The sequence below is a fragment of the Haemaphysalis longicornis genome, unplaced genomic scaffold (assembly GCF_048455015.1).
Source record: "Haemaphysalis longicornis isolate Haplotype H1 unplaced genomic scaffold, Haemaphysalis longicornis Haplotype H1 scaffold_5, whole genome shotgun sequence".
Lineage (NCBI taxonomy): Eukaryota > Metazoa > Arthropoda > Arachnida > Ixodida > Ixodidae > Haemaphysalis > Haemaphysalis longicornis.
Window position 1 is genome coordinate 202,890,433 of NW_027526385.1, and position 72,089 is coordinate 202,962,521.

General features: G+C 44.8%; 1 non-coding gene across 1 annotated transcript; it reads left to right on the plus strand.

The window, feature by feature from the left end:
* Positions 1–16,608: 16,608 nt before the first annotated feature.
* Positions 16,609–16,682, plus strand: Trnak-uuu (transfer RNA lysine (anticodon UUU)). Its single transcript has one exon. It is a non-coding gene; the product is annotated as a tRNA-Lys (tRNA).
* Positions 16,683–72,089: the final 55,407 nt, after the last annotated feature.

Consider the following 72,089-nt stretch of genomic DNA (forward strand, 5'->3'; position numbering starts at 1 on the left):
TAATAAGTTTCTTCTGCCTGTAAACTTCTTGAACATATCGTAGCAACTTGCTTCACTTATTTCTTGAACGAGTACAAAATATTGGCACCGTCCCAACATGGATTGCAAGACTTTCTGTCTACAGTTACTCAACTATCCACAATACCTCCCTCTCTTGCTACCACTCTAGATAAACGCGAACAGGTCGACGTCATTTTTCTTGATTTTAGTAAGGCATTCGATTGCGTTCCACATGAAAAACGAATTATTAGGCTACGTGTAATTCGGGTTGCTCCTTTTTTTGTTGCATGGGTTTCTTCTCGTCTCATTAACAGTAAGCGATACGTGAAATTTAATGTCCACATTTCCGATGTCATCCATGTTACATCTGGTTTTCTCCGGGATCGCGTACTTCGGTCCCTACATTTTATAATATATTGTAATGATATTGTTGATGTTGTTGCTGAACCTGTACAAATACGTATGTTCGCCGATGATTTTATTTTGTTTAAAACCACCCAGTCTTTAAATGACTAGACAGCCTTAAATTCTTCTGTCAACAGTATTCTTTCGCGGTGCATGCAATAGGGTATCAAAAATAATTACGAAAAATTAGGTTTATCATTGAATTCCTCATAAAACTCATCCGCTCAAGTTTTGCTACAGGATTTTCAACAATCCCGTAGCTGAGGCAATGAATCTCAGTGTTACAATTACTAAAAACTTAAGCTAGAATACTCATAGCAGGAACATTAGCGCTTCAGCGTCCCGCAAGTTAAGTCAATTGAGACATGAACTTAAAATGTTCCAACTTATGTTAAATACATTCCCTGCACAACCCTCATAAGACGTCAATTAGAAAATGCTTGCACAGTTTGGGATCCGTGCACCGAAATTAACATTACCATATTTCGAAAATCCACAGGAGAGCTGTACGTTTGCCCTATTGAGATATAACCGCCTTGATTCCGTATCTCAAATAATGCACACGAATAACATCCAAGCTCTTCAATTAAGGAGCAAATTTTTTTGCTTAAAATTTCTGCACCGATTGTTATGAAAAGCTGGGATTAGAGAGTATGTTGTATATAAATCCACTGTCAACCAAAAATCGTCACACCTATGAGAACTCTCTGACCACATTTTTTGCTAGAACTAACATTTTAAAGTTTCCATTTTTCCACCGATTTATTAAGCAATTGAATTCATTACGGCTTCTGCACTTTCTCCTTTCCATTCTTTAGAAGCACAATACAGCCTAAATGCCTCAGTTTTAAGCTGATTCCCCGCCCTTATTAATAATTTTTTTACCTTTATACATTTTATTTCTTACACAGTTGTGACACACGTATTCTTGTGTTTTGTATGTTTGTTGTCCACTCCTGATTGGTCTGGTAAAGCCGGCAATATTCAATAAATGAAATAAAGAAAATGAAATGAAATGGCACTTGATTCATTGAAATGTACATCGGGATGTATTTCAGCTTCCAGAAGCCCTAGCACTTAATGGTAGCACAGAGGGAGTATATACGACGAAAAGAAGATTCGAATGCTGGTGGATGAAAAGCAAACTGCGAATTGTGGCTAGGACAACTACCACGTGTAAAAAAAAATAAGTATTTTGTGCCTGCCCTAACACACGCGCTAATAAACGAAGAATATAAAACACCGGTATATCAGTTTTTGTTGGTAAAATGACAAGTCAGAATCCCGCTATAATAGGGATACCACTAGTAAATACTAGTATTCATCAATCGACCTCATCATCATGAAAGCGCTTGTAGTGCGAAGATGAGAAGGCCATTTGGCGGACGCGTTTTCAGAGCTTTCTAGCATATTTTGGCACTAGAATAAAGAAACCCTTTTTTGGTCGTTTCTCCAACCCCCCCCCCCCCCCCCCCCCTTTATATATCCACAAGAGGAGGCAAATAAGGGTATAGCATAATATTTAGGAGAGGCGGGCAGAAAATCTGCTGTACTGCAGATGTGGCAGAAGAGTATCATTTGTGAATCTTAAAAAGGGCACATCTCCGTTTCTGTGTGCTGCCTACCTGATCCTTATAACGAGCACCGGAACGCTTTTGGAAGAGGAGCATCGACTACTGCAGTGAATAATCAGGTTCATTGCTCTAAAGAAGCAATTTTCCGGTAACGTTCATTGCTAGAAGCAGTAAATTCATTTTTAATATATGTCGTGACTAGAAAATCACCAAACTGCTAACACATTGTGAATATTCACTCCGGCGAACAATGTGGGGATCAGCACCTTGTGTTTAAAGTGATAAATTCCCAAAACATTGCCACTGCTGGAGTTAGAGAAGGGAAGAACATAAAATGTTATAGAAAGTGGCGAGAAATGTTTTTATTCTTGATTGATGCTAGTCGTGCAGCATTCGTGAAGATAACAAAAAGGTCACCTTAGCGGCTCTGCTCTGATTTGTTGCTCATTAAAGTTAGCACTGGTACACTCAAAATATTATTTCCTATGATCGCTATGTGCCATCCGCACCGTGTTTATCCGACTTGAACTGCACTTAAACTCAGTTGGGCACGGCGAGGAGGCCACACAATAACGTAGCACGCGCAAGCAAGGCGAGGGCCGGCCTCCGTAAGCAACCCAGCGTTCTGGATAAATGCAGAAGAGCGCAGTCGGGTTCCGGTCCAACAGTAAGCACGGTATACACAGAGCATTCTGTCAGCTGGGGTGGAGATTGTCATGGTTTGCCGTTTAATATTTAGCTCTTTCGTCTCCTGGGAACGTTTACCTGTATCCTTTCTAGCCTGTCCCCGACTTCTACTGCACACTCCGTGATAATGTGTCTAAGGTTGTCGCTGGCTTCCTGTGTCTTAAGCTCGGCTTCCTCGGTAAGAGCTGAATATCGGTTCTGCAGCGCGACCCGGAATTCGTCTACTTTACGTTACTGTTAGCTTATAATTCGGTTTCTTTCGTACTACCTTGTGACGGTTGCTCGGTAAATATAGGCTAACTTGAGATGTTACCATGCGGTGGCCACTGCACTTTGCCTTTCCGAGCACTTCCACATCCTTCACGACACCAGCGTTATCGCATATTACAGGGTCTATTTCATTTTTATGGTCCCCATTCGGATTCCTCCATGTCCACTTCCGGCTATCCCGTTTACAGAAGAAGGTACTCATTATGCGTAGGTTATTCGCTTCTGCAAACTCAACTAGTCGGTCCCCCCTTCTATTTCTACGGCACAGACCATAGTACCCAACTGCCTTGTCTCCAGCCTGATTCCTGCCTACTTTAGCATTCAAGTCCCCCATAACTACGGTATACTGTTTTTTTACTTTAACCATTGCCAATTACACACCTTCATAGAAGCGTTCCCCTACCTTATCATCATGGCCGGATGTAGGGGCATAGCCCTGCACCATCTTGAGCTTGTAACTCCTATTGAGCCTAACTACAAGACCTGCTGCCGTTTCGCTAATGCTATAGTATTCTTCTATGTGGCTAGCTATGTTTTAATTGACTAGAAATACGATTCCCACTTCTCTTCTGTCCACTAGATCATGGTATACATAGGACGTGTCAATTTTTCAGCACCGTAAAGGCTTCACGTGTCCTCCTAACCTCGCTAAGCCCTCTGAAATCCCATTTATTGCTCTATAATTACTCGAACGCAACCCCTATACTCGCTTCACTAGATAAGGTTCTCGTGATAACCGTTGCCAGGTTCAGATTCCAATGGCGGCCAGTCCGGGTCCAGGGATTCTTAGCGCCCTATGCTACGTCACAGGTCTGACAGCCACCGTAGTCAGTTGCTTCACAGCCACTGGAGACTGAGGGCCGTGAGTAAATTGGCGTATTCATGGGAGGTTGTGGCCGTTAAAGCACCAGGGTGGTCAATCCTGCTCTGGTGAGGGAGTGTGTTTCCGGCAATGGTCGCCGGGGTCAGGCCGCACCGCAAACCCCATTCTGCAATTCCATCAATACGCGGATTTTTTTTAATCCGGTGGAAATTCTCCGGCATCGGAATTCAAAACACGATCTCTCTGCACGCGAGGCGGATGCTCTACCTCTACGAAAGTGCTGCACACCAGCTGACAGAATAGATCTAGCGGAGCTATCGAAGTTAATCAATAAGTGCAAGAGAGCTGACATAGAGAAGTATATTATGGAGAGGATCGAATACGCTGTAAAAAACGGGGGTAGCATGAAAGCAGTTAAGAGGCGTCTTGGCGTGGGGAAAAATCAGATGTATGCTCTTAAAGATAGGCAAGACAATGTCATCACAAATATGGAAATAATAGTCACCATGGCCGAGGAGTTCAATAGGGATCTGTACAGTAGCCGAAACATCCACGATACTGCCCAACGAGGAAGTAGCTCAGAGGAGATAGACATCCCACCAGTAACGACTGAAGAAGTAAGGAAGTCTTTGGAAGAAATGAAAGGGGGCAAAGTACTAGGTAGGGATCATATAACAGCAGACTTCTTGAAGGATGGCGGAGAAATATTACTTGAAAAACTGGCAAACCTGTATACGCAAAGCCTAATGACCGCAAGTGCACTGGAATCTTTGAAGAACGCCAACATCATCCTAATCCATAATAAAGTTGACATGAAGGACTTGAATTATTAGAGGCCGATCTGCGCACTGTCATTCGTATACAAGGTACTTACCAAAGTAATCGCTAAAAGAATTACTGCAACTTTAGATTACAGTCAACCTAAAGAACAAGCAGTGTTCTTTAAAGTTATTCAACAATGAACCCTAGCAGTCAATTAGGCTTAACGAAACCAGGGGGTAGATGAGCTTTATGTAAGAATATTATATGATATATGTAATGGGTTCACAGCTACCATCATCCTCCATAAATAGAGCAGTAAAAGCCTATAAGGAAGGGCGTCAGCAAAGGAGATACAATATATCCAATGTTATTCACAGCATGTTTACAAGAAGTATTCAGAGCGTTGGATTGGGAAGAGGTGGGAGTAAGAGTTAATAAAAATATCTCAGTTAACTGAGAACCGTGGGCCTGAAAATAATTATGCATAAAACAAAAGTAATGATCATTAACCTCGGGACAGCACATCATTTTGGGATAGGGGGCGAGGTAGTGGAAGTCGCAAGTGAATATATCTACTTATGCCAAATTATGACCACGGATCCCAAGCATAAGGCAGAGATAATTAAAATGATCAGAATGGGGTGGAGTGCATATGGCACACCGTCTCAGATAATGAATAGCAGCCTACCATTGTCCTTGAAGAAGAAAGTGAGCGGCAGCTGCATCTTACCGGTACAAACCTACGGGGCAGAAACTTGGAGGCTCACTAAGGAGGTTCAACTTAAATTGAGAAGGACTGAGCGGGCAATGGAGCGTAAAATGATAGGTGTTAGAATAAGGAAAAAGAAGAGGGCGGAGTGGGTCAGGAAGCAAACGCGAGTTAAGGACATATTAGTAGAAATTAGGGAGAACAAATGGACGTGGGCAGGGCGTGTAATGCGAAGGGAAGATAACCGTTGGTTATTAATGGTAACTGAGTGGATCCCCAGAGAATGCGAGCGTTGCAGGGGCGGCAGAAAGTTAGATGGGCAGATGAGATCAAGAAGTTTGCGGGCATTAATTGTTCACAGTATGCACAAGCCCGGGTTAATTGGAGAATATTGGGAGAGGTCTTGCCCTGCAGTGGGCCTAGATAGGCTGGTGATGATGATGACACGGAGCATACCGAACGGTAACACTCTCTAATATTTACCATATGAAGTGAGCGGCAATCGACCGACCCGCCAAGCAGGTTAGTATTTTGAAGCGAACGAACAGACGTTCGATAAAAACTATTTACTTTAGGGAAGAAAATCTTGCTAACAAACACGGAGAAAGAGAGAGACGCGGTGAAGAACCTCAGATGTGGAAGAGGCTGAAGTGTCCCATCAGTTTGGGTGTGGGGCACAAGAGTATCACTTGGGATGACGCGGAGAGGCACGCTTTCATATCGGTGGGCTGCACACTTGCCTCTCAGAATGAGAACCGGAACTCCCAAGAATAACAGCATGGGCAATTATGCTGAATAATCAGATTCGCTGCATAAAAATGGTACACGTGCTCTAAACCTAATTGAGTGGAACTATTAGGGTGTTTTTTTTTATGGAATCGGTCACCCGAAAATCTACCAAACGGGAGAGCCATTGTGGCTTTGCATACCGCTAAGAAACTTGGGCTCCGAAATAGGAATTTATATTTTTGAAATAACCATATGACAACCGCTGGAGGATCTAAACAAAGGCACAGGAAGGTAAAAATGATCTTGGTGCTTCTAATGAACACTTCTGATCTGAGAAAAGGCAGACTAGCTAACCATAGTCACCAACCATGTTCGTTAGCTGAACACAGCTGTGTTGTAAACTAAATTGTCTAGAAGGCGAAAAGTTATTCGTTTAAATACATGGTGTGCGGAAAATAAGCCGAACCGCTAAACAATTGTGAATACTGAAGCTTGCAAATGCACTTGTTTTCAAAAATGAAACTTGAATTGTTAAAATTCCTCTAGAATTAAAAGTGGTAAAGGCCTGAAGAAAAACTTTGGTTAGACAGGAACGCCAGATGTTGTGTTAGTTTGGAGGCGTTGAATTAGGTTATCATCTGCGAATACCAGAAAAGGAACATGTTCATGGCAGTGCACTCATAGCTGCTTAAGAACGAGCAACGGCCCCTTCACAAACAATAGCACTGCCTACTGAACTGAATAATCTTGTCGGTACGAAATGTTCAATTTTGTCAACCTAATTTGAGCGGGAGAATTTGCCATTATTTTTTGTATGTGGTAAAGTGAAAACGACCACATCGAAAAGTCATTGTGGATATTGAACGCGGCAAATAGAGTGGTGCTATGCAATAGCCTCAAAACGCATAACCTTAAAAATACCACTACGGCAGCGGGAGAAGAGGGAAACTGCATGAGCTATTGAAAAAGGATACAACGAAATGTGTTAGTCTCTGGAGGGGTGGCAGCAGAGTATCATTTCTGATGGCCACCTTCCGGCTACTGCACTGTATAGCAGCTTACAAAAAAGGCACTGGTACTCCCCCCCCAAAAAACTGGATCACCAACTGAACTGAATAAGAAGGCTCATTTTATGAAAGGGGCAGTATTTATTGAATTTGAAGGGACTGTCTATTCCCAGCAAGCAGAGCTCACGATTGGTTCACGCATCGCCCAATGTTAGAAGACACTTACGTGGCAAAATAGGCATGTGTATCTCGTCAAAGAGTGGGCACCACTTGGTGTTACGAGATGTGTCCGCTACGTTGATATTTTTAGTATGCATTCCTTCACCAACCAACCTTCACAGTGCCTTCCCTTAAATTGTGCAACAGTTCTGTGAGTTGCATGTGGGGCTAGAATTCACACGAAAACCCAGGAATAAGTACCTCTACTTTGTGCAACTATTAAAAGAAGAATTGCACACATGATGAGCTTATCGCACGAAAGGTGAAAAAGGAAAAGGGCATAATGTACCTGCACACACCACCCTGATAAAGTGCAGAATTCAAACTTCCTGCATTAGGAAAACAATAAAAAATTTGTACCACCAGAGTGTGGTACAGCCTAGATGGACTGTGTGCAAGGCTATAAAAAAGTGGTTACCCGACACATCTCATTCTATCGGTGGAAGTCAAAGTACAGAAAAAAGAAAAAACACTAACTGCTTTGCGAAGAGTTAGAAAACACCTGTGAAGGGGAGAGTAGTCATCAACGATATTCAAAGGGTTTCGCACCGGTAAAAAATACGGCCCGAAATAAAATATCCCGGTAGCGTTTTCAGCTCCGATAAAATAATGTGGTGGCAAAAACTTTAAATCTGAAGAAAATAATTTTTTGACACCTGGCCAAGGCTTAACTTCGTCAACTCCGAGAATGGCATTGTTTACATGATTCCTCTCGGATGTAGTATATAATACAACGGCGAATGAGACAGCTGTATCAGTGACAGAATAACGGAATATCACAACGCTTTTTTGCTAGTGGCGTAAATGGTAATTTCGCAGCAAATGTAATTGTTGTAATAAGGTATATTTGCCAGATTTTGCAACAATCTTATAACGCTCCATATAAAAGTTAGCCCGTGAAATCCGAAGCTGGCGCAATGTTGTCAGGAGCGCACAGAGATTACGTTAGTTCCCCGTCAATACGCTTTCCGAAACGTGTAAACGGTTTGCTTAAAAGAATAGCTACAATGCCAAGCCTTGCGTGTCTAAAGAAGATGTATATTTCTAGTGTTTTAGCCATCTGATATATACCAGCCCCCTTTTCATGATAATAAACTGCTTTTAATTTCGGCCCACGTGATCATCTCTTGTGTATTATTTCCCCTGTTCGTCTGACATTTTCGTGTCTGGCAGCGCAACTCTACACTTTAAGATGTAAAAGCCTATGCACGCGCAAATAGCCGCACCGTCCACAACTAAACTGCATAATCGGGTTAAAGACATCAAAGTAGCACTGTCGCTGTAATTTTAAGGGCCGGAAAACACAACTAATTCGAGGGTTTACGGCTTCCTGTGTTCGGTATCTGCAATCTGCACCGCGTTCACGGAACACGAGTGCGGATGCGCGACAGCACGCGGGGAGGACAAACTCCACCGCAACGTGTGCGGGCATGGCGATGGCAGACATGCGTAACTAATCCATCCTCAAAGAATAGATGTGAAAGTACACAGTTGAACCACGGTCACACCATAAGTATGGAATAAGCGGAGCATGTGCAGCGTAAAACTCACTATTTTTGCAGATGTGGTGACGGGAAAATCACCCAATCTGCTAAGCCATTGCAAATTTCGAACACCGTAAACGAGCTTTTGTAGTGAAATGTTTCAATAATGGGGCTTGGTTGCTTGGTATTTGTTTCATAGCACACGAAGGAATGATGCTGGGCGAGAAAACACACATGAAACACGAGGCTGACAGGACAAGGGCAAACTTGCAACTTTATTTGGCATGTGATGGGCCCAGAAGTGTATATTTCCCACCGTTATCATTCATATTCCCGTGAACTGACGCACCTTTTACTTCAGAATAAGAAAAAAACATTTCAAACACCGCAAGCAAAACCGGTCGTTAAGGTTCGGTTAACGAATTAAAAGACCCCTGATCACAGGTTCAACGTAGAAACTAAAAAAGGCATAAAAAGGATCACGTGGACAATAAATATCCAAGACTAAAACGAAGGCCGGTGACGCATAAAATTGTGAAACTAGAATGATAGCGCCGTGGGAAAGTGTAAGTTGTGAAAGAAACAAAGGGAGTATTTCAATTTATTTCTTTTTGAATGAAGCCTAAGCATTCTTCAGAGGAAAGAATTTCTTTCTGTCCAAAGGCTTTAAACGTATCACCCTATAATAATGTAAGTCTTTCTCTTACGGTATTTTGCAAGCGCCGTGACACAATCCTTAGCATGGTTTAAAATTGTGTTGGCTTCGAAATTTCTGTATGTTTTATTTTCAACATGTGCCAAGACTTCTGCATGTTCCATATTGGGTGCGCAGCCGCAGGTTTGGCCATGCAGAGCCAGATGACCCCCAGAAGTATTTTTAGCAATAAGATTGTGCTCACGCTCCCTCTCATAAAACTTTTTCCGGTTTGACCAATGTGTACTTTAAGGAGTGAAGCTTTTTAGCAAATCGTAATTTTTGGTATCTGCAGTTAAAACACATTGCCGAGCATGCGCACGTGAACGGGGGCCTCGGGGCGGCCGCCCGGTCGTTTACAAACCAAGAAAATGCCTAGAGATCGTGTGTGCGTGCCTTGCAAAGATCGATCAGCGTGCACAGTCAACGTTGGACAAGCCAAGCATACCCACTTCGGCATATTAACCATGAGTGGCAGAAAACACTCTAGCGTTGGCCGTATTTGTCACAACACTTGTTTGAAACTAAAAAGATATCATAGCTTTGCCCCTAAAAATTGGTGACCAATGATTATCACTGCCAAAGAAAATGAAGGACGCTCACACGTCGCAACAATGATGGAGAAAAATTTGCTGAGGCAGCAAAGTAAATCGGCAGGAATCGTGGACCTAAACCGTCGTGATGGTTGTGAGGTTGCTTGAAGTTCGCTGCCTTCAAGTCCTACGTGTTAGTGTGAACTTCGTTCATTGTTTTGCAAATCGAATATTTTCGAAGGCTATGCTGCAAACGCACTTTATGTAGCATTTTTAGTGTTTTAGGACCAGCTGTGCAGCTGTCTGCTGCATAGCAAGTCCTAAGAAAGAGCACCGATATATGCAAAGATACTAGCGCCGCTAACGAAAATATACATTAGTTTTTATTACATGAAAGGCGCTTTGTGGCTGTCGTCGATTGAGTGGAAAAATTAAGGTTAATATTTTTTAATTGTTGACGAGAGGAAAATTGATCAAACCTAAAAGGCGTTATGGATAGCGGAGCCCCCAACAGACCTGTTGTCAGAAATGTTTAATTGAATTGAGAATGTCCCCTGGGAATATCATTGCTTGAGCGAGACAAGAGAGAGTTTTAGAGTGGGAAACGCAGACAAGAAATTGTGTTAGTTTAGAGGGCTGGAAAAAGGGTATCAACTGCATTGACCAGAGAATGCATACCTTCATATATTGGTTCCCATTACCAGGACCACGTACCACGTTCGTGGTTAGGTGGTCCTGGGAATGGGGACAAGTACAGCTGAAGAAAAACACCATTGCCAACTGAACTGAATATTCAGTTTTATTGCCTAAAAGAGCCAGTGTTACAGTAACCTAAACTAATTTGAAGCATTAAAGTCATTAGGTGTTTAACATTTCATACGCAATTTGATGGCGAGGATCACGTGATGGCGTGTTCCCGATGACCCGAATGTGTCTCCGGGCTACACGAGGACAACCCCCCCCCCCCAATATTGAATGCGGCGGGGGGGGGGGGGGGGGCGGGAGAACTTACCCGTAGAAAGAATTCACCCGCACAGAAAGAATGAGGAAGTTTCCATTGGGCTCGGTCGTCACAAAATGCACGGAATCTATTGAGAATTCGAAATGTAAAACTGCCTAATATTATATATACTTGGGTGCTGGAGAATACGTGAAGACCGGAAGCCATTGTAGATAGTGAAGATCGCGAACAGAGGTGTGTTTTGAAATATTTACTTCTTTTGACAATATTACCAATACAATATCACTGGTTAAACGAGTGAGGGGTAAGACTGACATTTTTTAGAGGCAGACAAAAAATGGCATCAGTTTGGATGGCTGGGAGAGGAGTACAATCTATGGCGACCACAAAACTCACGCTTTCGATGCGGTAAACTGTGTAACTGCTCCACAAAATGAGCATCGGTACCCCAGACAATATCATCACCAAATCACCTGAACAATTAGGTTCATTGCCTAAAAGTGGAAGTGGTGCTGCAAAGTAAATTAACGTGAAGCATCCAAGTCATTAAAAAGTTTTAGTTTTTTTTATGATCCGTGTCTTCCGTGCGTGCCGTGCTGACCAGTACCTTACCGCGTCTGAGTGCTCTGGCACTGCGTGGATGGCACGCACCACTAATGAATTCGGGAGCATGGCGGAGGCGGGTCCGAAGAACACATCCAGAATTCCATAAACACTTGAAAATTTCCCAGTATATTCCAGTGTATTAGGTGTCTTCAATACCTGGTGTTTTCACAGAAAGCCTTTTCTGTCAGCTGGCTTCTGTTCACATACAAATATTTCATATCTTTCGGAAAACAAGTGTGCATAAAAAAGCATACAAATCCTAGAGTACATTTTGCTGTCTTTAAATTTCATTTTTCAGTATTCTTCTTCATCCCTGACAAAATCCCATTCTCGTTCACTGCGTCAGTGCGAACTACTTAAAATCTTTAATCTCAGCGTGTTCTTTCTCCTTCCGCTGTAAAGCGAGCAAAGGACAATTCTTTTAAAGGAAAGCTTTGGTGTTCTCAGTGACGGCATCTATAGCGCAAAAGCGGGTGAATGGAAGTAAACAAACGCTTCGAACCTGGGTTACTCGCCATATGAAGCCAGACTCTACTCGTTTCCTTCTTTTCGATATGGTGGAATCGGTTTAGACTTGGAGAATGGTGCATGGACAAGCAACAACATACCAAAAAGTTCTGCACCTGACGGTGTAAAGACAATCATGATCCGTAACAAGAAAACTTCGCGTTAAACCATCTTCGTTGTTATACCGGGGGGCGGGAGTGCGGTGTCTTATTTTTGAGTTTATATATTCTAACTTCCTAAATGTGCATATTTCCATAATTGGGGATATTATGTATATATATATATATCTATATTTAGAAAAGAAATGAGGGGCTCGTTGAGGAAATACAGAAATACAGACTGCTGCCCTATCTTTCTGTATATATATATATAGATATATATTTATACATATATATAGAAAATAAGGGTTGGCAGTCAAGGAAACCACGGAAAGCAAATGGGAGGTTGTGGTGGGTCATAGAAAGAGATTTTTTGACCAGTTTCTTTTTGACTCAAAAAATTATTCATCTCTTTCTATGAACCACCACAACCTCCCCTTTGCTTTCCTAGGTTTTCTTGACTGCCAACCCTTATTTTCTGTCTTATTTCACGGAGCCCCTCATTTCCCATTTTCTGATTCGCTACATATATACATATATATATATATATATATATATATATATATATATATATATATATATATATATCATGTGGGCTGCAAACTGTTCATCTTTTTTTCGCACCCTAAATGAAGTTTTTGCGCCCATTTTTGCCTGAGTGACAGTGAAGATGGCATAAGATATACGCAAGTTCCTAGCTCATCCAGTTAAAGCTACGTCATGCATACAATTCTCAACTAAATCAATAAGAAGATATCTTTTGCCGAACCTCAAATGTCACCAGAACCAATGTAAAACATTAATTGAAAAATTCTAATGTTTCTTATTAGTATATATGTCGAATTGGAAATATCGTAGATTTATATGTACTGGGACATAAACACACAATTACGTAAGAAAATACTACACCAATGTATTTCTCTGCTTCTTTATATTTTCGCAAATCAAAGATGGTATATATATATATATATATATATATATATATATATATATATATATATATATATATATATATATATATCCAGAAAAAGACAAAACTCACAAATCTGCAGAAATAGTATAAGAAAAGAGTCGCATACATAGCAAGAACAATAACAAACAAGGTTTACTAACTTAGCGGCAACGGTACTTGCCTTCATCACAGTACATTTACATGATTTTGCTGTCACAAACATTTGGAACACAGTTCTTATATAGCTTTGCATAAAACTGTGAGAAGGGGCAGAGGCTGTTTCGGAAACGGCGAGTATGCATGCAGTCGGGCTATGCCTATGTTACAACAACAACAAAAAACAGGAGAGAGTGACAGACAGAAATGGGTCGTATTAACAAAGCAGCGCTCAGGATTGTACCATGACGGGGCAACATACACGGCGTGGGCTGCAAGTTCAGACAATCCTGAAAACTGGATAATCGCCGTTTCAAAAGGAAGGGAAGAGTATACACTAAGGTATTTAGTGGGTGGGGAGACTGGTTGTGGCGGACGCGAAAATGGGTGTTCCCTTGCGGATGCAAATATGTAGTGTCTATAGATCACAAAAGTTAGACATTCCTAAGTGGTGGTGGGAACGCGGCCTCTTTCCCAAGGACAAATGGAATTGCTGAACCGCATTAGCGTAATAAAGCTGATGTATTTGGAGAGTTTCTGGGAATTCTGATGGGAAACTCAAGGGTAGGATAATGAACATTATTATAAAAATTATGAAACCGCGAATTTTATTCGAGGTATAAGCAGGTTATTTTCCGTAACCTTTATTATTACCAAGCGTCTATAACCCAAACTTATAAATGAGACAAGATTACCAAAAATCGCGGTCGTGGTGGCTTTTGAAAGCGGATTCTAAAATTGTTGCTCTTAGATGTCCAAATGCATGCCCGGGACCGTTCACATGTCTAGACCCGGGAAAATGAGGCAGCTTTTTGCATGAAAGCGGTGGCTATTGAACCGCATTCAGAAGGGCGTTTCAGTTTGGCTGATAAATTGTTGCCTACAAACAGTGCACTCTAGAAGGTATAGAACATGGAGTCACAGCTAAGATACCTTTTGTATTTACGTAGTGATCTGAAGCCGTGCTGGGGGCGCGCTGTGCATTAATGATACCATTGACTTTCTCTCAGACATCTCAAAAATTGAAATTTCTTATAACTGCCTCCAAGCCACCCTCGATGTTGCGTCACTGTATAATAACATCCCCCAAGAGGGGGGATCGCCGCTGTATCCCTTGCGTATAAGCAGTCATCTTGCGACAGACCCATCGATTCTTCTGCTCTCCAAACTTTCCTTAAGCTTATACATGCACTTAACAATTTCGAGTTCGACAGAGTTTATTACGTGCAAGTCAGCGGAACGTAAATGGGAACTCAAATCAGACATAACTACACCAATATCTTTATGCCTCACCTCGAATCACACTTTCTTCATACGCAAAATTTAAAGCCACTGTATTAGAAAGGTATATTGATGACAATTTCATGATCTTGCAACAAGGTGAGGCGGAGCTCCTCACCTTCATTGAGGCATTTCACCTAGCTCATCCTAGTATTTTCCTTGCTCATTCCTATTCGGAACACAGTGTAAACTTTCTGGACATCACCGTTACAACCTCCCAAGGTAGACTTCAAACTATACGGTATTGAAAACCGACAGACACGCGGCAGTATTTGCACTTTCAAAGTAGCCATGTCAGACACCGGAAGACAGCAATACCTTACAGCCAAGACCACCGATTTAGGAGAATTTGCTCAAGCCAAACCGAGTTTGACTTCAACTGTCGAGAACACAAGACCGCCCTCCTAAATAATTTTACCGGGAACAAGTTATTGACGACCCTATTGCGCGAGCCAACCAATTAGATGGTAACGACATCTGTAAGAAAAAAGCCTCGAACGGTAACCCGCAAACAAACCTAGTTTTAACCCACTCATCCTCCGCTCCGAGTGTGTCAACCGTACTAAAAAACATCACAATATCCTAATTCCAAGTGACCGCTTAAAACCCATATTCCACGAACCACCACGCGTTGTCTACCGGCGTGATAAAAATTTAGGCGACTTTATTACTAACTCTGGTATCAACCGTCCGGAAAGTACCGGCTGCATGCCCTGTAATAAACCTCTATGAAAAGTATGCGCACACATGAGCACTATACACCGCGCCAGCAGCGCGGCTTCAGACTGCCACGCAAATATAAAAAGTAACTTTCACTGTGACTCCGCTAATGTCGTATACCTTCTACAGTGCACTGTTTGTTGGCAACAATATATCGGCCGAACTGAAACGAACTTCCAAAAACGGTTCAATATTCACTGCTCTCATGCAAAAAGCTGCCCTTATTTACCCCTGCCAAGACATGTGAACCGTCCCGGGCATACGTTTGAACATCTTAAACAACAATTTTAGAATCCGCTTTCAAAATCCGCCACGACCGCGATTTTCGGGAATCTTATCCCATTTTTAAAATTTAGTCAGAGACGCTTGGTAATAATAAAAGTTACGGAAAACTAACGTGCTTATCTCTGGAATAAAATTGGCGGCCTCATCATTTTTTTAACAATGCTTAATAATGCTACCCTTGAGTTTCCAATAAAAATTCGCCGAAACTCTCCAAATACATCAGCTTCCTTACACTAATGTGGCTCAACAATGCTTGTTGTCCTTGGGAAGGAGGCCGCGTTCCCACCAAAACTTTGGAATTGTTAACCGATTGTTATCAATACACCCTACCTATTTCCTGTTCAGTTGCAAGCTCCTGTGCAATGCTCTTTGGCGACCAGTATCTATACTCTCCATTCAAGGGGCACACCCATCTTCGATTCCGCCCCGACCAGTCTCCCCACCCGCTGAATACCTTACTGTATACTCTTCCGTTCCTTTTGTAACCGCGATTGCCCAGTTTTCCGCACTGTCTGAACTTCCAGCCCACCCCGCGTACCTTGCCCCGTCATGGTGCAACCTTGATGTCTGCTTTGTTAATACAACCCCTTTCTCTCTCTCGCTCTCTCTCATTTATTTTTATTATTGTTGTTGCTGTTGTAACATAGCATAGCACGACTGCATGTATACTTTGTTTCCGAAGCATCTTCCGCTCCTTCTTACAGTTTTCGGCAAAGGTATATTAGAACAGTGTTCCAAATGTTTGTGACAGCAAAATCATGTAACTGCTCAGATGAAAGCAAGTCCAGTTGGCGCTACGTAAATAAACGTTGTTTGTTATTGTTCTTGCTGTGTATCCGAGTATTTGCATATACTTTATATATATATATATATATATATATATATATATATATATGTATGTATATATATATGTATATATATAGATATATATAGTTTGGAAATGAGGGGCTCGTTAGAAAATACAGAAAGAAATGCCGGCAGTCTACAACGCCAAAGAAGGCATAGGGGAATGGTTCCACGATTTTTTACCGTTAGTGACGTTACATTATTTTATTTTATTATTAATTATGTGAGAAAGAAAGAAAGAAAAACACGCGCCCAGAGTGGGGTTTGGTCCCCACTCTGGGAACACAGCGGAACACAGTCGCCCAGATAGCCGAATTGGTAAGGCATTCGAGATTTAATCGAAAGGCGTGGGTTCGGTCCCCACTCTGGGAGCGTGTTTTTCTTTCTTTCTTTCTCACGTAATTAATAATAATAAAAATAATGTAACGTCACTAACGGTAAAAAAAATATTCTAACCATTCCCCTATGCCTTCTTTGGCGTTGTAGACTGCCGCCATTTCTTCCTGTATATATATATATATATATATATATATATATATATATATATATATATATATATATATATACACATATGTATATATATATATAAAGTCGTGAAGTAGAGTCCTTATTTGCTGCAAAAATACGCACAAAGTAGAAGTACGCTCTTCGGAGACTTTATTTCCAACGTATCGACCTGAGACAGGTCTTCCTCAGGAATGAAAGCTTTGGGTAAAATCGCACGGACACAGAGTGGGGGCGGCGCCCCGAAACACAAGCCACATGGGAAACAAACAAAATAAATAAATAAATATATATATATATATATATATAAATTTATATATAGCAGAGAAGGAATTCTTGGCTACTGTTTAAATATTCAAAAACTTGGGTGCGACCACTTGAAAAACACTAACAAATACTTTATTTCGACAGTTTTGACCAGTGGCCTGCTCTGCTTCAGGAAAAATTACAAGTGGCTGAAAATGCTCTCCGATACACACTTCACGAGCGAGGGGACTTTTGCCCTCTACCTCTCTTTCTTGCCAGATAAGAAACCAAAAAAATGAAAGCAAACATGTACAATAATCTCAGCGGCACATATACACGTCTCTCCCCAGGCAAGTGGCGATACAAACGAAGGAGAGGGGAAAAGGAAAACAGGAGAAAAAAGGAGTATAAAGAAGGAGGCAATTAGAAATAGAGGAAGAGGGGAGAAAAGGAGAGGCAGAAGAAAGGGGGGTTCTCAGAAGCAGACACTGACGAATACGAAGGTCGAACAGCGGAAACTTGAAAGGTAGAGTGAGGGACCGCTCAGCGGCTCAGAATGACGTGACGTGCCGCATTCCGCGTACTGTAGAAAGAGAGAGAAGAAGAAGGAAAAAAAAGGGGGGAAGAAAAAACCCCTAGGAGTGAAATATGTTTGAAGAACGTTGTTGCGAATGTAGATAGGCGCGACATGGCCCCCAGTAGCTCACGAATGCCAATACAGAGTCTAAACACACATAGCGAGAGGAGCGGAGGAAACATGAGTACGGAGGCTGCGGCGTCGGGCAAGGGCCGCGCACTCAACACGGTCCGAAGTCGCTTTGTAATCGATGTCCCGAGTCGGCGCGGCGCGCCACGGAGATTTATTGGTGCAGAAGCGCTAGCGGAGCGCCGAAACGTCGCTCCGCTAGCTGGATATTTTTTCTGTTGCCGTTCCATTGCTGTTCCAATCCCGGCCATTGCCGTTCCAATACTGGCCGCCCTATCGTGTCGAGCAATAGAACGGCAACAAAAAAATATCCAGTTTTATCGACCACCTATTTAAGGATATACATCCAACGTTCTCCTCATACATAAAAGATACGGGTCACTTCCTCCGCGAGGTTTGGAACCTAGTTGTTACCTTAAAGTTACCTTAAAGTTGTTACCTTAAAGTTACCTTAAAGTTAAAGTTAACTGTGACGCCGGTAATGTCGTATATCTTCAAGAGTGCACTGTTTGTAGGCAGCAATATATCGGCCAAACTGAAACACCCTTCCGAATACGGTTCAATAATCACCGCTCTCATGCAAAAACTGCCCTTATTTGCCCCGGTCAAGACATGTGAACAGTCCTGGGCATGCATTTGATTATCTTAAAGCAACAGTTTTAGAATCCGCCTTCAAAACGCACCACGACCGCAAGGTTCGGGAATCTTATCTCATTTATAAGTTTGGGTCAGCCACACTTGGAAATAATGAAAGTTACGAAAACTAAAGTGCTTATCACTCAATTAAAATTGGCGGTTTCATAATTTTTATAACCATGTTCAATATTCCTACCCTCGAGTTTCCCATCAGAATTCGCAGAAACTCTCCTAACACAGCAGCTTTATTAGCCTAATACGGCTCAACAATGTCATTTGTCCTGGGGCAGGATGCCTCGTTCCCACCACCACTTAAGAATTTTTAACTCTTTGTGATATATTCATGTTTAACCTTTTGTGACCCTACCTATTTCCAGTTCAGTTGCTAGCTTCTGTGAAATACTCTTTGTGCCCCCTATCTGTTCTCTTCATCCGCGGGGGGGACACCTATCTTCGCTTCCGCCCCAACCAGACTCCCCAGCCACTGAATACCTTACTGTATACTCTTCCCTTTCTTTTGAAACCGCGGTTGTCCAGTTTCCCGCATTGTCTGAACTTGCAGCCCGCGCGGCATACGATGACCCGTCATGGTGCAACCTTGAATGCTGCTTTGTTAACACGACCCCTTTTTCTCTCTCCGCTCCCCCCCCCTTTTTTTGCTTGTTGTTGTTGTAACATAGGCGTAGCCCGACTGTATGCACACTCTCCATTTCCGAAAGATTTTCCGCTCCTTCTCACAGTTTTCTGCAAACATATATAAGAAATGTGTTCGAAATGTTTGCAACAGCAAAATCATGTATCTTTACTCTGAAGAAGGCACGTCCCGTTTCCGCTACGTAAGTAAACCTTGTTTGTTATTGTTCTTGCTATTTAGGCTATTTCTGCGCGCTTTGAGAGTTCATCTTTCCCTAGAGTTATATATATATATATATATATATATATATATAACTGGCATGCTGGCGATGGGGCCGAACGAGTGGTAAACACAAAATAAGAAACCTCGGTAACAGCAACAGCGGAGGGTTTATTTCGATGTTTCGACTTCGAGACAAGTCTTCTACAGGAAGACTTGTCTTGAAGTCGAAACGTCGAAATAAACCCTCCGCTGTTGCTGTTACCGAGGTTTCTTACTTGTTATATATATATATATATATATATATATATATATATATATATATATATATATACAGTAATACCTCGTTAACTCGAAGTCGTAAAAACCAGGGAAAAATTCGAGATAAACGGATTTTCGAGATAAGCAAAGTTGCGCAAATCGCCGTGAAAAATGAGCGCTCTTCAGAAAAATTACTACTACTTACCGGCTCTTCAGCTGCAGTTTCTAATCTTTCTTCTCGTGCAGGTTTAAAAGAGAAAAAAATAACACGCAAGAGACTTTAACCGGCTGGGCTTTGCCGCACTGCCATTTTATTTAGCAGAGAAAAACTGCGTAATGCTCGTCTGCTTTGCGGTCGTACTCGGGCCTAGGAAGGCGTTCTCTAGCTGCTTGACGCATCGCATCAGTCGACCTTCACCGCCACTGCACTTGACCTTATTTCGAAGCAAGCGCATCAAATTTCTCGTCTCAGAAGATGTCGGCACCTCTCGAGGTGGTTCGTCATCGCCGTCGTCTCCGCCGTCCCCTACGTTAGTGGCCGTTTGAACGATTTCGGCGTCCGTCATTTCACCGGTCACCGCCACATCCTGCTCACACAGAGCGTACTCCAGAAAAGTCACGTCAATTTCGGCGGCACCATTACCTGTAAGCTTGATGTCCTCTTGACAAAGTTCCTCACAGTCTGTGAAGTCGCGCGACTTCATCGCGCGAATCTTGCAGCATCGCGCGAATCGTGTGAAATGGTCCAGCGGCGGAATTTTCGTTCCACCCCCAGTCAAGATTTCGAGTTATCCGCTATCCGACCCAAAAATACTTCGAGATAAAGGGAAAAATATACATGGGGCGTATAGGAAAATGTTCGGTGACGCGGAAAATTTCGACTTAGCCGATTTTTCGAGATATGCGAGTTCGAGTTACAAGGTATTACTGTATATATATATATATATATTCTCCACTTTCTTTTTTGCCGAATTCTTTATCTGTTTGGGCGAACCACCAAGTCCTCCCCTTTGCTTTCCTATGTTTTCTTGACTGCCAACCTTTATTTCTGTCTTATTCAACGAGCCCCTCATTTCCTATTCTGATTCTCTACATGCATAGCGAGGGCCTCTGTTCTGGCAGTCTTTGTACAATAGGGAGCTTAAGATGTTTCAATGGTGGTCGACCACTGTCGATATGTCGTAGACACTACAGTCACGGCCCGAGGGTTAAAAAGACGGTCTCCTTCACCCCGAGTAGTTCCAGTGGCACAGGCTAAAACCCCCAAGCACTGGAAACAAAAATACCTTAACAGAAATACCCAAGAGAGTAGAGAGGAAAATTGCAACGCCGATAGCGTAGTGGTTATAACAACACACCGGTATTCAGGAGGACGTGGGTTCCGATTCCACGCGGCGTCGTTTTTTCACCAGTTTCTTTCTTTCCAAATTCTTTATCTGTTTCAGTGAACCAACACATATTCCCCTTTCCTTTCCGAGGTTTTCTTCACTATTTCTCTAAATATAAATAATTTATATATATATATATATATATATATATATATATATATATATATATAAAAATGATACTTTGGAGAACGTAGCGGGCTGAGACCTCTGCCAACGTTTCGACAAGGAGACTTGTGAGGGGGAGGTTGTTAAGAGCGGTGCATGAAAGAGGACAGCACAGTGGGTCAACCGTCGGTTGAAAGGAGCGAAATAGTGAGAGAGACACGGTTAATGTCTCTCGGTGCGGTTAATGAACAGGACCCCGCAAGACAGAAAGAGGTAAAACTATGAGCGGGCTTGGGGAAGCAGGAGGGAATGGTATAAGCTGGCCCGCGGAGGGGCCGGGTGACCTCATAGGAGGATTTCTGGAAATTTGGGTCCCACAAGGGCGTCTACGGGGTACAATTGCAAGGTTACTGAACTTGCAATGTTTAGGCTGGGCTGCAGAGCTGCCGGATAACCTGAAAGGAGCCTTCCGGGAAGTTTGGGTGGGGATAGGACGTCTGCGAGGTGCAATTGAGAAGTTACTGAAATGTTTGTGAGAGAGGAAACTCGTAAACAACAACAGCCCGTATAGACTGAAGAATTCCGAGTGGGGAGGCGTTTTCGTAGAAGAGTAGAAGGGGTATGCGGAGGTACAATCCACGGGGAGCTCTGCGGTAGATTGAAGGACTTCGTGTCTGTTTTCTTTCTTTTTTACTTTTTCCTTTGTTCGTGTGTATGTGCAAAGCATATAGTAAGACGAAATGACGAAGCTCGAGTGAAGGAATTGCGCGTGGTTTACGTAAATCGGCTAAAAGCAAGATGGCAAAAAAGGGAAAAAAAGTTCAAAATTTTATTCAAGTAACAGCTTTGTGGATGGCCATTCAGGGTTCTTGCGAATGCAGATGTCCAATGTTTTTAAGAACATTACTTTTCTGTTCGAATGAGAGAGTGTTTTTATTTGATAGTGAAAATAATCTCGTATTTCTGAAGCGCTTGAGTCAAAATTTGATAGTTTCTCACTACAAAGTAGCACTGTATCTGTCTCTGAGTTATGGCTGCTGTTGAAAGAACAACTTTTAACGCTAATTGACTTGCATATTTTATTTAGGCTTCTTTCTAAGAGAACACCGAAAAATAACACTTGGTTTGATAAACCCATAAAGGTTCTACCTTATAAGAGGAATCCCATATTTAAGCAGTATAAAAAAACCCTAATTCACTGGAAGTTTTTAAGCTTCGACAGCGTCGTTCCGAATTCGAGGTGAAAATCACAGAAGAACAAAATCGGTATTTTCAGTCTATTGGATCTATAATTAACAAAAATCCAAAGGAACTCTAGAAATTGGAGAAATCTTACAGCAAAGACGATGTTAGCATCACTCCGTAAATCCACAATAGCGCAGCTCTTACCAATGATAGAGAAAAATCAAGCCGTTTTATACATTACTTTCTTTCAGTGTATTCCACGCTAGTACCTCAACATCTTCCAGTCTTCTTGAGCAACGAACTTTAGGATATGCCGGATATTGCTATTCACTACTTTCGAATACTCAACCCTCTCCAAAACTTAGAACCACACTAGGCCCCAGGTCCAGGTGGGATACAGAATCTTGTTTTGAAATCCTGCGCACACATCATCTCAAGGTATACAGAATAACTGTATCCCAAATCTTTTGAAATCTCAACTACCTGAAGGCTTAAGGATGGGTGACATTGTCCCGATTCATAAACAGGGGTTCCGTGACAGTGTCATGAACTATAGACCCATAGACTGTTCCACAACACCGGATCACATATATTTAAACTAACACCTTTACAAACCTTCAAAACAACAGTTCCCTTGTTCCTTACCAACACGGGTTTAGAGCTCGCCATTCATGCGTAACTGAGGTAGTGGAATTTACCCATGACTTATATGCATCATTTCACAAAGGTTTAAAGACAGACTGCATAATATTAAATTTCCAGAAAGCGTTTGACAAAGTGTCTCGTGTTCTCTTACATCATAAGCTTTCCCTTCTTGGTTTACCAGAAAACATCATTTTTTGGCTCTTTTTGAGCCAAAAAATGATGTTTTCTGGTCGTCTTGGCCGGTCGTTTACAAAGAGTGGTAATTAATGGCACAGAATCAGAATACGCATGCGTATCTTCTGGCGTTTCGCAGGGTTCCATGTTAGGTCCTTTTTTAATTCTAATATATATAAATGACATTGGCACAGGAATCGCTTCGAAAAACCGGCTGTAGAGAAATAATAAAGATTCTGCCCATGTAGCATTACAGACAGACCTAAAAAAATTTGTTCGTGGTGTGACAGGTGGCTTAAATTCCTGACCATCTCCAAATGCAAGCGTATTTGCTTGACCCGCAAGCAACAACCAATCCGTAAACAGTTTTGCTTGAACGGCTTCCTATTATCAGAAACAAGTGAAGCAAAATACCTAGGTGTAACGTTCTCCGCCGAATGAACATATAATCGTCACTTTCAAAGCATCACTTTAATAGCAAGATGAGTACTAAATTTCATTAAACGGAACTTTAAGCACGCGACACTAGATGTCAAGAGAACGCTTTACCTAAGCAACCTTCGCCTGATTCTCGAATACGTGTCCGTTGTGTGGGACCCGCATCCACAAAATCTTGTCAATAGCTTAGAACCGATATAGAAACGTGCGGCCCAATTCATACCCGGCATTTACTCATTTCCAAGCAGCGTCACAGAAATAAAACGGCCCATTTGATCGAAAGATCTTTAACTACACCGTGTTGTTTGCCGCATCTCTTCCCTTTCTGATACCGTCTTGAATAGCACACCACTCAACAGAGACTTATCCACAATCACCAATATACATATCCGGGCGCCGCGACCACTTACTTAATATGAAAGAAATGTGAGCGCGCACAACTACATACCCACTCCCTTTTCCCTGTTTAATACGCGAATGAAACATCCTGCCTCATGAACTAATCGAAGTTGCTTCTTATGTAACGTTTCCCACTGTTCTTCAAGAATATGTTTATACATAAAAAGTGTATTTGCCATTGAAAACTTTCTTCGGTATTTATGCTTTGCGATGTTAGCCAGCGTGCTGTGAAAATATTGTATTTTGTTACCTTGCCGAAACTTGTTTTTAGTGCTGTTCCATGCGCTCCCTCAGAATGTACCATATGTGTGATTAGTATTGCACTCACGTTCCTCAGTGTGTGGCTTACTAACTTAAACCTTGTATGTTTTCTTACAATTTATTTTTTTCTTCAACCTTTTAAAGAGTGTGCAATGTTGTATTTTATATCGATTATTCGTCCCACTACTCTAATGCCCCAATGGGCGACGTAGGTATGCAAATAAATAAATAAATAGGATACCGTAACGTTTCTAAGCGGGCTTTCGAAGCATTGATTCTGGCCGGCTCAAGGCAATTGAATTTATGGATTAAGTACGATTTTCTGTATTTGCGGTCCCTTGGAGACTCAAAGTTTGACTGCAGAATATCAAGCTTGAGATCATCGAAATTGCGGTTCCGCTGATTGAAGTGTTGTGCGACTGCTATGTAGACACTGTTATGGGTGTCTTCCCGCTGTTAATTCAGACGTAAGTTCTTAGGTTGACTCGTTTCTCTAATGTACTGCTTTTGACAGAATGAGCATTCTAGCATATACACAAAGTTAGAAGAATTGCAGGTGAAGCTTGAATTTATTTTTTGAACGTATTAGGTGGCAGTGCTATTGACAATGCAATCCTTCTGCAGATGGTTGCAAGTCTTGCGTCTAGGACGGAGGCAGGGGCTCATGACTTCTGCCTGGGAAGCGCCAATTTTGGCATGTAGTCAAATTTTTTTTTATGTTCTTATTTCTTCTGTAGGTGACTCTTGGGGCTTCGGCGAACGTTTTTTTAAGTAGGTGATTACTGGCTCTAATGGGGTACTATTTCCGTGGGATGTTGTTTATCTTAGGGGTCACGTTTCAGATTTTGGTTATTAAGGCTGGTTGTCGGGCACTTTCGTTTAGACGTTGTTGCTTGAGCAGTTCGTCAGTTTGTAGCTTGGATACTCTTTCGTAAGCCATATCCAGGGCGCTGACCGAGTGATTCCTGCATGCCAGGGTGGACTTTAGTTCATAAATGTTTTATATAGTCTGTGTTATCACTGCATACTCGTCTTAGTCTGGCATCCCGTCCTACATACATCCCTTGTTTGCAGCGTCATGGGTGATGACCAGTGTGGTGTAGGTACTGTTGGCTGTCCGTTCATTTCCTATAAAGCGTGGTGTTCAGTTTACCAATGTGAAGAACAACAGTGGTGTCTAGGAAGTTCACTTGTTTATCTGAGTACTGGCTAATTGTCGGATGCAAACAATAATGTGCGAAATGCAGCTATCTAGGGCTTTGCGGACATGCTCACAAATGATGAAGATGCAATCTCTGTATTAAAGTAATCGTTCTGTTTTAGGGGGAAACACACTAACAGGGAAGCTTCTTGTTGTACGATAAAAATGTTGGCGTAAGTGGGTGCGAAAGGGGTGCCCTTGCTGGTTCTAAAAAGTTGCAAGTAGTAAATGAATCGAAATCGAAATAGTTGTGAGTTACAACTAATTTTATTTAGGTAATGTAGACTTCTCACGCATGTTCGTGCGATTTTTCTACTAAGGCCTTTGATGTAGCTTCTATTTTTTTGTGATGGGAATGTTCTTATAGAGGGCGGAGACGTCGACCCTGGCAAGAATGGCGTCATTGGGTATTTTCCTACCACTGTTTATTGTTTCTATTATGGGGGGAAAGTGTGGGCTGTCCTAAACAAATGAAGGAAGAGAAGTGGGTATGTCGGTCAGATGGTAATTTAAAAAGATGAATAATGCTTCCGTAGGGGTGTTGTGGTTAGAAACCATTGGTCTTCCCGGAATTTTATCTGAGAACAAAGCTTCTGTGGGGAATTTGTTGATTTTGGCAGGGAGGTAGAAACGTCCTGGTTGATTGTTCTTTGGTATCATGAAGTTTTTTTTTTCTGTTGCAGTGATTTGTTCTCTGGCCAGCAGATGTGTGAGAGTGCGAAGGATCGTTTGACTGCATACGTTGCTGGGATCATGATCCAAAGTCTGGTAGTGGTCATGGTTGTTAAGCTGCATATGGGCCTCATCTTTATATTTTTCTATTGGTAAGATGACAATGCTACGCCCTTGGTCTGCAGGCTTAATGACTATGTCTGTTCCGGCTTATAGGTTATTTGGAGTGACTTCTACTGAGCGGGTCACGTTTTTACGTGCATTTGATTTCTTTGTTGTCATTATTATTTCCTTTAATGCTGATTGTATATACAAATCAAGTTCTGGAGGTTCTTCGGCATCTGGCGTCCAAGTGCTTGGTGCACATAGTGTGTGGTGGTTGATGTCACTATTGTCTTGCTTATCGGGAAAAATTCCTTTATTCTCATTCTGCGAGGAAATTCCGTGAGATCCTTGTGGAATTCTTATTAATACACGTGGTTGTTGGTATGGCAGAAAGTGAGACCTCGTTCTAGGAATATTTTTTTCGGAGGTCGATAATGTTTCCGAAATATCTATAACTCTGCTTCAACGCTTGACGGGGCAGCCGGACTCTACAATCTGTTCGGAAATAGGTGTCATGTTGCTGTAACTCGTAATCTTCGAGCTAGAGTATTAATTTTGATTATTAGCTGCAGAGAAAAATTTCACCGTAGCAGTTTCTGGTGTGTCTGCGGTGGACGTCAGATGATTTCGTGCCTCATCTTCAGGCTTAGTGAGAACGAGAGGTTCAATGGTTCAATGTGTTTTATTCAGAACGAGCTGGTCACGTTCAAATTAAGCTTTTTGTTTCTTGCACACCTCGTGTTTCTTACGGTATTTGAAGGCATCAAGATCCATTTTCACCTGCTCAGTTAGTGGAATAATTTTAATCTGCTCCTTTAAAATACTAAGTTGTTTGTCACTGTGTTCTCTGAGACTTTCATGGAGAGAAAGCTATGCACGCTTGAAAGTGTCCTGCCAATTAGCTTCTAGTTCACGGGTGAGAACACCAAGAGAGCAAATACCTAAAGGGCTGAGGCCTTTCGGGAATTTCCTTGTTTGGGGGTAGGCGGAATAGTGGGTGAGGTGAAATCCGTAGTTCGTGTGTTTGACGGAGAACTCTCAAACACTAAGGAAAGCGGAATTTGAGGGCCAAGGCATCCGGTCCACTCGGCCCAGGTTCTTTGCGTTTGTTTCGAGCCGACCTCCCTGATGGTTCTTTTTTGTTGTTGGTAGTCTGTTGTTTAGGTTGCTGTCAGGTGCGATGTCCATGTCGATGTCTGTTTGGCTGCTTGTGTGTGTTTTATAGCACATTGGGGTCTGCGTGAACATTGAGCGTGATGTTCTCGGTTGGTCGGGAAGTTGTTCTCCTACGCGCTGTTCAGCTGGTGTTGTGGAAGCGCCAACCGTTTGTGTGCTTGCGTAGCATGTTGTGTTCCTGGGAGGACAGGATAGTTCGCTATTGTTCAGAATGTCAGTTTCGGTCTGCTGCCCGGTGCTGGTGACTGACAGGCCGGTGATGCCGGTAGTAGAAAGGGTCACCTGAAAACTTGCTGAGCCTGTGCTTGATGTTTTAGGCAATTATCCTATCGCCTCGGAAGTTAGGATGTAAACAGTCTTTGGCCAGATGTAATGGGTGTCGTGATAGATTTCTGTGCTAGATAATGTCAACGTTTCGTTGGGTGAGTTGAAAGTCAAGAAGGCAGTCGTTGACCTTAACCTTTCGCTCGTAGTGAGCTATGAGTCTGTGTACTTGCGGTGGGTGTGGTTGGTGATTGTTTTCAATCCTGGGAAGCACTGTTGTCAGGGTTATCTTCACGTCGGGTCGTTTCGTCTGAACATCTCACACGAGAGATTTGATGGCCTCGAAAGTGTTTTCACCGCTGTCATTAGATCCGAATTTAAGTATGAAGTGCGTGATGTTCCTTGGGGTGGGATCTCTGAGCTTCCAAATGTCCTGGGTCGTGGCGCCGCTATAGAATCTGATGTACGCTGCATGATGTCTGGAACAAAAGTGTTCTTGGATGTGCTTCTAGTGGCTGTCTCCAATTAGACCTACGTGTGCCAGAGAGAGGAGACGTTGCTTACCTTGTTATGTCATCTTCGTAGATGAAATCCAGGGAACGAGGGAGCCTTAAAGATGGTCACCAGACAGAAATAATACTTTGGAGAAGGGAGTGGCCTCAGACCTCTTCCAATATTTCGACAAGGAGAGTTGTCTCTTTTAAGGCGTCAAGGTTTATCTCTGGTACACTGTTTTATAGATAGAGATTGAGTTGGAGATTGAGGGGGAGGTTGTTAAGAGCGGGGCTTGTAGGAGGACGGTAGAATTGGTCAACGGTCTATTGAAAGGAGCGACATAGTGAGAGAGAAACGGAGGTCTGGTTAATGGGACAGGACACCACAAGAGAGAAATAGGCAGAACTACGAGCGGGTCGGGGGAAGAAGAAGAGAATGGTTTAAGCTGGGCTGCGGTGCTGCCGGGCGAACTCAAAGGAGGCTTCCGGGAAGCTTGGGTGCGAAAGGGGCGTATACGGAGTGCAATTGCAAGTTTACTGAACTTGCAATGTTTAAGCTGTACTGTAGTGGTGCAGGGCGACCTCAAGGGAGCCTTCCGGGACGTTTGGGTCCAGATGGAACGTCTGCCAGATGCAATTGAACGGTTACTGAAATGTGTAGAAGAGCGGAAACTCGTAAACAAAAACAGCCCGTACAGTCCGAAGAATTCCGAGTGGGGAGGCCAGTGTTCATAGAATAGAAGGGGTATTCGCAAGTACAATCCACGGGGAGCTTTGCGGCCGATTCAAAGAATTCTATTCGGTTTTATTTCTTTTTTACGTTTTCCCTTTTGCGCGCGTGTGTGTAAAGCAGTCAGTAAGACGAAAGGCTGAAGGTCGAGTAAGGCGATTGCGCTTGGTATGTCTAAATCGGCTAGAAGGAAGACAAGAAAACAAAATAAAAATAGCAAAATTGTATTCAAGTAACAGCTTTGGGGATGGTTAGACAGGGCTGTTGCGAATGACGAAGCCCACTTTTTGTAAGAGTAATCTTTTTCTGTTCAATTGAGATACCTTAAGGTTCCTAAGCTGCCTTTCGAAGCATTGATTCCACCCGGCTCCAGGAAATTGAATTTATGAAGTAGGTACGATTCTCTGTATGTCCGGTCCCTTAGAGACTTAAAGTTTGACTGTAGAATAAAGAGCTTTACATCATCGAAATTTTGTTTCGGTTAGTTGAAGTGTGGCGCGACTGCTAAGGAGGTACTGTTATGGGTGTCGGCCCGATGTTCATTTAGGCGTAGGTTCATACGTTGACTCCTTTCTCCAATGTACTGCTTTTGTTGGAATGAGCATTCTAGCATATACGCAATGTTAGAAGAATTGCATTTGAAACTTGAAATAATTTTCTGAACGTATTGTCTGGCAGTGCTATCATACCATGAAATCCGCCTGCAGAAGTTTGCAGGTCTGGCAACTAGGGCGGAGGCAGGGGCTGATAACTGGTTCTTTAGAAGCACCAATGTTGGCATGCCGTAAAATGTCTTTTAGGTTTTTATTTCTTCTGTAGGTGACACTTGGGGCTTCTTGGTACTTCTTTTTAAGTCGTCATTACTGGCTTTAATGGGGTAGTATTTCCGCAGGATGTTTACGTTAGGGAGCGTGTTTGAGAATTTGGTTATTAAGGCTGGTGGTCGTTCACTTTCGTTTCCATGTTGTTGCTTGAGCACTTTGTCCCTTTCTAGCTTGGGTGCTCTTTCGTAAGGCATATCCAGTGAGATGACCGGGTACTTCCTGCTTGCCAGAGTGGACTTTATATCATAAGGAGTTTTATATAGTCTGTGTTATCACTGCATTCTCGTCTTAGTCTGGTAGCCTGTGCTACAAATATGCCTTGTTTGCTGTGTCGTGGGTGATGACTAATGAAGTCTAGGTACACTTGCCTGTCCGTTGGTTTCCTATAAAGTGTGGTTTTCAGTTTACCATTGTCAAGGACACCAGTGGTGTCTAGGAAGTACACTTGTTTATCCGAGTACTGGCATGACAACCTAAACCTCGGATGCAAAGAATTAAGATGTGAAATTATACTTTCTAGGGCTGTGCGACCGTGCTCCGAAATTATGAAGGTATCATCTATGTATGGAAGGTAAACCTTCGGTTTGATGAGGAAAGATTCAAAAAAGGAAGCTTCAAGTTCTCCATAAAAATGTTGGCGTAAGTGGGTGCGAAACGAGTGCCCATGCTGGTTCCAAAAGTTGAAAGTAGTAAGATGAATCAAACTGGAAACAGTTGAGAGATAGAACTAATTTATATTAAAGTAATGTAAACTTTCAACACATGTTGGTGCTGGTTTTTACTAAGGCTTCTGCTGTAGCTTCTATTCCTTTGGTGATGGTGATGTTCGTATAGAGGGCATAGACGTCGACATTGACCAGAATGGCGCCATTGGGTACTTTCCCACCATTGTTTTTTTGCTTCTATTCGGCGGAGAAAGTGTAGGCTGTCCTTAACAAATGAAGGAAGAGCAGTCGGGATGTCTGCCAGATGGTGATTTAGAAACACAGACAATGCTTCTGTAGGTGTGTTGTTGTTAGAAACTATTGGTGTTGCAGGAATTTCAGCAGAGAACAATGCTTCTATGGGAACTTTATGGATTTGGGGGAAGAGGTAGAAACGTCCTGCTTGCTTGTTCGTCGGTCTCAAGAAGCTTAGTTCTGTTGTAGTGATTTGTTCTCTCCAGCAGATCTGTGAGAGTTCGAAGGATCGTTTGACTCTAGTTCTGGGATTATGATCCAAAGGCTGGTAGTGGTCATTGTTGTTAAGCTGTCTATAGGCCTCATTTTTATATTTTTCTATTGGTAAGATGATGATGCTATCCCTTTTGTCTGCAGGCTTAATTATTATGTCCATTCTTGCTGATAGGTTATTTAGAGTGAATTATTCTGAGGGGGTCATTTTTTTTGCATTTATTTAATTACCTCCTTTTTATTATTATTTCTTTTGATACTGATTTTATAGACAAATCGTGGTATAGATATTCCTCGGCATCTGGCATCCAAGTGCTTGGTGCACGGAGTGCGTGGTCGTTGATGTCACTATTGTCTTGCTTATCCGAAAAAAATTCCTTTGTCTCATTCTGCAGAAAATTCCGGTAGATCCTTGCATAACTCGTATTTATTTACGTGGTTGTTGGCAGGGCAGAAAGTGAGGCCTCGTTCTGAAATAATTTTTTTCGGTGGTCGACTATGTTTTCGAAATATCTCTAACGTTGCTGTTACGCGTGACGCGGGAGCCGGAACTGCATTCTTTTCAAAAATACGTGTCAAGTTGCTGCTACTCGTACTGTTGGAGCTCGAGACTACATTTTGATTAGTTGCGGCAGGGAAACACTGCAAACAAGGCATCTTTGTAGGACAGACTACCAGACGAAGAGAAGTATGCAGTGATAACACAGACTATATAAAACACCTAAAGAACTAAAGTCCACCCTGGAAAGCAGAAATCACGCGGTCAACGCGCTGGATATGGCTTAAAAAGAGCATCCAAGCTAGAAAAGGACGAAGTGCTCAAGCAATAACGTCGAAACGAAAGCGCCTGACCACGAGCCTTAATAACCAAATTCACAAACACGCCCCCTAACATAAACAACATCCTGCGAAAATACTACCCCATTTTAACCAGTAATGACCGACTTAAAGGACGTTCCCGGAAGCCCCAAGAGTCACCTAGAGAAGAAATAAAAACCTAAAAGACATTTTAATGCGTGCCAAAATTGGCGCTTCCCAAGAACCAGTCATCAGCCCCTGCCTCCGTCCTAGATGCAACACCTGCAAACATCTGCAGACGGATTACATGGCAATAGCACTGCCAGTCAATACGTTTACAAAATTATTTCAAGCTTCACCTCCAATTATTCTAACATTATGTATATGATAGAATGATCATTCTCTCAAAAGCAGAAAATTGGAGAAACGAGTCAACGTCTTAACTTACGCCTGAATGGACATCGAACCGACACCCATAACAGTGCCTCCATAGCAGTCGGGGAACACTTCAACCAGCCGAACCACAATTTCGATGATCTCAAGCTCTATATTCTGCTGTAAAACTTTAGGTCTCCAAGGGAAAATAATAACAGAAAATCGTACTTAATCCATAAATTTATTTGCCTGGAGATGGCTGCAATCAATTCTTCGAAAGGCACCTTAGAAACCTTGCTGTTGCTGTTAAAAAAAGTTGGCATCTCCTGTCGCAATAACCTTGCCTGAACATCCCCAAAGCTGTTAATTAAATACAATTTCGGTCCTTTTTTTCCTGTCTTGCTTCTAGCGGCTAAAGACATATCACGCGCACTCCCCTTCCTCGATTTTCGGCATTTCGTCGTACTACCTGGTTTATGCACGCGCGCAAAAAGTAAAAAAGAAAAAAAGAGAGAAAACAGAAAAGTCCTTGAATCTACCGCAAAGCTCCCCGTGGATTGTACCTGCGTATACAGCTTCTATTCTTATACGAACACTCGCCTCCCCACTCAGAATTTTTCGGAATATATAGGTTGTGGTTGTTTACGAGTTTTCTCTCTTAGACACAGTGCAGTAATCTTTGGATTGCAACTTGCAGACGTCCATTCAGACCAATACTTCCCGGAAGCATCCTTTGAAGTCGCCCGGCACCACCGCAACCCAGCCTAAACAATTCCCCTCGCTTTCCCCGGTCGGCTCGTAGCTTTCCCTCTTTCTGTATCGCGGGGTCCTGTCCTATAACCACACCTCTGTTTCTGTCTCACTATTTCGCTCCTTTCAATCGGCCATTCACCCACTCTGCTGTCCTCCTTCCAGCCCAGCTCTTAACAACTTCCCCCCTCTCTCTCAACTCAATCTCTATCTATAAAACAGTGTGCCAGAGATAAAACCTGATGCCTAGAAAATGACAAGTCTCGTTGTCGTAATGTTGGGAGAGGTCTGAGGGCGCTACCTTCTCCAAAGCATTTCAATCTGCTGACCATTTTCAAAGCCCCCTCGTTCCCTGGATTTTATTTACGAAGATGACGGGACAAGGTAAGCAACCTCTCCTGTCTCCTGCGCACGTAGCTCTTATTGGAAACAGTCACTACAAGTACATCCGAGATCACTTTCCGTCCGAACATCATGCACCGTACATTAGATACCATAGAGGCGCCAAAACCCAGGACATTAAGAAGCTCATAGATGCCGCCCCACGGAACAATACGCACTTAATACTTCACCTCGGAACCAATGACGTAAAGTACAACACCGGTGAAAACACTTTCGAGGCCATCAAATCTCTCGTGTGACATGTTCAGACCAAACGACCGGACGTGAAGATAACCCTGACCACAGTGCTTCCCAGGATTGAAAACAATCACCAACCACACCCACTTTAAGTACAAAGTATCATAGCTCACTACGAGCGAACGGTAAAGCTCAATGACTCCCTCCTTGACTTAGAACTCACCCAACAAAATGTTGACTTCATCAACTATACATCAACCTATCATGACCTCCAGGCACATCTGGCCAAAGACGGTTTACATACTTCCTTCCGAGATGTTAGGATAGTGGCTGAAAATATGAAGCACAGGCTCAGCAAGTCATTTGAGGTGATGCTCTCCCCTTTCGGCCTCACCAGCCCGTTGGAACACAGCACCGAGTAGCAGACCAAACCTGACATTCTCTACAGTAGCGAGCCACCCTGTCACTCCAGGAACACCACATGTGACGCAAGCACCCGAAATGTGGACGTTTCCAGAACACCAGCTGAACAGCATGTAGGAGAACAACATCCCGGCCCAACAAAGACATCCCGCTCAATTTTCATGCAGACACCAACGCGCTCGAGAACGAAAACCAGCAGCCAAACAGATATCGACATGGACATCGCCCAAGACAGCCCCCCTAAACAACAGACTCCAAAAAACAAAAAAGAATCATCCCGGAGGTCCACACGAAACAAACGCAAATTACCTGCACCGAGTGGACCTTATGCCTTGCCCATCAAATACAGTGCTTTCCTAAGTGTTCAAAAACTCGCCGGCAAAAAAACAACCTACAGATTTTACCTCACCACCTATTCCGACTACGTCCAAGCCAGGAAAATCCCGAAAGGCCTCAGCCTAAAGCTATTTGTTCCCTTGGTGTTTTCCCCCCTCAACTAGAAGCTAAATGAGAGGACACTTTGAAGCGTGCATCGCTTTCTCTCCTTGGAATTCTCAGAGAACATGGTGACAAACAACTTAGTATTTTAAAGGAGCAGATTAAAATTATTCCACTAACTGAGCAGGAGAAAATTGATCTTGATGCCTTCAGATACCGTAAGGAACACGAGCTGTGCAAGAAACGAAGAGCTAAATTTGAACGTGACCAGCTTCTTCTGCCTGACACACATTGAACCATTGAACCCCCTGTTCTCGCTAAGCCTGGATATGAGGCAATAAATCATCTTACGTCCCCCGCAGACACACCAGATTCTGCTACAGTGGAATTTTTTTCTCCAGCTACTAATCAAAATTTACACTCTAGCTCAGATCGTAAGAGTAACAGCAACATGACACGTTTTTCCGAACAGAATGTAATGTCCGGCTGCCCTATCACGCGTAACAGCAGCGTTATAGATATTTCAGAAACATTATGGACCTCCGAAAAAATAATCCTAGAACGAGGTCTCAGTTTATTCCCTACCAACAACTACGTGAATTCATGCGAATTACACAAGGATCTCATGGAATTTTCTCGCAGAATGAGACTAAATGACCTTTTTTCCGATAAGCACGACAATATTCACATCAACGCACTTGGACACCAGATGCTGAGAAATTTCCAAAACTGGATTTATATATAAAATCACTAATAAAGGAAATAATGACAACGAAGAAATAAAATAAATTTAAAAACTTGACCCGCTTAGAAGAAGTCACTCCACATATCCTATCAGCCAGAACAGACATAATCATAGGGCCTGCAGACAAAGGGGGTAGCATTGTGATCTTACCAATGGAAAAATATAAAGATGAGGCAAAAAGGCAGCTTAACAACCATGCCCGCTACGAGAGTTCGGATCATAACCCCAGCAACGTATACAATCAAACGATCATTCGCCATCGCACGGATCTGCTGGCTAGAGAACTAATCACTATACCAGCCCTAAACTTCATGAGAGCGACGAACATGCAAGCAGAACGCTTCTACCTACTCTTCAAAATTCATAAATACCCCACAGAAGTATAGTTCACAGCTGACATCCCGGGACGACTTATGGTTTCTAACAACAACACCACTACGGAACCATTTTCCGTGTTTCTGAATCACCATCTGGCAGACATTCCGACTTCTCTTCCTTCATTTTTTTCTGGACAACCCACACTTCCTCCGCAAAAAAGAAACAATAAAGAATGGTCGGCAAATACACAATGACGCCATTCTGGTCATGCTTGACGTCTCCGCCATCTACAAGAACATTCTCATCACCGAAGGAATAGAAGCTACATCAAAGGCCTTTGCAGACAATACGCACCAACATGTGTTGGAAATATACATAACTTTTTTAAATTAGTTCTAACTCTCAACTATTTCGAGTTCGATTCATCTTACTACTTGCAAGTTTTTGGAACCCGCTAGGGCACTCCTTTCGCACCAACTTCCGCCAACATTTTATTGGACAACTTGAAGCTTCCCTCTTAGAGTCTTTCCCCCTGAAACCGTAGGTTTACCTTCGACACATAGATGACATCTTCATAATTTGGAAGCACAGCCGCACAGCCCTAAAAAGTTTCATTTCGCATCGTAATTCTTCCCGTACGACCATTACGTTCTCATGCCAGTACTCGGATAAACAAGTGAACTTCCTAAACACCACTGTTGTTCATCACAATAGTAAACTGAGAACCACAGGTAATAGGAAACCAATCGAAAGGCAACAGTAACTAGACTACACTAGTCATCACTCATGACACTGCAAACAAGGCACATTTGTAGGACAGGCTATCTGACTAAGCCGGGAATGCAGTGATAACACAGATTATATACAAATCTTAATGAACTAAAGTGCACTCTGCCAAGTAGAAATCACCCTGTCACCTCGCTGGATATGCTTTACGAAAGAGCACCCAAGCTAGAAAGGCACTAGGTGCTCAAGCAACAACGTCGAAACGAAAGCGCCCGAACACCAGCCCTAATACCCAAATTCTCAAACGCGCTCCCTTACGTAAACCACATCCTGCGCAAATACTGCACCATTATATCCAGTGATGACCGACATAAAAAGAAGTTCCATGAAGCCCCAAGAGTCACCTACAGAAGAAATAAGAACCTAAAAGATATTTTAGGGTGTGCCAAAATTTGCGCTTCCCAGCAACCAGTCATCAGCACCGCCATCCGTCCTAGATGCAACACCTGGAAATATCTGCAGACGGATTGCATGTTCAGTAGCACTGCCAGCCAATACGTTCACAAACATATTTTAAACTTCACCTGCAATTCTTCTAAAGTTAACGCTGAGCTCCCAAATCCTTTCCTTCTAAACCGTCAATTTCCTCTGGCTCTTCGCATAGTTATGTGGTCTTGATACTTGAAACTGGCCTATTCTTCAAATGTACATGTGGCAGCAAAGTTTTCAAAAAAAAATAGCGGAGGTTGCCATACCAGCCAGCAGTCGCCAGAAGCAGGTCAAGAAACTAGCAGGAAACGAGCACTTCCCTAGTCCATCACGTTCGTTGTAACGTCAGTGCCATGTGAGCCCTTTATTGTTATCCTACAGCCTCGCTTGTCTTGATTTCGCCCCCTTTCCCATCTGTTCCCCAGAACCACTACAGCGCCCTTTTTCTGCCACCCCTTACCCTCTCGGGCTTCGTATACTCCTGGGTCACGGAGATCCTACGTTACATCATCTTGCAACGCCCAGAACTGAAATTTATTGATATCCAAATGATCTGGACTATTTGTATCTTTGATAAAGACCAGACTCCGGTCGAAATGTTAGAATAAATTTTGTTATGTTTTTCAACGGGCCTTTTTTGACGCACAGTTAACTTTAGAGCCAGGAACCTTTTCTCTCTGGGTCTCTCTCTCTCTCTCTCTATATATATATATATATATATATATATATATATATATATAAATATATATAAGGAGTTTTTTTCAAATTTAGCGAAGTCCACCTCAGGTGTAATTGAAAATACCGTCGTTTTGTGCTACCGAAATAACGTTGGCTCCTACTGAAATACTTTTTGCCACGGTGTACAAGAGAGGAAGGGATCTTATGTGAGCACTGAAATGGAAATGTAGCTGCAATACTTCCCTAGGAAGGTACTTGTAAAATTTGTATATGGCACACAGATTTTACACGGACTATTTTACCCTTTTTGGATAAGTTGTTGGTAGTTTCACAGGTTCTTGTTGCGAAAATTTGCCGGGGAAGTATAATTTGAGGACGTTTCATACTAATAATAGGAAAACTGGTAACGTGACGGTCATTTTACAGCTGCAAAATTTTGGTGCCTTGGAACAGAGGTCACTGAATGAAGACACCACGACTAGATGTGGACAGAAGGAGTGTCTTCTTGGCAACATCCGCACTCCTCTTGTTCGTCAGGTGCCCTTTCTTTATCTTAGATTCTCTGAAAAACGTCGAAAAATACTTCAACTCTTCATGATGGGGCCACAATTCCCCAAGTGTTTAACGAGAAGTCCCGTGACGTCTTTCACCTTCAGGGGGTTGACGATGTACTCGTAAAAGCCACGCCTTTCTGGGGCACCTGAAAGATTCCTCCCTTTGCGTAAAATTGGAACAAAATTTCACACTGAGAACCGGCCATGTGGTTCTGCTCAAATTTCTGGGGTTTGTCTGTTGGGGCTCAGATGCATATGAAGAACTATCTCTGTGCTAATCTTAAAGGGCAGGCTCTGTGTTGGCTTCAATACTTCTGCTGCAGAGGACTTGCAGTCGTATACAACCCAGTGTTTTCTGAGCTCCAGTACGGTGCCATGTTCCGCAAAATTTTTTTGTAGCTGTCTGTGTTCGGTATTTCTCCATTTCATCTTATGTCTTTCTCAATCCTCTCATATACTCTATCTGGCGGCAAGAAACCGTGACCAGTGACAGGAAATACAAGAGTAACTTTCGATACCTCAGCAGGGGCTTCATTTTTGAGCCACCACAGAATCATACATAGCATGGAAGTATTCTTGTTCTGGCCAGCACAGCCGTCGGCCACCAAATGAACTTCGTGGACTCACTCATATGTTATGCTTCGATGCGTCCTGTTTAGTGCGCTTGCCACTTCACTGCTTGTTTTTTCACTCTCATCTTCGCTCCATGTGTAGCAGTGAAAAGCTTCTTTGAGTATAGAACCATTTTCTTGGTTTTGTGCTATGCACAACTGGTACAGATAGAGCTTCCGGTTGAAGTACATCTACTGGTCAGGAAGTTTAGGCATAGCTTGGATTTGTTGGCCATTAAAAGAAACCGTCAGAAGATTTGCTCTTCTTTCTTTCAAGAGAGCGTAAAAAGCCCTATATTTCAGGTTCTGTACACGCTGCTCCGTAATCACCCTTTGCTTTTACGAAGGATTGTCAATCGTCTTGAGGTAGTGTGCATTTCTCAAGCATACTGAACAAACGTCCGTCCGTGGTGTCCCGAAGGAAGGTTAAATTTCGACCCAAAAATTTGATGAAAATGGCCGTTCTGCACTTTCGCGTCAATGGAAGCTTCAACATTGTAGATGCGCCAAACATTCCTGATGCTCTTCAGCTCAGATGGCAAGTAAAGCTGCTTTGTCTTCTTGCTACAGTAATGCGACACTCTAGCGCGAATGCACTTTGTGAACCTAATTAAGGCTGCACGCATTGCACCGTACCGTTTTACTTTGTGGTACCCTCCTCGATTTTCAAGCTTGATTTCGCCCATCTCTGTCCTTCAGCAATCTTCTGACTGTACTGTGGCTGACTCCTAGCATAACACAAAACGTATCACGGCAAAATGTGACAACTTTCTTGTCACCGAGGCGTACCTTCTTCGTCGCACAGAGCCCACGATGGGAGGTTGTATCCGATCCTGTACGGCCCTTCACAGGTCCAGAAGTGCAAAAGATAAAAATAAAAGCACGGCGGTTTTTCTCCTGAAGTCCCACAAATTTGTCCTTTGGACTTCTTGCTGAAGCTGGAGAAATAAGAGCGCACTTGAGGGTTTTCTTCTTGTGCGCAAAGTTCGGCTGTGGAACGTTCCGCGCTCCTTGTGCGCTACGTAGCCTAGCACCGCTTCTTCTTCTGCTGCGAACCGACCGGTCACCAATCTCTACGTTATCGTCGTCATCCATTTGAAACTGGTAAACTCGACCAGAGAACACGAAATCAATGCAACAGGCTCAGGCGCGAAGCGCAGTTATGACGGCCATGTTGTCTGCATGATCACGAGTCTTGCAAAGTGATGGCTCATTGGTTGATGGTATTTGGCTCATTTTGATTGAGACAGGTTGCGTACTTGGCTCGTTTTTCAATCGTAGTATCTATTTTGGCTGCGTGTTGCTCTGTATATTTGGCTCATTTCGTTTTAAACGCTTTATCATATGAACGCCCTCTACAAGTAGTATTTGTTACACCCAAATTTATCCTAGTTTCGGTTTCGGTATATGGCTCATTTTGAAAAATTAACACCTCATATACATATATACATACATACATATATATATAATTATATATCTATATATATGTATATATATATTATATATATATATATAAAATGATAAAATCTATTATTTTAATGAGGTAGCAAATTGTACGAGTTGGGTAGCATTAATGGAAACGGAAACACACGAAGAAGAGAATAGATGATCAAGGTGCTGTCTAGCAAGTGAAATTTTATTGGAAGAACACGTGTTATATAGGCAACCAAGAAGAGATTAAAAATGATGAATTCATACACGAGTCACGCACACTTATCACGTATGCACCACACACACGAGTTGTCTAGGAAATATACTTCCTCATATATTACTGCGATAGCGTGTTGCTCACGCAGGTGTCGCTGCTCTTTATAGTTCGGTACGCTTCCACAATTTCCCTCGTGCATTGCTTTCTGGTTCTCATCACCACGGCTTTTTTCAAAGTCGGGAGCGCTCGCTCTTCTTGTCTTCTTCATGTGTTGTTTCCGTTCGCGCTGACCACCATTTATATTTCTTTGTTGCTTCCGGAGACTTTATTTCCAACGTTTAGAGCTGAGACAGGTCTTCTTCAAGAAAGAAATCTTTGCGAAAAAATTGTATGAACTCTGGTTGGGGGCGGCTCATAAACTCAAGCCACATGGGAAACAAACACTCAACTGACCACACACACCACAGAGAGCTCATTCCGCTAAAAGCAAGCGAAAAAGATTCCCAAACAAAAAAAAACAAATAAACAAAATAAAAGAACAAAAAAATGGACAAAGGGGGGGCACCAGGAGCATACTGCATGTGTGCGTGTGGTGGTGATGATAGGAAACGCGACTAGTGACCAGTATATATATATATGTATATATATATATTTAGAGGTTCTGGGAGTCGCCAGGCGGGAGTCTTTATTCGTGCGGTCAAAGCGCAAGGAAGGCTCAGCAAGAAAGGCGATGTCGATGACACTGCCGCCACCGAGATGAGGATGATGCGATGATAATAGGATGCACACCCAGGAAAGGGCGATTGTCCACTTGCTAAAATATAACCTGTACAGCTTCTCACACTTATCCTCCCCCTTCAGGAAAAGCGGTCACCTGGCCGCTGGCTAGGGCGTGTCGGTACGATGAACGTATGGTTTCAGCCGAGAAACGTGAACAATTTCAGTCCCGCGGCAGCGACGATCGGTGACAGCGTTGTTCGGAGCCACGCGATAATTCACCGGGGACGTTTGCTGAAGCACGGTATAAGGACCGATGAATCGCGAAAGCAGCTTTTCTGACACCCCAGGTTGGCGTACGGGTGTCCAGAGCAAAACTTGGTCCCCTGGCTGGAAGGAGACACTGCGGTGAGTCTCATCGTAGTGAGACTTGCGGAGATGCTGACTGGCTTCAGTATTCTCCCGGGCCAACCGGCGGCAGTAAGCGACGCGGGCAACAAATTGTGCGGGGACATTCTCCGTGCAGTCAACAGGTGCAAAAACGAAAGTTGAATCGAGAACAGAAGGTGGTGGGCGCCCATAGACGAGATAATACGGCGAAAAACCAGTGGTGCGTTGAACTGCAGAATTATACGCGTATGTCACAAAAGGCAGAATAGTGTCCCAATTGGTGTGATCTGGTCGGATGTAGGCAGAAAGCATATCAGAAAGTGTCCGATGAAAGCGCTCAGTCAACCCGTTTGTTTGAGGGTGATAACTCGAGGTCGTTTTATGGACGGTATTGGCGGCACGAAGAACTTCCGCGAGTACTGCTGACAGAAACGTCTTCCCACGGTCGCTTAGAAGAGCGCGTGGTGGTCCGTGGCGCAAAAATAGAGAGTGTAAGAAAAACTCGGCGACCTCTACGGCGCAACCGGTTCGGAGAGGGGCGGTTTCAGCATAGCGGGTAAGGTGGTCAACCGCAGTTACTACCCACCGATGACCAGCTGGGGTAACGGGCAACGGGCCGTATAAGTCGATGCCCACAACATCGAATGGTGCTGACGGACAAGGTAGTGGTTGCAGCGGTCCGGCAGGTGCTGTGGTTGGCCGTTTACGGTGCTGGCAGGGCTCGCAGGAAGCGACATATTTGGAAACACTGGTAGAAAGCCCAGGCCAGAAGAAACGACTTTTGATTCGGTGGTAGGTCTTGTGAAAGCCTAAATGTCCGGCCGTAGCGTCGTCGTGAAAAACGCGCAGTATCTGCTGTTGAAGAGCACGCGGAACGACGGGAACCCACTTGTCACCGGTAGGGTCGTAATTATAACGATGCAGGATACCATTAAAGAGACGGAACTTCTGCAGCTGACGACGTTAGCGGCTGTTCGACGGCTCTGCCAAACCGTTCAGTTCATCCATGAGTTTCCGACAATAATGGTCTGCCCGCTGGAGTGCAACGAAGTCTGCGGGACAGTCGAGCTTCACGACGTCTAAAGGCGCTATTGGCAGGGTGACTTGAGCCGCAGGAGCTGATGATTCACTTTGTGTCGAGACAGGGCAACGCGAAAGGGCGTCCGCATCCATATGCTTTTTGCCAGATTTGTAGGTTACAGTGAAATCATACTCTTGCAGCCGGAAGACCCAGCGGCCAAGCCTTCCGTTCAGGTTCTTGAGCGACGAGAGCCAACATAAAGCATGGTGGTCAGTGACCACCGTAAAATGACGTCCGTACAGGTATGGGCGAAATTTTTGTACTGCCCAGACAACTGCGAGACACTGTTGTTCTGTGATTGTATAATTTCGTTCGACAGGTGTCAGGGTACGACTTGCGTAGGCCACAAAGTTTTCTACTGAAGATGCGGTGCGCTGCAACAGCACGGCACCGAGGCAATGCCCACTGGCGTCTGTGTGTAGGATAGTCGCCGCCGTTTGGTCATAATGGTGGAGCACCGGTGCAGAAGTGAGAGCGTGCTTTAGATTTTCGAACGCTGCTTCGCAGTCATCAGACCATGTGTAAGAGGTGCCAGATGCGAGAAGTTTGTGGAGGGGCGAAGCAAGCGAAGCGAAGTTTCGTATGAAACGCCGGAAATAAGAAGCTAAGCCAAGGAAACTGCGGAGGTCTTTGAGGCGGGTCGGCCGGGGAAAGTGTTGTACGGCATTAATTTTGTCGGGGTCTGGGCGAATTCCGTCTTTGCTCACTACGTGTCCGAGCACCTTGATGGATTTGCTCGCGAATCGGCATTTCTTTGTGTTTAGTTGGAGCCCGGCGTTGGCAAGGCATGTAAGGACTTCATCGAGGCGGTGTAGGTGGTCAGCAAAAGTAGAGGAAAAAACAACAATGTCGTCTAGATAGCATAGGCAGGTTCTCCATTTAAGGCCGCGAAGGACGGTGTCAATCATTCGCTCAAATGTGGCCGGAGCGTTGCACAGCCCGAATGGCATCACGTTGAATTCGTAAAGACCATCGGGCGTTGCGAAAGCTGTTTTCTCCTTATCGGCTTCGTGCATGGGAACCTGCCAGTATCCAGAGCGAAGATCGAGGCTCGTAAAGTACTCGGCACCTTGCAAAGTGTCCAGGGCATCATCGATGCGGGGCATCGGGTACACGTCTTTACGAGTTATTTTGTTCAGTGCCCGATAGTCGACGCAAAAGCGTACGGAACCGTCCTTTTTTTGCACTAACACAACCGGCGAAGACCACGGACTCGATGAAGGACGAATGATATTCGGCTTGAGCATGTTGTCGACGTTATCTTGTATAACCCTCCGCTCGGATGGAGAAACGCGGTATGGGCGGCGGCGAACAATAGACGAGGCATCTGTATCGATGCGATGTTCCGCAGCAGATGTCTTTCCCAGAACAGACGAAAAAATGTCGAAGGAACGCTGGTGTTTTGATAGCAAGACTTGTAATGCTTGCTTCTGGTCTGGTGTAAGATCAGAACTTATTGCCGTGTCGAAAGCAGAGGCTGGGGTTGGCGACTTGGAGGCGTGTTGATCGGTCGAAAGTGTAGAAAGTGGGACACAGACACTGCCTCATCGTCACAAACTGAAGCGACCGTGGCACCTTGCGGTAGCAAAATTGTTTCGGTAGACGTATTTACTGCAGCAAGGAGAGCTGAACCAGACGAAAAACGGACGAGGCAGGAAGGTATGACTACGCCTTTCAAAATAAAATTCCCAGCTGGTTCAATCAACACATCACCATCAGTGACTGTGGTCGAGGAGACGGAAAAAACTGTTTCTTCTCCTGGGCACAAAATAGAATCGGTCCTCGCTACTAAGCGGCGTTGCTGCGGTCTTTCGGAAACACTAGCAATGGAAGTATCGGCGATATGAAGGGTGGGTTGGCGACAGGTGATGACCGCTGAGGCCGACGACAGAAAATCCCAACCCAAAATGAGTTGATGTGCACATGAGGACAACACTGCGAACTGTATGTGATGACGTATGGAATCGATGAACACACGAGCTGTGCAGAATCCGGAGGTTCTAATCATAACACCGTTGGCTCCACGAAGAGTCGGACCGTCATAGGGCGTCGTAACCTTGCGTAACCTAGAGCACAAATCTATATGAATGACGGAAACACTGGCACCTGTATCAACTAAAGCTTCGGCCAAACTCCTTCTATGAAAATAGTCAATGTATTTGATGGGGACTTAGGGGGACGAAGATTTTTCCCGTGACGCAGTTTCCCCCCAGAAAACTGCTGCTTTCAGTTTTCCGAGAGACGGTCGGCAACGTGAGAGGCAGGGCGGAGAGGAGACGATGACCGGCGGTAAGGCGAAGGTGACCGACGTCGGGGAGAATGTTGCGTGCGGGGCGGGTCATAGGAGTCAGGAGGGGGCGAATAGCGACGGGTAGCTGGTGGAAACAAGGGTTGTCCATAACGGCGTGGGCTGTTATCACGGCGTGCGTTCATAGCGTAACTGTATCGCTCGTCCTGCTGGCGCCGTCGACAAAAACGTGAAATATGGCCCCGGATGCCACAGTAGTAACAAACTGGCCGTGAAGGGCGCCAGACGGAATAAGACTGCGGAGTAGAAGAGACCGTAGAAATGGGAGCCACGTGCGCGCAGGATTGCCCCACGTGCGTTAGCGGCGCCGACGTTTGCATGGCCGGTGGCAGTGTGGAAGCAGAAGCCGCAGGACATGTGCAGGAGTGCTCAGCCTTGTACGGAGGATCGGACTTAACAGCGGCCAGCTCATCCCTGATGAGATCACGCAGGCCGGGAACCAAGCTTTCTTGTGGAGCTGCGAGCACCGTAGTACTCGGAGGCTGGTGGCGGTTGTCTGGGAGATTGTGCGAGACGTGTCCTTCAAGCTCCTCGCGAATGATCAGCCGAATCATGGCGCGCAAGTCGAAGTCCTTTGAGAAGCCTTCGCCCCACATGGCTGGCTGCACCCTCATAGATTGCCGGTCTTCAAGTCGTTTGCATGCGGCTATGACGTCCTGCACGCGTGAATGGTTCTGCAGGGCAAGTGCCTGAAAAGCAAACGGGGCAATTCCCTTCAGAATATGCCGATCCCGGTCTTCTTCCGACATGCTGCCGTCCACTTGTCGACACAGGGCCAAGACATCCTCGATGTAGGACGTAAAGGTCTCCATGGGATGTTGCACGCGCTCATTGAGTTTTTTCTTGGCAGCTTCAGCGCGCGTGGAGGATGTGCCGAAAATTCGACGCAAGTCAATGGTAAATTTGTCCCAATCGGTGAAATCTTCGCGATGATTAAAAAACCAAGTTTGAGCCACCTTGGTCAGACGGAAGGGCACCTCCGCTAGCTTGTAAGAGTCATCCCATCGATTGAAAGCACTCACGCGGTTGTAGGCGTCGAGCCACTCTTCGACGTCGTCACCGCGGAGGCCAGCGAAAGATGGAGGATCGCGCTGGGGGCTGGTGATAGTAAAGGTAGGCTGGATCGGGGCTGCAGCGTTGCTGCCCGAGCGGCTGCTCTCGTGCTGCATGGTGCTGGTGGGCAGTAGCAAACGACGACCTGATCGTAGCTCCAGTGGCGCGGAAGCGAGAGGTAGACTGCGGGATCAAAGCACCTTCCACCACTTGAGAGGCTCTGGGAGTCGCCAGGCGGGAGTCTTTATTCGTGCGGTCAAAGCGCCAGGAAGGCTCAGCAAGAAAGGCGATGTCGATGACACTGCCGCCACCGAGATGAAGATGATGCGATGATAATAGGATGCACACCCAGGAAAGGGCGATTGTCCACTTGCTAAAATATAACCTGTACAGCTTCTCACAATATATATATATATATATATATATATATATATATATATATATATATATATATATATATATATATAAATATATATATATATATATATATATATATATATATATATATATATATATATATATATATATATATATATATATATATATATATATATATATATATATATATATAGGGCCTTGTCCTCGGTGAGGTAAGGCATTGATTTTATGCCAATTCCGTCTCGGAACACCGCACTAGCAACCCACGATGATGATGATCAGTCGCATAGTAGACGAAGCGTTCCTCGATGTGTTTGATGATGGGGATAATGGGGAAGTGAAATAAATGATTTTCTATGCTTCGGAGCACGCGCTCACACTTATTCCCCCCGCCCGCTGAGGCGGCCTCCCGGGCGCAGTCACACGGAAGGACGACGATGGAACGGCTTTAGCCGAGACACGTGCACAATCTCGGTGCCTCGGCGTCGGCGGTCTGCAGGTGGAGTTACGGGGGTAATACGGAAGTTTACCAGTGAGGTTTCCTCTAGAACGGTGTACGGTCCAACGAAAGGGTGAAGGAACTTTTCGCACAGGCCGGGAACCCGTAAAGGAGTCCATAACAAAAGTAGCCGTATTGTAAGCGAATGTCACAAATGGGAGTATGTGGTCCCAATTGCTGTTATCAGGTGGAATGTACATCGAAAGCACGTCAGAAAGCGTGCGATAAAATCCTTTAGAAAGTCAATTAGACTTATGGTGATATCCAGTGGTCAATTTGTGAACAGTTCGTGAGGCATGCAGCAGTTCTGCAACGATGTTCGAGAGAAACGTTCTTCCCCGGTCACTTAGCAGAACACGAGGGGCGCCATGCAGGAAGACGATGCGATGCAAAAAGAAGCTGGCCTTCCGTCAACACTAACAGTACGCAGGGGAGCTGTTTCAGAATGTCGTGCCAGATGGTCCACAGCTGTCAAGATTCAGCGGTAACCGGCATGAGTTCGAGGTAGCGGCCCGTAGAAATCAAACACAACAACCTCAAAAGGCTCAGTGGGGCACGAGATAGGTTGTGGCTGTCCAGCCGGAGGTGATGTAGGGCGCTTGCTACGATGGCAGGACGTACAGGACGCGATGTACTTGGATACGCTTGTGAACACTCCAGGACAAAAAAAAAACGCGCTCGAATGTGGTCATACCTTTTCTGATATCCGAAGTGGCCAGCGGTCGCATGGTCAGGAAAGGCCTCTAAAATTTTACGCTGCAGTGTCCGCAGAGCAAAGGGAAACCCCTTTTTTCCAGTAGGATGGTAAGTTTGATGACGCAACACTCCTTCAACAACCAAAAATTTTGTTTGCTGGCGGCATAAGCGACTGTTTGGAGGCTGTCTTCTACAGCTTAGTCGGTCGACTATGCTTTTACAATAGTGGTCTTGTTGTTGGAGCTTTTCAAGCTCAAAGGGTTCACCAACCGCATTGGAGCTGACAGGCGCGAGCGGCAACGCTTTTGCCAGTGGCGTTACGCAGTCGATACGTGAAGGCGATAGCGGGCAACACGATAGAGCGTCTGCATCGAGGTGATCTTGCCGGACTTTGATGTGACAGAGAAGTCGTATTCTTGCAAATGAAGAATCCATAGTCCAGGGCGTCCAGTAGCGTTCTTTAAAGTCGATAACGAGCAGAGTGCGTGGTGATCGGTTGCAGTGGTGAAATGGCGACCGTATAAATATGACTGAAACTTGTGGACAGCCCAAGTGACCGCAAGACATTCCTGCTCGGTGATGCTGTAGTTTTTTCGGCGGGCGTGAGAGAGCGACTGGCATGAGCAACATGCCGCTCTCCTGATTGGTCAACGTTGGAAGAGAACGACGCCAATGGTGGTCCCACTGGCGTCGGTATGGAGAAGTGCTGGTCTTGTCTCATCGAAGTGGCACAACACTGGGCGAGAAGTGAGCGCGCCTTCAGGCACTTGAAAAGCTTTGTCACAGTCGTCGGACCAGGTGATGAGAACGTCAGATTGCAGAAGCCGGTTGAGAGGTGAAGCAAGGTTGCCCAAACCGGGAATAAGACGACGAAAATATGAGGCAAGGACGAGGAAACCGCGGATGGATTTTGTTGTAGCGGTCGAGGAAAATTGAGCACGTCTGTTATTTTGTCTCGGTCTGGCTGGATGCCTACTTTGTTTACAACATGGCCTAGCACTTTGATAGTTTTGCTGACAAAGCGGCATTTTTTTGTGTTGAGCTGAAGTCCAGCAATTGCTAAACATGTAAGTACTTTGTTCAAGCGCTCAAGATTTTGAGGAAAAGTCGATGAGACGATCACAACATCATCGAGATAACATAAACATGTCCGCCATTTGAGTCCACGCAGCACTGTATCCATGGGACTCTCAAAAGTCGCTCGGGCATTACATAATCCAAAAGGCATAACCTTGAATTCATAAAGTCGGTCTGGGGTGGAAAAACGAGGGTTTTTTTGTGAGATTCACGCATTGGGATTTGCAAAAAGCCAGATAGGATGTCCATGCTCGAGAAATATTCCGCACCTTGTAGACAATCCAAAGTTTCATCTATTCGGGGCGTGGGGTATACATCTTTTCGGGTTTTTTGTGTAGGGCGCGATAATCAACGCAGAAATGCACTGATCCGTCTTTTTTACGAACCAAAATGACTGGTGACCACATGCTAACAGAGGGGCGAATGATATTGCGTTCAAGCATGTTCGAACTATGATCCTCGATTATCTTTCGTTAAGATTAAGATGCACGATACGGAAGGTGGCGGATGATACGAGAGCCATCCGTGTCAATGCGGTGTGCTGTTGCGGATGTCTGCCCCAGCTTCGGCGAAGAGAAGTCAGAAATATCTACGTGTTTTTCAAGCAAAGCAAGTAGGGACTCTGCCACTTTATGGCTAGGGTCAGGGCTAATCATTGCGACAACAGCGGCCGATGACGATCCAGGATCCGAACGGCGCTGCCCTGGTGACGATGAGCAAACGGGCATAACAGACATGACCTGGCTGTCAGCAGCAGCAGTAGCAATAGCACCACCTTTGGGCAGGAAGATTGGCTCTGAACTGACGTTCGTTGCAGCAAGTACGGCCGACCTATTCGAAAACCGGATGAGGCAGGTGGGAATGACGACTCCTTTAGGAAGGAAGGGGCCTGCAGCCACGGCTAAGATGTCACGATTTTCAATACTATCGGAGCATATTGGCATTAGTTTCTCTTGCCCAGGGAGCAGAACTTCATCAGCTTTTGCCACAAACCGAGGCAGATCCTCATCATCAACGCTGGGACAGTAGGTAGCCGCAAGTTCGACAGCCGGTAAATAGCACCAAATGATAGCCGACGGTGCAGACAGAAAGTCCCAACCTAGAATCAATTGGTGTGCACACGGAGTAAGCACTGCACAGGGAACGTGATGACGGCTTCCATCTATGAATACTCGAACTGTACACAGCGCTGAGGGTTGCAGTACGACTCCGTTAGCATTGCACAGTGAAGCACCAATGTAAGGAGTTTTAACCTTACGGAGAAGCGAACACAAATCTGCATGAATAACCGAAACGCTTGCAACAGTATCCACGAGAGCATTAGGGAAAATTCCTTCCACTAGAACAGATAACAAGTTTGATGGTCTTTGAGGAGGACTTGAGCATATTCCGGGCGACGCAGTTTCACCTCCGGAAACTCCAGGCGCTAGTTTTTCAAGCGGTTGGTGGGAACTTGGGATGCGGGGTGAAGAGGAGACACGGACTGTGGTTACGGTGAGGGTGATCGGCGGCGGGAGGGGCGATTGGTCTGAGGTGGGTCAAGCAAGGGGGAGAGTGGCGATGAGCGTCGCGGGGTTGAATCATACACACGACGTTGTGAACCACAAAGATAACCGAAATCACGTTCGAACGGTGCGTTCCCTAGTCGCTCATCTTGCATACGGCGTTGGCAGTAGCACGATATGTGCCCCAGAATCCTGAAGTAATAGCAGACAGGTCGGTCGTTCGGGAAAGCCTGGCGAGGGGTTCCCATGTCGGTGTTGTACCCCCGTGGAACGGTCGCTGCGGAGATCGCTGTTAGATGTGCGGGTGCGAATGGGACATGTTGTGGCAGGGGTGGTCGCGATGCCATCGCCGAGTAGGACGGGATGGGAGTTGTAGCAGTGGGGGGTGGCGTCGGCATCATACCGGCATGGTTGCCAGCTCGCCCTTCACGAGATCGCGCAACTGGAGTGCTTCTGGGCGAAAGGGATCGCGTGGAGGAGACAGCGGGTCATTGAACTGGAGCTCTTCAGTGAATGATTTGACATACGAGGGCGCGTAGGTCGATGTCTCCTTGTGGTTGCATCGCAAGAGCATTTGTTTGCAGAGGGACGCCCTGTAGTTCATCCAGGCGCTGACAGGTGGCCCGGATATGCCGTATGTTCGAAGAAGTTTGAATTACAAGCATGTTGAAGGCAAAAGGTGCTATGCCCTTCACGGCATGGCGAACCTAGTCGGCCTCCGGAATGCTTGCATCCACACGGCCACAAAGAGCGAGAACGTCCTCTATGTAAGACGCATACGTCTGCTCAGGGCGCTGAAGGCGAGTGGCCAGTTTCCTTTTCGCCATGTCCGACCGAGTGGTTGGCCTACCGAATATCTGGCGCAGCACCTGACAAAACTCGGCCCAGTCGGCGAGCCGGTGGTTGTTGTTTAGAAACCATGTTTGTGCCAACTCGTCCAAGGAAAACCCAACGTTCTGTAGCTCCACCTTGTCATCCCAAGTGTAAAGGCACTGATTCGAGTAAACTGATCCAGCCAGCCATCAACCTCTTCATCGTAGAGCCCGGCGAAATGAGGAGAGCCGCGCTGGCAGTTGGTGATATAAAATTCCAGAGGCTTAGCAGGGGAGGTGCCACCGGGACTGCTTCCGCCCTCACGCTCTATCGCTGCTAGAGGCAATCGCCTGCCTGAACGGAGCTCCAGAGGTCTGCTTGGAAGGCGTTGACGACGGGATAGCGCGCAACCCCCACCACCTGTAAGGGACTTGGGTACTCGGTGAGGTAAGGCATTTATTCAATGACAAAGCCGTCTCGGAACAGTGCACCAGCAACCAACGATGATGATGATCAGTCGCCTAGTAGACGAAGCATTCCTGGATGTGTTTGATAATGGGGATAAAGGGGAAGTTAAATAAACGATTTGTAATGCTGCGGAGCTTAGCGCTCAAAATTTATATATATATATATATATATATATATATATAGTAAGGAAATGAGGGGCTCGTTAAGGAAATACAGAAAGATAGGGCAGCAGTCTACAACGCCAAAGGAGGCATAGGGGTGTGGTTAGGCTCTTTTGTTTTTCACTACGGTTAATGAAGTAAACATTTTTTCTTAATATACAGAAGAAAGAAAGAAAGAAAACCAGGCGCCCAGAGTGGGGACCGAACCCACGCCCTCAAGCACCCTCAAGCGTCGGATACACTTCTAGTAAATATAAATAGCCTAGAAAGTGAAGGAGAACACAGTCGCCCAGATAGCCGAATTGGTAAGGCATTCGACATGTAATCGAAAGGCGTGGGTTCGGTCCCCACTATGGGCGCGTGTTTTTCTTTCTTTCTTTCTTCTGTATATTAAAAAAATGTTTACTTCATTAACCGCAGTGAAAAAGAAAAGAGCCTAACCACACCCCTATGCCTCCTTTGGCGTTGTAGACTGCTGCCCTATCTTTCTTTATTTCCTCAATGAGCCCCTCATTTCCTTACTATATTATTCTGCGAAAGCCTAGCGAGGGTCTCGGTTCTCGCAGCCTTGATGTCTAAGTAGCATAAGAGGGCTTCCCGCCAGTTACCCACTCATGACAGGCTGTAGACGCTCGAGTCACGACCAGGGGGTTGAAAAGAAGGTCCCCTTCTCCCCGTGTAGTCAGAGTGGCGCTGGCTACCACCCTCAAGCGTCAGATACACTTCTAGTAAATATAAATAGCCTAGAAAGTGAAGGAGAACACAGTCGCCCAGATAGCCGAATTGGTAAGGCATTCGACATGTAATCGAAAGGCGTGGGTTCGGTCCCCACTCTGGGCGCGTGTTTTTCTTTCTTTCTTGCGTATATTAAAAAAAATTTTTACTTCATTAACCGTAGTGAAAAAGAAAAGAGCCTAACCACACCCCTATGCCTCCTTTGGCGTTGTAGACTGATGCCCTATCTTTCTGTATTTACTCAACGAGCCCCTCATTTCCTTACTATATTATTCTGCGAAAGCATAGCGAGGGTCTCGGTTCTGGCAGCCTTGATGCCTAGGTAGCATAAGAGGGCTTCCCGCCAGTTACCAGCTCATGACAGGCTGTAGACGCTGGAGTCACGCCCCGGGGGTTGAAAAGAAGGTCCCCTTCTCCCCGTGTAGTCAGAGTGGCGCTGGCTACCACCCTCAAGCGTCAGATACACTTCTAGTAAATATAAATAGCCTAGAAAGTGAAGGAGAACACAGTCACCCAGATAGCCGAATTGGTAAGGCATTCGACATGTAATCGAAAGGCGTGGGTTCGGTCCCCACTCTGGGCGCGTGTTTTTCTTTCTTTCTTTCTTCTGTATATTAAAAAAAATGTTTACTTCATTAACCGTAGTGAGAAAGAAAAGAGCTTAACCACATCCCTATGCCTCCTTTGGCGTTGTAGACTGCTGCCCAATCTTTCTGTATATATATATATATATATATGTATATATATATATATATATATATATATATATATATTTATATAAATATATTTATACATATATATATATGTAACACAGGAGACATGGCGTCCGTCGAACGAACACCTTTATTAAAAACTTCTTTTTCGTCCACCACTATCGCACCGCACCTTCTCTTGGTGGCTAATCTCCCATTCCGGCCAACTGCCCTGTGCCATTCATCCATCCATCTGCGGGACATGACATATATATATATATATATATATATATTGCTGCGATTTTGTTATTTTGGGTGCCATCCCCGACCACCTAACTGGGCTGTTTCTAGTAATGGGTATGTGCTGAGTGGTGGACGGAGGAGAACGAAGTCCATGCTCGCTTGCTCTAGCTTGCTTGTGCATCGCCAGTGTTGGCCAGCACAAGTTCGCCCTGTTAGTAAACGCTTTTACTCTCCTTACTGAAGCTCATCGCTAAAGAAGTGGTAGAGGTGCGGGGTACATGACACCCCATCCATCAAGGATGCACAGATCGGCGTCCCCCAATTCAAGTCGAAGTTTCGCCCGTCCACGAGCGAACCTCCGTCGTCTACTCGGACTTCCAGCGGAGTGCGGCCTTTTACCTGATCGCATGACCAGGATGACAGGACGGGACGCTGGCGCTGCGAACACGACTCCGACGGGCGCCCTTTCCGCTACCTGGTTCAGAAGCAGCGGCAACTAAAAGTCTTTTACGGAGAGCCTTATTAAGACACGAAAGATTGGCCTGACAACTTCGAGTGCGTGACAACGTTTAACGGCTTAGACCACAGATTAAAGCTGCGAAATGTGTACTTTTCACTGAAAGAACACGCCCGAACCTGGTATGAAAAAAAATGATTCCACGGTGTGGTCTTAGGAAGAGACTGCCCTTCAAACCCGAAACCAGCGTCCGAACGAGAGCGTCGCCATGTGCGCGGAACACATGGCTCATCTTTTTCAGCTTGCTGACCCTTCAATCACCGGCGACACGAAGGTTCGACATCTCATGCGCGGCGTCAAGCAAAACATCTTTGCCGGGCTGATGCGGAGTCCCCCGCCAACGGCTTCCGAGTTCGGTTGCAAGGCTACCACGATTGAAAGGGTGCTCCACCAAAGGGCGCGGCACTACAGTCGCAATGAACCAGCCCTGCCCAACGTATCCGGCATGGAGAGCCTTTGTCTCCGGAGCTTGTGAGAGAGATTGTTCGCGCAGAGCCGCAAAGGCTGCAGCAGGGACAGGTTTCACCGGCTCCGCTGTCCGTAGCACAACTAATTAGGGAGGAGGTAAGGCAGGCTGTTCGGGTTCCAGAAAGAGTGGACGTGTCCCAGCAGGATGAACCCCACTCCTCATATGCAGCAGCCTTGCGCCAGCCCGTGTACAGCGCTCCCCCTATTGTTGCCTCGGTCGCACCGCAACGCGCCCTGGAGCTGGCGCTACGTACACCTTCTCGACGAAAACTGGACGAAAACGGTGGCGCACCCCTGGCAACACGCCTATCTGCTTCCACTGCGGGGAAGCAGGGCATATCTGCCGGACCAGCCCATATCACCGAGCTGGTCTGCGTAGATTTCCAACGAACCCACCACGGCCTCGAAACGGACAGAGACCTCCCGAAATCATGGACTACATCACCGGACGCCGTAACGTTTATTCGCAGCAACGCCATCAGTCTAGGTCCCCGTCCCCAATGCGACGCAGGTCCTCCAGCCCTCGATTTGCCTCGGACCCTGGAAGTCGTCCCTCTGGTAGCCCGGAAGCCCAGGGAAACTGAGGCCAGTGACTTCCAGAGGTGAGGCTGCTGATGTCACAAATTGCAAAGATCCTCCACTGCAGCGAACGCTACGACGAGATGACGGGCAGCCAGTACCTGAAATTTGTTTCACCCAACCGATTGCCTGTGAAGTGGTGGTAGATATCGACTGCTGTACGACGACTGCATTGGCCGATATGGTGCTGATCGTTAAATCATCAGTGAAACTCTCGCTTCTAGGCTGAAGAAAGTTATCACACCCTGGACTGACCTGAAAGCTCGCACTGCTGCAAACAATCTGATCACCCCAGTGGGTAGGTGTACTGCGCGCATAAAAATTCACGGTTTTACCTACGTTAACGACTGTATTGTGCTCCCTGATTCCCCGAGACACTTAATTCTCGGCATGGACTTTCTGCAGACAAATGGGGCAGTTATCGGCAGTTTGTGTAACGCTAAATTCTTCTCGTCTCTGGACTCAAAATCTGGATATTGTCAACTAGAAGTTAATAAAAGGGACCGTGAGATAACAGCGTTCGTTACACCCGATGGCCTATACGAATTTAAAGCCCCTGCAACGTTCCAGCGTATGATGTACACCGCACTCGCTGGATTGAAATGGCAGACTTGCCGTGTATACTTTGACGATGTAGTCGTGTTTTCTAGTTCTTTCGAAGAAGATCTAACACGACTGCGAAGCATTTTGGAAGCAATCCGCTCTTCCGAGCTCACTATTAAGCCTCAAAAATGCCACCTTGGGTTCCAGGGGCTGACATTTTTTGTACACATGGGTAGTGCGCAAGTCGTCTGCCCAGATCCGGAAAAAACAGCGGCCGTGATCTCTTTTCCAGTACCAAATGACAAAAAAGCTGTCCGACACTTTCTAGGTCTCTGTGCCTATTACAGAAGCTTTGTCGAAGGGTTCTCTGGAATTGCGGAGCCACTCATGCGCCTCACAAGAGAAGACGTACCCTTCGTTTGGACGGAAGCGGAGAAAGTGGCATTTGATAAACTGCGTAGCCGCCTTCCGACGGCCCCAATCTTGGCCCACTTCGATGAAGATAGCGACACAGAAATCAGAACGGACGCCAGTAACGTTGGCATCGGTGCTATCTTGGTTCAGTGGCAGCAGGGTGCCGAGAAAGTTACAGCATATGCCAGTCGCACACTGTCTAAAGCTGAACGCAACGATTCGATGACAAAAAAACAGTGTCTTGCCGTGATATGGGCTATAACTAAATTTTGGCCACCTTTGTATGAAAGGCCCTTCGGAGCCGTAAACAATCACAATTTGTTGTGTTTGCTTGCCAACCTCAAGGACCCCTCCGGTAGGCATGCTCGATGGAGCCTACGGCTGCAGGAGTACGGCGTAACGGTCGTGTATAAATCTGGAAAAAAGCACAATGATGCCTATTGTTTGTCGCGGGCGCCAATTCTGAATGAAGCACATGAAACGAAAAAGGATTTGCCATTGCTTGGGGTCATCCATAATGCGGACATGACCCTTTACCAGCAACGGGGCTGTTTCTAGTAATGGGTATGTGCTTAGTGGTGGACGGAGGAGAAAGGAGTCCAAGCTCGCTTGCTCTAGCTTGCTTGTGGATCGTCAGTGTTCGCCGGCACAAGTTCGCCCTTTAAATAAACGATTTTACTCTCCTTACTGTAGCTGTAATGTCTATATATATATCTACATAGAAAATGAAGGGCTCGTGCAAAATGAGACAGAAATAATAGTTAGCAGTGCAGAAAACCTCGCAAAGCAAAGGGGAGGATGTGGTAGGTCAATGAAACAGATAAAGAGTTTGGAATGAAAGTGGAGAAAAAATGCCGACTTGGCGGGCATCCGACCCAGCAATTTGGAAAGAAAGTAAGTGGAGAAAAATGGCCACTTGGCGGGCATTTTGTCTCGAATTTCTTTTTTGAAAATTCTTCATCTGTTTCATTGACCTGCCACATCCTGCCCTTTGCTTTCCGAGGTTTTCTTGACTGTCAACTCTTATTGCTCTCATATATATATATATATATATATATATATATATATATATATATATATATATATATATATATTTATATATATATATATATATAAAAATATATATATATATATATATATATATATATATATATATATATATATATATATATATATTTATATATATATATATATATATATAGATATATATACACATTCAGCACTTGCTTGCTTACTCCCAAAAAAGTTTCATCTGTTTTTATGACCTACCCCATTGCCCCCTTGGCTTTCCGAGGTTTTCTTGACTGCAGACAATTACTCTGTCCTAATTCACCGAGCATCTTAATTCCCATTTTCTCATTCGCTACATGCAAAGCGAGGGCCCCTGTTCTGGCAATTTTGGTGCCAAAGGTAGCTTAAGAGGGTTCAACTTATGTCGACCACTCTCAACATGTCTAAGACACTCGAGTCACAGCCGGGAAGTTTAAAAACAAGGTACCTTCACCCTTAGTAGTCCGACTGCCGCTGGCTACCACCCCCAAGTTCAGGAAACAAAAATACCTTAGCATACCTACGCGAGAAAGTGGTGGGGAAAGAGCCCCACCGGTAGCGTAGTGGTCATCGCACCAGACCGGTATTCTGGAGGTCGTCGGTTCGGATTCCACCCGGCAACCAATTTTTCACCACTTTCTTTCTGACTCAAAAAATTCTTCAGGTGTTTTTCTGAACTACCGCATTCCCCCCTCAGCTTTCGAGGTTTTCTTGACTGCCAACCCTTATTCGGTCTTTATTCACCGATCCCCTCATTTCCCTTTTTCTGATTCGCTACATGCAAATCGAGGGCCTATGTTGTGGCACTCTTGATGCCAAAGGTAGATTAAGGGGGTTCAACGCTGGTCGACCGCTCTTGGCATGTGGTAGACACTCCAGTCACGGCGGGGGGGTTAAACAAAGAAGGTGCCGTCCACCCCGAGTCGTCCAAGTTGCGCTGGCCACAACCCCCATGTGCAGAAAAAAAAAATAGCTTAACATATTGTCACGCATGTGGAATGTATTCTTCATGTGTATGCCCGCGGTCGACATTGTCTTGGTGTGCCTGGTGTCACGCCAGTTCTTCGCGTACGATGCGGCAGATAGTGTCAGCCAAGTCAGGCGGAGGGTTATTGTGAACAGTGGCGATTGTGGTGTCGTTGGTCAAGCGGCCGAACTTGGGGGTAATGCGGCAGGTTTTCAATGCCTCAAATGTACGACATTGCTGGATCACGTCCGCCACTGACTCCAGTTTTTCCCTGCTTATCAGGAAATGGTAGACGTCTTCGGGCTATGCCTTCTAAATGATGGCCACCTTTGTCTTCCTCCGACATCTGTGGGTTGATTCGACATAGCTTTAGTACTTCCTCGATATATGTGCTACACGTCTCATCGGGAACTTGAGCCTGCTGAAGCAGTGTCTGCTCTGCATTCTTCATCTTTGCTGCGGAGTCGCCAAAACGGGCTAATATCTCTTCCAAATATCGGTTCCAAGTCGTAAGCTTCTTTTCTGGTTTTCAAACCACGTTAGCGCTGTTCCATTCAAGGAAAACACAACGTTCGGCAGCTGAGCATAGGCGTCCCAGCGGTTGTAGCGACTCACCCTCTTGAAGTATGTCAGCCACTCCTCAACGACTTCTTCCTCTTTCCCCCAGAAGCCCCGTGGTTCTCGTTGGGGATGCCAGCTGCACATGGCCGACTTTTGCGGCTGGTGATTACCACTGCGTGGAGGCATGGCACAGAGCGCTCGTGGCAGGCGCGCAAGACGTTGGCTTTGGCAGAAACCTTGTGATTCGGTTGTTGCATATCCAGTACCTCCATCAGTCTGCCACGTCCGGGACCGATTTATTTGCAGAAAGTTGGCTCTTGAGGGGGAGGAAAAACTGGTGCGCCGATTGTCCAAACAATTGAGAAGTTCCAGGTTCGTTCTTCTCTTCCTCGTACGTACCCGTTCATCTTCTTAAGCTTGGAGGATGGAGTTACTAGATTACCTTAACTACATTCCACATGCGTAACAATATGTAGCCGACAACGTGGTGCGGAAACAGCCCTTCCGGCAGCATAGTGGTCATCGCACCAGGCCGCTATTGTGGAGGTCGTTTGTTCGGATTCCACCTGGCGGGCATTTTTTCGCCACTTTCTGACTCAAAAAATTCGTCATAGGTTTCTATGGCCTACCGTATTCCTCCCTTTGCTTACCGTATCCCACCGTATCCCACCCCAACAGTCTATATATATATAGATATATATATATATATATATATATATATATATATATATATATATATATATATATATATATATATATATATATGCTACCTTGGCAGCCTTGATGCCAAGGTAGCATAAGAGGGTTTCCCGCCAGTTACCCGCTTATGACAGGCTGTAGACATTCGCGTCACGCCCCGGGGGTTAAAAAGAAGGTCCCCTTCTCCCCGTGTAGTCTGAGTGGCGCTGGCTACCACCCTCAAGCGTCAGATACAGTTGCAGTAAAAATATAAATACCCCAGAAAGCGAAGGAGAACACAGTCGCCCAGATAGCCGAATTGGTAAGGCATTCGAGATCTAATCGAAAGGCGTGGGTTCGGTCCCCACTCTGGGCGCGTGTTTTTCTTTCTTTCTTTCTCACGTAATTAATAATAAAAATAAAAATAATGTAACGTCACTAACGGTAATAAATTGTCTAACTGTTCCCCTATGCTTTCTTTGGCGTTGTAGACTGCCAGCATTTCTTTCTGTATATATATATATATATATATATATATATATATATATATATATATAAATATATATATATATATATATATATATATATATATATATATATACATATAAATATATTTATATATATATATGTGTGTGTGTGTGTGTGTGTGTTTATATATGTGTGTGTATGTATATAGGAATAACGAGTGCCTGGGCGGAGAACTGAAGAGGTTTAGCCTTTTCGACCATAAAATAATTTTCCCAAAACTATGTTGCCCGTGGGCAATATAAGTAAAAACAAATAAGATTTGTTGATGAGAAACTTATGTTATTAAAATATTTTTTTCTGGAAATACAATTCAGACGGAAAACAAGCGCTAAATAAAAACACAGGACGAGGAGTGGACGGGTCCCGCTTGTCCCGTCCACTCCTCGTCCTGTGTTTTTCTTTAGCGCTTGTTTTCCGTCTGACGATGAACCAACATGTCCAAACCTTTTCCCTTCTCACATACGATTCAAAGCAAATAAAGTTGAAAATATTTTCTCTTTTAACGTATACTATTCGTTTGACATAAATAAAAAAAAAACTCAAGATATTTAGAAATTTTACCAAAGTAACGATCTTTCGCTCCTTCTTTTTTGGTAGAAATACTGAAGGAGGGACTTTAAGTAGTCAGCACTGTGCAGTATACAATTGTTTTTTCAACTCAAGCATATTTCTACTTTGTTTGAATTGTCTTTTGAATGCGTACCCTTTCTAAGCACTATACATTGTTCTGTCTATTTCAATGAGCTTAACGATCCATGTTAAGAGGAGGTTACCTATTCTTGTGCGATATTAGTGTACCATATAAAATAATGACGCTGAAATTTCAGAGCCCCCTCAAAGTAAGTTTTCTCTTTGTCTCTTTTTTTGTCTCGTTTTTTGTCTCTCCTTGTCTTTTTTTTTGCGGACAACGTCTCTTTTCTGCGGACATACCACTAGTTTTGTTTTGCACTAAAAATGCTAGCAAGCTCACTTGTGTCCCTTTTATACTGTTTTACAGCTAAAATTCTAATCATTAGTTCGACTTCACTACAACAGCCAGAGAAACTTGGCCTACAAAAAGTTCCTCAGGAAGTCGAGAAAGCGTTTCCTTAAGCAGTTATTACCACAACCTTTTTATACACAACTTTATTACATAGTTATTCTGCAACATAGACTGCAGGAAACCATGATAGTTTTAATATTAAGGGGTGTAAAAATCGTGCTACGGAATGGCGACTGGGTTCATTCGTTAATTTTATCGTAATATCAGCAACCTGCTTTTATATTTGGATGTGTGCAATCCTCTTACCTTATCCGCATCGGAAAAATTATACTGAACGTCGAGACGAAAGGAGTGCGGAGACCAAGACGTTCTGAGAAGCTAAAGGGAGAACCTGCGTAGGACGCAATAGTAAGTTTAGCTGAAGCAAGTCACAGGTTGTATTGGTCATAAACAAGGAAAGATTATAGATGTTCCTGCGCGTAACCTAGACAACTCAGAATTCAGAAAGCATAATATCGACACTCTGAGTTGAGTTCTTCCATTGGACGCAATTTTTGTTTGCTGTCTCCCAGGTTTAGCTAATAGACAATTCAAGCTTGTTAGAAAATACCAAATAGTTTTAGGAGAGCACAATTGGCTTGCTTCGTTTTTTTTATTTTCGTACGTTGGGTGGATTGGCAGATTATGTAGTTGGAGTAGAGGAATGTTTTCAAGTCGCAGGTGATGATTGAGATGGTGACGTAGTAACGCCTAACATGTGGCCTTCTGGTCAATGTAACAAAACCACGAGAGGGATAAAACAATGCTTGTGGATGGTATCTTGCGCCAATGTAGAAAAATTCGGCATTTACGCGTTTCTGGTGTTCTCAAAAAGTACTAACATTTTGCCTACCAAACAGCTCAAACGAGGTATAATTTTTCTCATTGTGCTCTGGTATTGCACTCCTGTTCTTTTATTTATTTTCTTTCTGGATAAAGCAGTTTTAGCGTCCGGAGCCAATCACCAGAGCGATTCAACTTCCCCCATATTTCGAAAACTACAATTTATTGTGCTTTTCGTCTGCATTTTGTTCATGTGAAAACTGCAGAAAAAGTGTTTTGCGTTTTAAACGCCGCCTACACATATCTAATATATTACAAGCCATTAGGAATTGCCTCTAATTATTTCGCATGTATTTTTGTATTCAGTGCCTCCGTTCAGGCAAATATATTTCTTAATTTTCTAAATTTCCTGTTTTTTTTAACCCAGCTGTCAGTTACGAACCTGTTATTTCTTGGCGAAGCGAGCCATAATTACACCATCTGAGGCATTTGCGCTTAATTCCTCTATATTTGGTGTCTTTGTTACCCCTTTTGGGAAGTGGCCTAAAGTGTACTTGCTACTTCACGTGTACTGTTTATTTTTATTGCAATTGCATTGAAACCACTCACTACGATTTACCGACATCCCGAAGTAGTCTAAATTGTTTACCTTTGTAGGACAATCTATTTACCTCACTTAAAAATTTCCTGATTTTTAATGCACTCTCTTTTTACAGCTTTTTTTTTATTTGGCTGCGCTATTGCACATCACAGCTTCGACTCTACTCCCGAAACGTTTAATTCAAATTATGCAATACATATCTCAAGGCTGTGTAGAAAGCATTTGTTAAGCTCTTTATTACAAGGAAACTTTTGTTACCAGACTTCAAAAATTATTTTTAAACGTTTTTCTACATCCTTTAAGGTGACTTCCCGTATAAAAGACGTGACAGATTATGCTGTAGCACCTCAGTTTTTCTTCTCGAATTACAATTTGGTGGTGATATTTAGCAGAAATTTTATTTTCGTGTCGGTGGAAAACCTTACCATTAATTAGTCATAGTGTCCTTCTTGGACGTTGTACTGCAGATTTTCCATAATCTTATTAATAAATATTGTAAGAATTTCTCAAAACGGCGTACCTCTTTTATGAAAGCAATCTCCCAAATTGCACAATCTCAAATTATTAAAATGTGGTTCACTGTCGGCTAATGGTGACAAAAGATTCAAGCTGTTCGGCAACGATACATAAACCTCAATAAACACTTCATCGGGGAATTCTAGGCATATAAACATCCGTCCATGTTTTCGAGGAGAAACAATATTTTGCATAGCACCCCTTCCTTTCCCAATTGAAGATTCCAAAGGCAATTTTGAGAAATACAGGAATTAATCTGTTGGTATCTGACAGTGCTCAGTGGTCTTGTTATGGTTGGTAGCCAAAGACTGCAAACGTTTCGCCAGAGACACGTTACTCCTGATCTTGGCTCTCTTATTCGTTTTTCAATACAAAGATTCTCGGAGGCTGCGCAGTATAATGTTAGTCGCTTTTATGAGGGAAACAATAAATCTTTTTAAGGCACTGGTTTTTGAAAAATTGTGCTTTCTACGCGGTGCGTTTTTTCTCTACTAGAATGCTTATTACAAGTGAAAAACATCTGAATAAAGTTGTGCTTTATGAGCGCCTATTACGTTTATAATTTTCTCCCTGGGTTCTCTGGCGCTATAATTTATTCCGAAAAATGTCTGCGCTTGGTAGGTAGCATAAACAGAACCATAGCTACTGAAAAAGTTTGAAAGCAGCTTTTTACTGTACCATTTAGAAAGCGTAAAAAACCTAAACACACATAAGTACAAATGTAGTTCATAGTTCAGAATATTGTGTACATCCTAATTTTACCAGAATACCGTGAAATAAAGCGTAAAAAATATAAATAAGTACAGTAGTATTTGTATTCTAACATGCAACACGGTACTGATTCGAGTGTTTGGCACAATATTTCTCTTGTCATTTTAGAAATATAATTGGGCACAAAATGTCGCAGCGACAAATGCCATTTCTTGGTATACACCAAACTATTCAAGAAGACAAATCTCTGGAACAAAAAGTGCTTTTGTGGAGGAGGGGTTCATTAAACCAATGTTGAGTTTTATGCAACGAAGATAAATAAACTATCAGAAGACTAGGATGGCAAAGAAGGTGGCGCCATGGTCGCAAGAATTTAAAAAAAGGATCTGTGAGAGGCCTGAGCCTAAGTTGGCGTTCATAAAGATCACTAAATATTTTAAATGAAGGTTTTACAGCATTGTGGTTTGGTGGTGTGCAACCCTGTAGCATTTTTGGAGGAAACTACGGTGTTCATATGTCAACCTATTGCCTTGGAGGAGAACTCTGAAATTGAAAATTGAGGATGGTCAAGCGAAGTATTTTCAAAGCAGCCTTAATAGCAACGTCGCAGGTGAGCGGCTCCATCACCTTGTGCTATTCCCTTCGTTTTTGTCTTCTCACAACAATATATTACACATACGACTTTATTACAAATGCCTATGCAAACTTCGGAAACCTTTTTATTGTCTAATGCAGCAGAGCAAACATTTGAAAATGAATATAGTGCTTCGAAATTGCGTTCATATAACTTCATTGTTGCTGTATTTATTATGTGTATTTAGTGATTGTAAAATTTACTTTTGTTGCACAAGGCAACGAATATTTATTAACAAGTACGCCTATTTACTTTATGTTTTAGGTCATTGTATTTGTTTTAAAGAATATTTTACACTACGCTGCCCAATTTATTTTTTAGAATCTTCAAATGGTAAGTTTTGTTTAAACAATTCGCAATTTTTTCGCCAAATGAAGCTAAAGCTTTCTTCAACATAAGGCCTACATATATTACAAATAAAGAACCAATCTCTTTCCAATGGGTAGCAAAACGTACCTGGAAAAAGGCCGATGACATTCTGGCCTGATTGTAAAAGAGATTACTCCTAGCTCCGGACATATTGTTGAAGTTGAGAGTCATGAGTAAACGAACAGGAATATTAACGGCAAAATATATCTAGTGTATCACTACCGTTATTTCCTCTTCTGCAAAGAGAAATGCGAAAGTGTGGCTTTCGAAAACAATTTGATTTCCTGCTAACGTGTCAGCGCGCGCGTTTGTATACCGAAACGGCTTGCATACTTGATGACCATTTGAAGTTGAAGTGCTATGAGATAGCCAATGCTGCAGGTGTTTTTCTAAGCTGGAGGTGGCTGTTTCATGAGTATCTAAGTATCTGCTATTCAGGCTTTCATTTTGGCAGATAAGGATGGTTCAAACTTCTCGCTTTTGCAGACTATACAAAAATGCCTTTTTACAAGTAATACTCTATGTCAATTTTCTGAACCTAGAAAAGGCCTACAATCTGTTCGGTGCTACGATATCCTGTGGCATCTAAACGTTCTTGTTGCTTTGTGGAAATGTGCCTAACACCCTAAAAATGTATCTGTCATAACAAACATTGGTCTTGTGCTTTGGGTCTGCAGTATTCCCGCTTACGCGCAAGAAAATGGCGTTACAGAGGGCACAATAGTAAGCCAAGCACTTCTCATGCGACACATGAACACAGCCACAAAATCTCTACGCTACCATTTACCCCCCTTCATACGAAGCTTGTATCGGTTTCCGGTCTTATAACCTATTATAAACCAAAAGTAGCCCTTGATTACTCTGGCAGAAATGTGTGAAGGCAAAACAACAAATTGAGGTAATCTTCTTGATAGCTTCAGCCGACACACACTGCGCAGGAAAAGATCGTTCACATAAAAAAAAAACAAAAAAAAACGTTTTGCGACTTTCCACAAAAACAAATGGTAGAAATAAACGCCCGCCCCCCGACTCACGCACCAAAAGGAATTCGTGTGACTTGTTCTTTCCCCTGTCGAGTCCCATATAAACACTGCAAACTCCAGGTGCAGGCCTCTTACATGAAAACGCGAACAGTGCAGCACCTGAAGTACGTACCCCATTTTGCTTATCAAAAATGTTGTATACTGATGCTCTGCCTAATATGTAAAGTCCACTACCTTATCACTTCTCGGTTGTTTCGCGCAGTTCAGCGGTCTGTCTGCGTCAGTAAGGGTCACTGCTTTCTTAGTTTTCTAGGGGCCCTCCCAAGTACTAACCTGGCGTCGTCTGCCAGCTAATACATTCAAACACTTTCCCACTTTCCCAGTCGTCGTGTCAAATTCCTAAACACTTTTGCCAGTTTACTGCGCTGGAACCATATTTCCAAAACCGTTTCAGAGCGTTTACAGCAACACTGATACTGCTTCTGTCAACAAAAAAGGGCAATGTCGTCAGCGTTAGCCAAAACACAATCTTCAGCTGACTCAAATCGAAACTCGTTGATGCTCTCGCTTCTCATCATGCTGAAACAAAGCGATTCAATATATATAAAAAAAAGCAACGTTGACAATGAGGCCAGCTTTACGCACGCCCCGGTGAGCCTGAATAGGTTTGCTTCTCATTTTATTTACAACAAGGTGAGTGCAACACCCATTGCACGCTATAGGAACTCCCTCGCAAACACCAAAACCTGCGTTTACATGTTGTAACATGTCTAAATAAGTTGATGGGATTCCTGGTCGAATGCTTTAGCCAGGCCTAACTGAAGCATAGCCGCAGCATCGTGCACACTTTTTTAGCATTAAGAACACTTCTGGCAGTGCAAATGTTCATTACTATTGGCCGTCTCTTTATTACGCAAGTTGGGGTGGCCCCACAATGTCTCTTTTTACACTGTACAAGCGGCTAGCTAATACTTTCGTTTGGATCTTTTTATCAACGTTGGTTCAACTGATTTGGCGATACGCATATATTTCCCTAAGATTATCGTTGGCCTCTGATTTCGGTATGAAGATTGTGTGTGGGAGAAGAAAGGACGGAGGTATTTTTTTTGTTTGGCCTGATTCATCGTAAACATCACACAGAACCGGGCTTATCTAATCCTTAAACTCTTTATAAAAGGCTGAGCTTAGTCCATCTGGACCTGGTGTCTTCCCTGGGCTCAGCTCGGTAATGGCTCTTGTTATTTCAACTGTTGTAATATTAATTTCGAGACATGCTGTAGTGTCTCAACTCAGGCGCGGCAACAAACACAAACTCATTTTTGAACTGGACAGCATCGATAGTCCGACGCGTGAACTTCTCATATAGGCACAGAAACTACGTTCGATGCTTGCCTAATCATTACAATTTACGCCATCGTACCCTATTTCCGCTATTGTATTTCTACTTGCGTTTTTTTTCTCTGAACTGAGTGCTGCTTTGGTAGGCGCGTCTCCCAACAAGAACCGTTCAGCACTTGCACGTATAAGTGCGCCATAATAGGTATCCTTATCTAATTTTCCGAGCTGCGCCTTCAGTGTACGAAGGTCGTCCTTGAACGTACCGGGCGACCTACATTCTTATCTCACAAAAATGTCAAGGCTAGATCGTAGCAGTGCTTGTTTGCGTTTATCTTCGCTTTTTATTGCCCCTGATCTTTCCACAGTATTCGATTTTACTTCTTGTTTCACGAGTTTCCATTTAAAAGCGAAGTTCGCGTTTCTTTCACCGCTGAAAGTCTTTCGAGCGAATTTGTTTACTGCCTCCACGATTGTTTCGTCTTCGTCTGACGTGTTCATTTTTCATAAGCGCCAACAAAAAGCATTTTGCCGCTTCACATTTCTACCAAGCCTGAAGATACCAATCAATGATCGCTGAACAAGACAGGCATCACACGGTATTCTTCAGACTGCGGTAGTAGATCAACGATAAGTACACCTTATTCAGACGCGCATGGCTGTTGCGTTGGAAATGCGTGTAGCGCATGGGGCCAGTACTACCCACGCAATCACCAACGTATTCTAATGCGAAGTCTGCGACCGTACATCTTAGTACTGCCGTATAGCATTCCTCAAAGGTGACTGGCTACTTTTTCGCGTGCGAAACACGCGCAGATAAAGTCAGGAAGTAAAATTTTAAGCTGGTGTGTCTGACACTAACATCTAATTTAAAAAAAAAGCAACTTGCTTGCAGGGGCTTGTGGTGCAGAAAAATAACATGCCATTCAATTGAGAACAAGGCCAAATCGCACACAACGAACTTCCCCGAGTCAGACGCAGTGACGGCATTTTGGATGACCTCTAAACTACTCCGTAATAAAAGCGCGCAACCTCCCGATAACCCCACTGCGTGAGAAACACAGACGTCATAGCGCGACATGAATGACTGCATCATATTGTCCGTTTGATCCCCTCTCTTGGCCTTGGTTTTTTGCAAGGCCCCAGTGTCAATATTCTCATCTCCCAGAAGGCGGTACAACCGACTTTCACGTCTCCGATCGGGAACTCCCCTGACATTAGGCATGACTATGGCTATAGGCTTGCTAAATAAATCATTCCAAAAAAGCGACGATATTTGCAGGGTAACAATTACCTCCATGCACTCGCAATAAAAAAGCACTCCGCCAAACTAAACAACTCACTCGCATTCCAAAGCGCAACTGCAACATAAACAAAAGAATTACACCCATCTACAACCATAGGTAGGATGTGGAGCGTCATGGGGGTTCCGTTTGCGTTTCTGTGATGTTGGTTAGCCAAATTTGGTGGATATGTATTGAACCCCGTAATGCTCTTATATCCTACTCATGGTTCCCTTCAGGGAGATGGGTGTAATTTTTCCTATTCCATGCGTATATACGCCAGTGATACGAGATTGAAGTGGTATCTAAAGGTCTGTCAGTGTTTGCGCTGATGCTCTCACCTAATTGCGTCCGCACACTCACTGACGGGGCTGTTGCTTCCATCCTACCTCATCTGAAGAAACACAGAGTCAAGCGGAAGCACAACCGGAGTCAAGCGAAGCATGCGGCCAATCCCTAGCCCAGTCCGTATGGCCATCCTGCCAAATTCATCATCAGAAGTGCTGCGCACGGGGCGACAGCAACGTACACGCTCTCCTCTTCTCAGCTTTGTCTTCTTCCCCTTCTTCGTCTTCAGCGGTTCCCCAATGGGACGATGACGACGGTGGCGCATGCGCAGGTGGTGTGCAGACGCCGGACCAACGCCGAGGACGTGGGACATACCCCCGAGCATAGGATTGTCATCTTTTCCATCTTCGTCTTCAGCGGTTCCGCTTTGGGAAGATGACTACGGTGGCGCATGCGCAGGTGGTGTGGGGACGCCAGGCTACTGCCGACGCCGCGGGATATACCCCCGAGCATAGGACGTTCCGCATGAAAAAGAAAATAAAACACTCATAGATACATACATCACACTGCAAACAGTCTAAGGGCCCTAAGGGCACCACTAAACACGGGGGTCTACATCCCCCCCGCATGCTAAAGAGCACACCGAAAGACCCTTTAGAGGCAACGAAGCCACGGAAGTTGTTCCAAAAGTATTCCCTGTACCCAACTACGTCGTTCAGCTTAGTTCGGCCGCGCTTTGGTAGAGCAGTGCAACACCATCATGGAACAAAAAATTGCCGCCTACCTTTCAAAGCGTAGTGCTGACTAGGTGGGCGTGGCCGGAGGCTTCGTACGGCCTTGGGCACGATGGGCTCGGTTTGAAGCTCGAACATCTAACTATACCCGCCTTAGTAGGCGGCTCCTCAATGCCTGGACTGTCGTCGCCTTGTCCTGCGTCGTTGCCCTCACCTTGCCGCTTTGCGGCTGCACCACTCAGTTCCATTTACAAAACGTCCGCTACAGTAGCCGACGCCCCCGTCGTACCCTGTCTTGCCGCGCCAGAACAAACAGCCTCCTTCGGTGCAGCGAGTTGGGGAGGCGTCTTCAACAGATTCGGGTGGCCGATACCGCAGCTTCCTGTGCATGTGAAGGCCAATTTTGATCGCGCTTCCGCCCCTGAATCCCTCCGTCTTCTTTGTGTGTTCGATTTTTTTTCTTTCATAGTTGGAGCTCCGAAAAGGGCACGTGGCGGGGCACCGGTAGTTCGCCTCGCTCGTGGCTGTCTCAGTTTCGCGGGAGGCAACGTCAGTGGTGCGGAAGGCACCCCTAAGGTTAGCGCAGGCCGCCTCCGCGATTCTGGGAAGGCGACTTCACATTCGGGAAAGCAGCCCCGTCATCGCTGGTGCGGCGTGGTGGCGAGAAAAAGGAAAACAAAGCCCATAAAAAATGGGAAAGAACCAACGGGGACGGCGGAGGAGCTAATGTGCAGGACAGAATCATGGTCGGGGAAAGTCTACTTAGGCGGTGCGAGCGGCAGCTTGGGAACAGTATATAGGAGATTGAGCAAAGTAAAAGTCGCTGGGGAACAAGCCAAGCCAAGCCAAGAGTGCGAAACGTAGTCGTTCTTCGCTCCTTCGGGTAATGGTTGGTTCTTTTCGCATATCAGCCTTGAAACAGCGGCGAGCTTGCTGTGATCCTCTCCAATAGACCCCTGGCACCTCACCTATAGGTCAGTGACGACGCCCGAGGTGCTGATGCAGCCCTCGGGCCAGCGTTGCATCATCGTCACCGAGTAGGCCTACCGTCCGCCGGCACCGCCGGCCTTAGAGCTAGGTGCGCCGCGGTTGCTATGGCAACACCAGGGCTACACTCGCTCTGCACGGACGCGACGCCGAACGCGACAGCATAGAGACTGAAACGACTGCTGTTCGACATCCTGCTGCACCGGATCCCATGGAGGAACAACCAACTACCGTAACGGGTAATGGTGGTCCGAGCGGCTCTTAGAGGGGGACATGTGAAACAGCGGGGTCCCTGCTACGTAGACTCAGGACACCTTTTTTCTTAAACGTGACAGTGCATCTGAAGTGCGTGTGGTGGCGCCTGGAGTATCGCCGCTGTACAAAGTGGCGATTAAACCACAGGAATGCTTCAACGTGACGACTCTACCCAACAAGGTCCTTCAAACCACTCTGGATTCCTGCCTCGAAACTAATGGATTTCAAGGTTTCGCCATTCACCGTCCCACTAACACCACCTCAGTGTGGGTGCCTTCGCTAGCAGACGTTGACCGTCTTTGCGGCTTTAAGGATATTCCCCTGCCTTCCCGTACTGCAGTGGGGGTTCAAGCGTACCTGATTTTGGTCTCCGACCTTCACAGGTATGTAGTTTTTGGCGTCGACCCGGACGAGTCACCAGACACCCTCGCCGCTTTGCTGACATGTACGTCTCACAAGATCTTGCGGCCCGATATATGGGTCGCGGCCGAACATGCCTAGGCACCCTTTAGGACCCGGCATCTGCTCCAGCTCGCATCACCTTTTACGGTGGCATCCTGCGATTCCGCCCGTACACGTCAGGCGTGATCTATTGCTACCGGTGTTTTCGGCCCTTCCATATGCATTCCCCATGCCCGCAGTCTGAACAAGACACAGAAAACTCGTAAGAAGCTCTTAAATATAAATGTGGCATATGCAAAAAGGACGACCACGATGTTACATTCAAGGAGTGCCCCGTAAAGCGTAAGGCTAATGAAGCTCGTCGTCAGAATACCCGCGTCCACCAATCGAGCCAGCAAGAAGGGTTCGGTGGTGTGGTGGCGACGTCTAACCGATACGCGGTATTGACAACCACCGATGAGAGACGTTGCCTCCGTTAAGCCAGGAGACTGAGCCCGAGGACACCCTTACGTATAAGCAAGCACTCAAGCGGGTAAAGACACGCCGGAATCGTAAGGAAAAGCTGCATGATCCGGGACTGCAAGCTTCTGTGGAGCTGGAAGAAGTCGAAAAGCGTCTCAACACGTTTCACAAAGAAAGTCCGACGTCTTCGCCAACGAAGGGCTTTGCTCACCCGGGCGTCTCAACGGCCAGCGACCACTGATAATCGCTCTTCTGCTCCTGCTACGCCTGCCTCACTTGCGCCACCGCCATCTGCCAAGCTATCTCCAATGGAACTGCTCAATTTCATGGCACAACAACTGCAACATCTGTCATCGGTTTTGCTGGCACACCTTCCATCGCTGCAAAGATTCCGAGGAACTACAAGTGTGTGATTCAGTGGACCTGCAGAGGACTCTCAAGCAAAGTAGAGGCGCTTCGCTACCGTATACTTATCGGAAAGATCCCCGCTTGGGCCTTGCTCCTTCAAGAATCTAATCTCTTCCGAATCTTCCCGGTATCAACGCATACAGCTCACCTAGTATTCCGGATCCTCGGTGTAGTGCTGTATCGGAGTCACCCGGTAGGGCCACAGTTTATGTCGCCAAATGTTACCCCGGACTCAGGTTAACCTAGAACCATGGTGCAATAACTGGCAGGAAGTAGTGGCGTGTTAGTGAGCCTGCCTCACACTACGGTAATAGTAGTATCCTGCTACGTGCGCCCGCACAGGGGTAGGTCTCCTGCGTTGCGAGTAGGCTGGAGTCAGCATCTCCTACGCGCGCACCCAAAGTCCACGGTGCTGGTCGGAGGAGATTTCAATGCACCGCACCCGACATGGGGATATCCCTCCTATAGTGCCCGAGGAGAGATCCCTTCGCCTCGGTTTAGCTCCGGATATAAAGCGCCCAAACAGACGACAGTGCTTTGTCACAGACTGGGACTTGTTTCGGTAGGGCCTCTATACGTCTGTCCGTTAAGAAACCTCGGATCCGCTGCGTATGCTACGTGCTGCTCTTCGGGATGCCACGCGCACTTCATGGGTAGAAGAGAACAGATCAGCACTTCTCCCGAAGAGCCACTATCGCCACCAGGGATCCGCAACAACCATTTAATGCACCGGCCATCGGGTGTCAGTTGGGGCACGACACCGCAATGAACGTGGTCATTCACCTTCCATTCCCACTGCAGGTTAGTTACCTACCAGTATCAACGTGTTTCCATTCAAACGACCCATTTCTGTTAGCGTTGTCGTGCCCCCCTGACATGTTTGATGGATGGCGTAGAGAACTGTGCCAATCACTGCTGTGTTGTTACGCCAATGCTCTCGTCAGATGTCTTCTGCTTCTCCTCTCAGGCGATATTGAACTAAACCCCGGCCCAACTCTCACACTTAAATCTCTTGAAACACTCATTTCGCACTTAGATGAAATCCACAAGTCTATGTTACAAGATGTTAAACAAATACGCACTGCTGAATCTGCTCTAAACGAAAAAGTCACCCTCTTATCATCTCGAATCGATGAGCTCGAAAAGCCTAACGACCCCAGCAACCCACCCTCAAGCGAAATACTGCCCTCCAGTTCTGACACAGTTATTTCCAAGCTGTCTTCCGAACTCAAAGTGCTCAGTGACAAATGCGATGATTCTGAGAACCGCTTGCGGCGCACGAACCTGCTATTCTTCTGAATAGCTGATTCAAAGGAA